A 69,370-nucleotide genomic window follows, 5' to 3' on the forward strand; every position below is an offset into this window, starting at 1 on the left:
CAAATTCAGCTACGCGAATAGCGTAGCTGAATTCGACATATCGGAGCCGACTTACCCCGCTGTGAGGATGGCGGCAAATCGACCTCCGCGGCTCCCCCGTCGACGGCGCTTACTCCTACCTCCGCTGGTGGAGTACAAGCGTCAATTCGGGGATCAAATGTCACGTCCTGACGAGACGCGATAATTCGATCCCCGAGAGATCGATTTCTACCCGCCGATTCAGGCAGGTAGTGTAGACGTAGCTTCAGAATACAGAGTGGGGGGCAGTGGAAAAATTTGGATCAGATCTGAGTTTGGATTCTGCACTTGGACAAAGTCTGAGCCTATCTCCGTGCTTTGAACAACTGACAAAAGATCACAGCTTTTGTTGTCTCACTTATCAGTCTTCTTTGTCTTATTTTAAGGAAGCTGGGAGGAGGATGTTGGTGGGGAAGTTCTATTATTTAAAACTCTGTTCCAGGATGTTCAGCAGGTACACAAACAACAACAACAAAAAGGACTGAAATAAGCTTGGATTTTATATGAAATAATTGTTATGATTGAAGATGCTTCAGTAAAACAGTCACTTGAATGCAAATTACTGTCTGATGGAGAAACAATTTCCATAGCTTGAACTCACAGTATAAAAGCCCTTAGAAGACAATCTCATCCCAGTATCTTCAAGTGGATGCATTTTGATATCAGGTTGCCATAGTAACTTCTGAAGGCTTGCTGCTTTTGCCTTGTTTAACCTGTTCTAAGCACAACTGTATCCTCAGTCTGAGGCTTCAGATAAGACCTGTCCTCTTTGCTTCTTTATTGTTTGTATTAATTTTCTAGGTATTGATTCTCATGGAGGAATCAGAGTTAAGGCTACTGCACTGCCATGACAGCACTCAGTATGTCTTTTTCATTATGTGAATTGGATGTAGATATAACTCTCTCTTTTCTTTTGAAGTAAGCAAGTCTGTAATGGAAGCTGTACTAAATTATTGTCCTCTGAACTGGTGACAAAAGATAGCTGGTGCTTTTTTTCTTTCTTAGGTGAAATTTTCACTGTTCCTTACATAGCAATCAGTGTGTGTAGAAATCTCTCTGGAAAAAATACCATTTTGATAAAAAATATCCTGCAGAAGAAATCTGAATGATAAGGGCAGTAATCATATTTTTAGACACATTCCTTTATGTTGATCTGTTTGTCTAAACTCTAAAATCTTAGGCAAAGTTAAAGGGATTGCATTCTGTTTGCAATCCAAGAAAAAATGACAGGTAAACCAGCAGCTGTGCTGAAATGTGTACAGTTCTGAACACCTGACAAGATTTCATACCACGGAAGAGATTTTTTCCTGGACTTTGCTTTATGGAGTCAATACTTGCTTATTCTTTTCATAGGAGTTTAAAAAATAACCTCTGAGTCCACACAAAAGGTATAATTCTGAATTTGGTCCAGAAACAGGGTTACCATTTGTATGCTTTTCCCATTGCAACTCTTACTAAATTTTTAAACAGCTTTCTCCCATCCCCCGCAAAATGTAGCTAACAAAATGGTGCCAGTCATCACTATGTTAATTTATTTCTAAGTTATATCATTGTCCCCAACCCTTTGGCTATAAATGTATCATTTAGGTTCTAAGTTTTCTGGGCAAGGAATTGTCTCTTCATTCAGCATTATCATTATTAATAAAATCTGGGTAATTATATTTATCTTCTTTTGTAAAGTGCTTTGAAATCTAATAATGAAAAGTAATATATAAGATCTAGGTATAATTATTATTTATTACAGTGGCATCTAGAGGCCCCCATCATGGATTTGGGTCGTGTTGTGCTAAGTGCTGTACAAACACAGGACAAAAAGATGATTCCTGCCCCAAATTGCTTAGAATCTATGTATGAGATGAGAGACAACAGGGTGGATACAACAAGTAGATGGGGAGAGAGCAGAAGGCAACAACAGACAATACTGACAGTACATCAGCATGATAAGCGGATTAAGCCCCATTCCTAATTGGAGCTTTTGGGTGCTATTGTAATATAAATGATTAATAATATCATTGACTCTTGCTTTGGCAGATTTAATAATGGTCTGTTATGATGGACACTGTATTTTTCAGCACTCCAATCTGTTTCCAGAGGATCTTTAGACAGTAAAACAATCTCTGAATGGAAAGTGTTTGACGCTCTGGCAAGCATTTGAACATACTGAATATTTTTACTCTCAAAATATGCTGTTCCTGCCTTATAGTCTGCTCCTTTTATGGGAAAGGTCAGGTTTAACTGCATTTGGCAGACTCTCATTTGCTCTGTTATGGGGTATGAAGAGCCCATTGTATCAGGGTTATTTGAAAGCTTGCTGTACTTATTGGTATGCTGAAGTGAAAAGTTGAGGTAACCTTCAGAATGGGGTGGGCAAAATTTTTGGCCCGAGGGCCATATCTGGGTATGGAAATTGTATGGCGGGCCATGAATGCTCATGAAATTGGGGGTTGGGATGCGGGAGGGGGTGAGGGCTTTGTGGTGGGTCCAGAAATGAGGAGTTCAGTGTGCGGGAAGGGGCTTTGGGTTGGGGCACAGGGTTGGGGTGAGAGGGGGAGTGAGGGTTCCAGCTCGGGGTGCAGGCTCTGGGGATGAGGGTTTGGGGTGCAGGCTCTGGGGATGAGGGTTTGGGGTGCAGGAGGATGCTCTGGGCTGGGACCAAGGGGTTTGGAGGGCAGGAGGGGGATCAGGGCTGGGGAAGGGGGTTGGGGCATGGGAGGGGGTCGGGATGCAGGCTCCGGGCAGGGCAGAAGCAGCGGCATGTCCCCCCTCCGGCTCCTACATGGAGGCGCAGCCAAGCAAATCTGCATGCTGCCCCGTCCACAGATGCTGCCCCTGCAGCTCCCATTGGCTGTGGTTCCCAGCCAATGGGAGCTGCGGGGGGGGTACTTGGGGCAGGGGCAGTGTGCAGAGCCCCTTGGCTGCCTCTACATGTAGGAGCCGGAGGTGGGACATGCTGCTGCTTCCAGGAGCTGCACTGAGCCATGGTACGCACGGAGCGGGGCAAGCCCCAGACCCTGCTCCCCGGCGGGTGCTCAAGGGCCGGACTAAAATGTCTGAAGGGCCAGATGCAGCCCCTAGGCCGTAGTTCACCCACCCCTGCTTCAGAAGCTACTCCACTGTGGCTGGAAGTAAACACTGTTGTGTAAAGATAATTCCGAGATCTTCTATCACACTTTTCATCAGTAGGTCTCAAAGTGCTTTACAAAGGAGCTCAGTATTATTATTGCCATTTTACAGATGAGGAAACTGAGTCACAAAGGGGAAGTGACTTGCCCAAGGTTACACCACAGACCAATGGCTGAGCTGCGAGTAGGACCCAGGTCTCTAGAGTTCCAGTAACACTCTTTTGATGTTACTGTGTAAAGGTATTCACTGTTGAAACCCTGGAGATAGGTTAACCACATGTGCTGGTTCTCAGTCAGGCCTGCTGGGGAATTCACAATGAGTTGCAGAGGGACTGCAAGCCTAAACCCCTGGTCTGGAGGGAGAGAGATGCAGGTCTCCACCTGAGAGAAGTGATGGCTTGGACCCTGAAACTTTAAATGGGTGCCCTCAAGAAATACCAGATGGGTGGGAGTCAAAGGTGCAGTTAACCCTGAAAGCTGTAATGGCACCTATGGGAAATTACGAGCTGATAATGAGAGAGAATGAATTGTCATCAGCTCCAGCTACCAACATCACCTATACTTAAAGTTGCCTGACACTTCTTATTGGCAGGGGAGTTACCCTGTTAGGGATGTGCCTTTTGCTGCCTCCATGAAAATTTACCCATATATGACCAAGTTACGAGCCTCTGAAAAATCTGTTTTTACGTGGTGAGCAGAGACTTGTTAAAGTTTGGCAACTAAATTCTCTGAAGATTCTGTTTGCGCTGAGCATGCTTCTCCCTCCCTCACAGCTACTCCTGTATGCCAGCCGGACTGTGCATATGCCATTGCCACAGAGAGACTGGGCATGCTGCAACCCAGGGCTGCAGAGACTGAATCTGGCTTTCCCTGCAGTTTCTCTTCCTGGCTGCAGGGCACCAAATCTGAGTACAAGGAGACCGTCTCTCCTGTGCTCTCAATGCTGTCCCTGCTGGTGTCCAGGCAGGAAGGAAGAGAATGAAGTGGTTGTATATAATGCAGAGAGGCAAGGAATGGAACCATGTTCTCTTGGTTACTCACCCTCCATTTCCCTTCTACTATTTGCCACACTCACTAGTTCTGTTTAGTTTTTAGTTAAAGTATAAGCTCTTAAGGGCAGGGAACCTGCCTTCTAACTTCTTCTAAACATGAATAGACTCTAAAATGCTTTAGCTTGGAAAGGAGGCAGCTTAGAGCAGGCTTGTCCGAATCATTCAAAATGAGGACAGGCCTAATATAAACTTGATTCCGTCCATTTTACCTGGCGGGTTTTAAAGAAAAGACAACACTTGCAGAAATTAGAGAACAGAATTAGAAAATAAAATACTTTCCCCCCCCGCAGAGAACTGCATGTGTATGTGTGTTCTGTGTACAACAATATGACTGTTTCTCTCATTGTTACCCAGCTAGGGCTGCCTTACAGAAGGGCTAAACTCACTCTGCCCCAGTTGACGCCACTGGGAGCTGAAGGTGCTTGACACATGTGAAAATGTGACCAATATCTTGTTTTATATTTACCTTTAGTTGCCTTTGGGGATTCTTTTCCCCCCTTACAAGCTCTTTATAGTCAAAATTCATGACGCCTCTGACTAAATGTCTGGGGGTGCTGACTACTGACTGTCTAGAAGCCACGCAGGCTACAGAATCCACTGTGTGGAGTTGTTCAGTGTTGTTTCTCATTTGTCCTTTAGGTCTGTCGGCAGCCAAGTTGCTGACTGAGTCAGGGCTGAGTGTTGTGGTGTTGGAAGCCCGTGACAGAGTTGGAGGAAGAACTTTCACTGAAAGGGTAATTATCCCCACAAAGGGCTGGTCTACACTAACCCCCCCACTTCGGACTAAGGTACGCAAATTCAGCTACGTTAATAACGTAGCTGAATTCGAAGTACCTTAGTCCGAAGTTACCGCGGTCCAGACGCGGCAGGAAGGCTCCCCCGTCGATGCTGCGTACTCCGCTCGCCGAGCTGGAGTACCAGCGTCGAAGGCGAGCACTTCCGGGATCGATCAGGGATCGATTTATCGCGTCTTAACCAGACGCGATAAATCGAACTCAGAAAATCGATTGCTTACATCCGGACCCGGATGTAAGTGAAGACGTACCCAAATAGTATCTAAATTATTGCACTTATTTTTTGAGCAGAGCCTCCCGCATACTGAAGAACCCCTCATGAGGGTAGAATTCCAGGGCGGTGGCACGTAGGGAAGTCCTTGACGGTGTTGAACTGGGGCAAGAAAAAGTGTGGAGTGTCTGTGGCGACACAGAATTTTCCAGGATATTTGCAGGTTCTGGGGTTATCACACCTCCCCTCCCACCTGTTCCACATGGAAGGAAAAGATGATTATATATGTAGCAAAAACTGCCCTTGGAGAGATGCTCTGGAGAAATGTCTCTAAAGAGAACCAATGCAGAGTTTTCACCTCTGTGGCTTCCTCTTGCAGGTTTTCTCCGGGGCAGGGGTGGGGGTTGGGGAATCTGGCCTCAAATACTCAATTAACATAAATAGTTTCTCTGGATTACATTGTTTATCTCATGATTGATTGCAAAGGGCTTATCTTTCTTCTTTTGTCTTTTGGGAAACCAGAATAAGCAAGTCCAGTATGTGGACCTTGGAGGAGCATATGTGGGGCCGACACAAAATCGTATCCTGCGGTTGTCTAAGGAGCTAGGAATAGAGACGTATAAAGTGAATGAAGTAGAACATCTTATTCACCATGTCAAGGTAAGGTAGAATGCATCTCTAAAACACAGCGATGTAGATGAGTGTAGATTGTTGTTAGTTGCTTTTTTTAATTTCTGTGGGGATGTCACCAGTTTAGAAGTACTATCTCCTATATTGCCTTTTAAAAAAAATTGGTAGCAAAGTACCATAAAAATGTCCTGCTAATTAATCCATTTATGAAGTTTTAATGTAACAATTTGTGCTTACATATTGTGCCTTCAATTAAAAGATAAATGCATCAAACTCTAAGGTCAATGTTTCTGACAGTGATCACTGACTCTAGGTGACTCTTTTTTTGGTGCACTGCTCGGGCTGCCTGGGGCCTGACTTTCAGAAGTGCTGGAGACTCACAACTGCAGCTGAAGTTAGCAGAAGCTGTGGATGCTCAGCACGCTTGAAAATCAGGCCCAAGGTGTCTCCAGTTGGGCACGGCTAAGGCAGTGGCTACTTTTGAAAATTTTGGACTAAGAATTAAACTTTACAAGTCAAATATTAGGCCAGTTTTACTGACGGGGGAACTAAAATACAGAGTAAGTAATGCTCTGATTTCACGAGGTGCCGAGTGCCCTGGGACTTGAGGGTGCTCAGAAGCTTGTGCAAACACATCCCAAATGACTTGTCCAGGATCTGAAACAAGACATCTGTGTGGCAGATCGGGTAAAAGCCCAGATTTTCTGAGTCCTTGTTCTATGCTCTGACCCAAAAGAGCATCCTTCCACCTGTTAAACATGGAACAATGGTGCATCTTCCCAGAGGAGAGACTTTCCAAGTTTTGCAGCTGCTTCTGTGGAAATGAGCTTCAAATTTAATGTTACACACATGAGTAAAACACTATGAAAAGCTATTGTTATATGGTCTTGTGACAGGTGAAACGTTTCAGCCAGTCAAGTTTCAGGATTTCTGATGCTTAATCAAAGTTTAAACAAAAATTCAAGGGACTTAAACAGCAACTGCAACAAAAGATCTGCACTCTCATAGATTTTTCTCAACTGTTTTTCCTGCTTGATTCTTATGAAAAATAAGCCTCTTTTCAAAGCCAATGATGCAGCTTTTTATGCTGGCATTGAACAGTTGTTACTACTGAACTAGCATACATGAGACCATAGAACAGAATGTACATAATGTATCTTTTATATTATAATAAGAATAAAATTGATGAGATATCAAATGCTGTCATGGGTTAAATATTTCTTTCTTTAAAAGTAAATGTTTTGATTTCACCCATGATTATTTTTTCCATTCACCTCTATATTTATCCAACAATGGGAGAATATTGTTATAATATTATTGTCACAGATCCACAGGGCAGGATCTGCCTCTGGTCTTTAAACAGTTTTTCTGGAAGTCTCTCTCTTGGTGATAAGCCCTGGGCTTCCACTTTTCTCAAGGAAGGGCCGTGATTCTGCTACTTTGAGATTGGGTTTGTGGCTTCAGCACCGCTGTGTCTCACTGTGGCTTTTTCAGCAGATCCAAAGTAGCTTGGAACCCCATGGGAGACTTTTCTTCTTGGGAGGTATGCAACCAGCAGATGTTTTCAGTGACATAGGACAACCTTTTCAAAACAAGCCATTATTAATTAGAAAACAGGAGTACTGTATTTAGGCACGCTGGGTCAAGAAAGTAAATCAAAGCCAAAATGTATAACTCTCGCCTGACTTGATCGTTGATCCTTGTTTAGTTAGGAGGGTCCCTCTTTGCCCTTGCAGCTAACCTCTCTCTGTCTCTGTGATTGCCAACCTGTCATCTTTTCACTGACACCCTGGGAAGTCCCTTGCAGCTCACCCAGACCCCCTCCTTTTTCTAAGGTCTTTGAGGTTTTCTAATGTTGTATTGTTCCCTTTGATTTCTCTGTTCTCAGCCTTGGCATAACAGCTGTGTTTCCGGGTTTGGCAGAGGAGTTGCTTCTTCAAAGCTTTGAACCTGGCTGTTGTGCTTGAATTTTTGCTTGGATGTTCCTTATTTAGACCATTGTTTTACATCTTCTGCTCAGTTTCTCTAACAACTCCTCTTGATCTAACTCCATAGTAAGTAACCCATCATAAACACACACAGGCATGCATCATACTAATAAAAATAATACCGTTTGTCACAGTGTATCATAAATAGAAACCTTAATTACAATTAAATAGTTAGGCTGGATCCTTTATGTGAGACAGAAAGCACATGCACTGGCCAGGAGCTTCTCTGGTGCAGCTAAATCTATTTCATAATCTTGGCTTCCTGCAACTGGATTTCTTGGTTCTTATTTATACAGTGCCTAAGTATACTCCTTTCAGATCTCTTGTCTTTTACCATACAACCTCCCAAAGCTTTTCCCCACATTATTCCAGAAGCAATGCAAGCATTGGAGGCCAGTCTAGTTGGTGACAAATGGAGAATATACTTGTCTGCACCCTGGAATCTAGGTGATGATATTAAAATTTTTGACTGAAGTTCTATCCTGTAAGCTGAACTCCAAAAGTTCACAGTGTCCAAAAGTCTGTCAGCTCTAAGTGGGTTCAGATCCAAATACTAACCCAAACTTTGTAGTGAAGGCCAAATCTACTCAAATTCTGGAAGATGTGTCCCTTGGGAAATGGAAGGTATCTATTTTTTTCGATTCCCTTTCCAGTATTCTAGCAAGGGTCCCTGTGCATCTTTTAAAATCAGCTACTGCTTTTACATATACCCAAGAGCAAAATCAAGCCTTTTAAAGTCAATTTAATTCATTTCAGAGGCTTTTTAAATTCGAATAATGTATGAGTCTTCCTTTGTACTACAAAACGAAAAGACTGAGTCTTGTTTATCTCCGAGTGAGTCCCTCCTCATTAGGCTTTGTCATCTAGATTGACTTCTGTGTTTATTTTTCTTTAATCTTTTTTAAGTGCCCAGATCTACTGCAGGATTCTTTTTCCTTCTTGCCTTTGCATTGCTTATGATACCTTCAGAGAAGTTTGAAAATAATAGTTCTTGCCCTGCATATTTTGTTTTGGTGAAAAGTGACCTCTCTCTTTGCTAGTCTTCTAAAGGAGATTATATCAACATATTTGTTTTCCTTGCTGTTGTGTCAGCCTTACTGAGAAAAATATTCACAGCTCTGGGACTAGTGTTTGTTAGTTTAACTGCTGCAAAAAGCCAGCAAAAGCAATGTGTACTTGTAGGCCAAAATTTTCAAACATGCATGCCTAATACATGCATGCCTAATACATGCTTTTTATTTAGCTGTTTAAATAACTGGATTTTCAATGGTTCTAAGCACATGCAGATCCCATTGACTTGAGCTGTGGGAGTTAAGCACTTCTTAAAATCAACCCATTTTTATTTAGGAGCCTAAATATGGATTTAAGAAAATTTTGTCCAGAGGTTTTATTTGCCTTACCAAAATGTTGGCTGTTGTGTTCTACAGGTGGTCAAATGTTGGATTTTTAAAAAAAACAGAAAAAATAGTTATAATCTAGATAATATTTGCCACCTGATTACATCACTGTTAATTTATATCAAATATGGGACCTAAACCATTTAAGTGTCCCTTTAAAGTAATGTAATTAAATATGGGTGTGGGTTTACCATTTGTCAGGATCAAATTATCAACAGATCTGCCTATTTATTTAACTACACCTCTAGCCCGATATAACGTTGTCCTCGGGAGCCAGAAAATCTTACTGCGTTATAGGTGAAACTGCATTATATTGAACTTGCTTTGATCCACTGGAGTGCGCAGCCCCGCCCCCCGGAGCACTGCTTTACCGCGTTATATTCGAATTTGTGTTATATCGGCTTGCGTTATATTGGGGTAGAGGTGTATTATTGTATCTCAAACTTGGTCTAATCCCATTATCGATGCCCATATGATCATGAAGATTTGGTGTTTAAAACACAGTTCTGCAATATCTTGTACAAAACAGAAATTGATTTGTTAAGTGTAATGACTGGAATTAGGAGGCTTTGCTACATAAAATCCGTGTATAGAAGCATTTTATGTGTTTGAAAGTAATGATCCTCCAACTTTGAATTTAAGAATGTGCTTCTTTCATATAGAAAGAGAACAGTCTACCCTTGCATCAATGCATCTCACAGCAGCTGCACTTGCTCATGTCTGTGGCCTTGTCTTTCCCATTCTCACCTGCAGAGAATTTCCTGATGTACTCACCAGCATCACAATATTCCATTTACACCCATGTTTCAGCAGCCTGACGGAGCTCACTTCTCTAAGTCCATCCATGAGACTGGGGTGGACTCACTAGTGCTATTTTTATGGTACATTTCTTCGTTATATTTCACACTCATGTTCCTTACCGCAATCAGAACTTTTCATAATATCATGTTTCTCATGTTGCCCCACACCTGGATGTCATCAATATAAGTGGAACAACACATCTATTCCTTTTAAACTTCCTACTGTCTTATTCTGGTGCACTGAAAATACCAAGCAGTAACCACTGAAAATGGTATCTGTCTATCTGTTCTGAAATATACTGTACCTGGAATCTTCCTCATGCAGTGACAATTGCCAAAATCCCACTGGATGTTTCCAAAACACTAAAGGCTGGACTGGCCATGTCCTATACAAGTTCATGGAAGGCCATCAATGCAACAAGGAGCATCCCCATCACAGGGTTGGGGCAGATTCTTGACAGCAAGTACAGTAAGACTGAGCCAGCAGTAACACTGGTGTGCACAGCCTGGGAACTCCTAGGAGGAATTCCAGGTGAGCCAAATTGTCTGGCATGTCACTGAAATCACTTTCTGTTGATAGATGGTAAATATTTACTCTCGTCTACATAAAACCTTTCACTGAAACCACCAATCTGCATTAATGAGAATGCTCATCTGTATCTGTGTAGAAAATCTTTGCAGTCCTCCTGGGTGTGATTCATTTTTGATATTACCGTGGAACTGACGGTGTTATTAAAATGCAGTTTGCTGTGGTCTTGTTTATGAATTATAGATGTGATACCACTGTTGTACTGGGATTTAATTGGCAATGGGATAAGTGATTATTGTATCTCTAGGTACATAGTTCAGTGGTGTTTGTGTAGTTCTGTGGTATCAGTGATATGTACATACATTAGAGTTAAGCAATATGATTTATTTTAGTCTGTGACCTGCTTTGCAAAAATTAATGGCAGTTTCTGTTAGCATAGCGTAGAGTATAATGGCTTAAATGGATTTTAAATGACTAGATGAAATTGAAGCAATTTTTCTTAGTGCATATCTTCTTTCTCTGAATGCATTGTAATTAAAGTATGTGAGAATCTTAGTTGCTGTTGGTGATAGGTGACTCAAAATGTCATCATCCTTCCTTCCCCCTGGCCTTATTTATTGGGGAATATTTAATTGAAAAACTGTGTGCAAGTGGGAATTAGACCACTGAATAGAATCAATTGGCGTCTTTTCAGAAGTTGAGCCTCTCGTGGTTTGAAAATGAAGCCAAATAAATTTAAAGTCACTTTTTAAATTACATGATCACAGAGGGACTTGGTGGTTGACGGTGTTGGTAATGGGGTATGGAACTTTTTGACTTCTAGGTCATCAGCTCACATTTTCCCCAGCTATAAAGTGGTCTCAAGAGTGGGGAGAGGTAGCAGTCCACATCATGAAAAACACCCTTGTACAGTCAGCCTCATTGACATTCTCAATAGAGAGGCCAAAGACTGAATGGGGAGAGAGACGAAAATATGGTCTGACCCCCCCAAGCTTGAGTCTCTCCATGTTGTAGTTGAGGTAGCAATCATTGATGGGCATGTGTAGAAAGCTTGCTCTTGTGCTGTCTCCTTTGGCCCTGCCCTGTGGCTAAATGGACATCTTCACTTTCCAGAGCTGGCCATCTGGCAATGATTGCAAAGGGTGAATTCACAGTTAGATTTTTTTAACAAATGAAAGTATTATAGCAGAGGTAAAAGATGCTATGTGATGTACAGACAAAATTGCAAAAGCAAAGTTGTACAGTACATGGTCACTTCTCTCAGCGCTGTCTGTATAGCAGATCTGGTCAGAGATGCTAAATCAGTGAAGTTTACTTGAACTCTGGCAACTGTGCCCTTATGGTTTGTGTGTGGATGGAAGGAATAAGAAAAAATTACATGAGCAAACGAGGTTTTTTGATTAATTAGAATTGGCAGATGAATGGAAGGAACCTTTCCGAATCCTTGCCTTCTGTTTCCTAGGAGATAAGGATAAGCAGCCATAGTACTCACTCAGCTTGTTTAATCCAGGCTGCTTGGAGCAAAGCCTAAATTGCACTCGATTGTAATAACTGTTTTTTTCCCTTATATTGCTGATTAAGCATCATCATAGAAAAGGAGACTAGACAAATGCTTATTTCATACAGGAACAGCTGCTTGATTCCCGTGGGTTTCACACATGCCTGTTGGAGCCGATCTGGTGTCACACATCACTTTTAAACAACAAATTTCAGAGCCTGGCGTATCATAAAAATTCGAGTGATCCCAACATTCTCTTCTGTTTTAAATAAAATATATTTTCTTGTTTTGCACAGTGGCCCTATCTCTTTACCAGCGAGTCAACCCAGGGTGATTTTTCCCCCAAACTGAAACTCCTCTCCCCCACATTTTTCTTCTTTAAAAGAACAGAAAAGAAAAAAAATCCAAAAACACCCACAAAGGTTTTTATGGAATGAAATAGCAAACATTTTCAATGGGTTTAATTTTGTAAGCATTTTTATTCAAGCATAGAAAGGCGCAAAAAGAAAGGCTTGCAATTCCAGATGCAATGATTTCTAGTAACACTTCTTTCACTGATTGGTATTAATTCTGTGCACTTCAAAAAGCTTATTATAAAGCAAAGCCCCATAATCCTACTGTAGGAGGCAGGCAAGTATCCTTTCCCCTACTCCACCTTTTGCAGATGAGATAATCAAGGATCTGAGAGATTGTACAAGGTTACTTGTTGGCAGAACAGGGAATAGAACTCAGGTCTATAATATGACAGACCCCAGTTTTAGCCACTTTACTCCACTGCCTTTGAGAATGATTGTTCCAAGTGCAGAGGTGAAAGTAAGCCGGTCCGGTCCGGTCCGGCATACCGGCAAGAGCCAGTACGCCGTGCTGGACTGCACCGGCTTCCGCAGCGGGGATTTAAAGGGCTCGGGGCTCCGCTCCGGGCCCTTTGAATCCCCGCCCAAGCCCGGCCCAGAGCTTCGCGGCGGCCGGAGCCCTGGGCCCTTTAATTTGCCCCTGAGCCCCGGGGGCTCCCAGCCACCTTTGCAGCTGGGAGCCCCGGGATGATTTAAAGGCCCTGGGGCTCCCAGCCACAGCCGGTGCCCCAGGGCCTTTAAATCTTGAGAGGCCCCGCCTCTTCCAGTTGAAGCCACGCCTCTTCCAGTTGAGGCCACGCCACTGCTCAGGACTCCGGCCGTACTGGTAAGTCCTGTAAGTTACTTTCACCCCTGTCCAAGTGTATGTGCTTGGTTATGTTGCATGTAAAATGGAGATACTCCTGCATATCACCATTTACAAAACACTGACAATCATAGTGGACTAGAATTAATATCATTTGATCAAGTAATTAAAAGCTGTTCTAATGCATATGTGCAAGAGGGCCAAATTAAGGTTGCATAGACGACCTTATTTCCTAACTGAATGCTTGACTTTGCAACTTCAGTGGTCTTTTTGGTTCATATTTTTATATGGAATTAATGTATATATTTCAAATTAGATTGATTACTCCAGCTGTATATTTATAGCGTACAGATGAGTATGGTAACTAATTATCTCAACATATAGAGTCCAGAACAAGAAGAGAGAGAGAATGGAGCTTGTAGTTCAAACTGGCCTTTTTCTAATAAGAAATAAAATTCTTTGGCAACTCTAATACAATTGTATGTGTAGGTCTAGTTGTTCATCACAGCAGTATATGGCTTGGTTTGCTAGCCAGCATGCTTTAATACGAGTTATGTTTGCAAAGGAATTAAGTGACAAATTCTGTGCAATTTTAGGTGTCTTACTCATTGTGTAAGTGAGTGCAAATTTCCAGATATATTCTGTAGAGCTGCAGCTGAGAAACAGTGGTTTTATATAGATTGAATTTCGTACTGACATAGCTCTTTACCATGTTTCTCTTGCACCTTGTCCTTGCTGTATCAGACATCACTCATTTTTAAGCAGGGACGAGAACTGGTATGATTGTGCACATGCTGTAAATCAGTACAGGGCACCACATACTTACAAACATACATCGCAATGAATCAATTTATAGGGTGACATTTGTGGTGGGATTAGAACCTATGTCTCCAGGGCTGAGACAGTTTAACTAAAGGAATAACTATGGTAGCATGATGCAGAGAATGCTTTGCACATTACATGCAATTTCTTAGAGCAGTGGTTTTCAACCTTTTTTCATTTGTGGATCCCTAAAAAATTCCAAATGGAGATACAGACCCCTTTTGGAAATCTTAGGGTATGTCTACACTACGAGAGTAGTTCGATTTTACTTAAATCGAATATGTGGAATCGATATTGCAAAGTCGAACGTGTGTGTCCACACTAAGGACAGTAATTCGACTTTGTGAGTCCACACTAACGGGGAAAGCGTCGACATAGGAAGCGGTGCACTGTGGGCAGCTATCCCACAGTTCCCGCAGTCCCCGCTGCCCATTGGAATTCTGGGTTGAGCCGCCAATGCCTTCTGGGTAAAAAAATGTGTCGAGGGTGCTTTTGGGTAACTGTCGTCATCCGTCCGTCACTACCGCCCTCCCTCCCTGAAAGCGCCGGCGGGAAATCAGTTCGCGCACTTTTCTGGTCAGTGACAGCGCGGACGCCACAGCACTGCGAGCATGGATCCCGCTGCGACCATCGCTGCAGTTGTGGCCGTTGTCAACACCTCGCAGCTTATCATCCACGTTTCCCAGAGGCAGATGCAGAGAAATCAGGCGAGGAGGCTACGGCACCGCGGTGAGGACCTGAAGTCTGAGAGTAGCACAGACCTGTCAGAAAGCACGGGACCCAGCGCCGAGGACATCACGGTGGCAATGGGTCATGTTGATGTTGTGGAACAGCGATTCTGGGCCCGGGAAACAAGCACGGACTGGTGGGACCGCATAGTGCTGCAGGTCTGGGATGAATCACAGTGGCTGCGAAACTTTCGCATGCGGAAGGGGACTTTCATGGAACTTTGTGAGTTGCTGTCCCCTGCCCTGAAGCGCAAGGACACCCGGATGCGAGCAGCCCTGACTGTCCAGAAGTGAGTAGCCATAGCCCTCTGGAAGCTTGCAACGCCAGACAGCTACCGGTCAGTCGCGAACCACTTTGGCGTGGGCAAATCTACCGTGGGGGTTGTTGTGATGCAAGTAGCCAACGCAATCGTTGAGGTACTGCTCTCAAAGGTAGTGACCCTGGGAAACGTGCAGGTCATCATAGATGGCTTCGCCGCGATGGGATTCCCAAACTGCGGTGGGGCTATAGATGGAACTCACATCCCTATCCTGGGACCGGACCACCAGGCCAGCCAGTACATCAACCGAAAGGGCTACTTTTCAATGGTGGACCATAGGGGACGTTTTACAAACATCAACGTCGGATGGCCGGGCAAGGTTCATGACGCTCGTGTTTTCAGGAACTCAGGTCTGTTTAGACGGCTGCAGGAAGGTATTTACTTCCCGGACCACAAAATAACTCTTGGGGATGTGGAGATGCCTATAATCATCCTCAGGGACCCAGCCTACCCGCTAATGCCCTGGCTCATGAAGCCCTATACTGGCGCCCTGGACAGTGAAAAAGAACTCTTCAACTACCGGCTGAGCAAGTGCAGAATGGTGGTGGAGTGTGCTTTTGGCCGTCTCAAGGGGAGATGGAGAAGCTTACTGACTCGCTGTGATCTCAGCGAAACCAATATCCCCATTGTTATTGCAGCTTGCTGTGTGCTCCACAATCTCTGTGAGAGCAAGGGGGAGACCTTTATGGCGGGGTGGGAGGTTGAGGCAAATAGCCTGGCTGCTGATTACGCCCAGCCAGACAGCCGGGCAATTAGAAGAGCCCAGCGGGACGCGCTGTGCATCCGGGAGGCTTTGAAAGCTAGGTTCCTGAGTGAGCAGGGTAACCTGTGACTTTTCAGTTTGTGTACAGAGAAGCTGAACCTGCCCCCGTTTCTTTACCCACTAAATGTTCAGTATCCTCTCCAGTTACATACCCCGTTCCCCCCCTTACAACCCACGTTTAAAAATAAAATCACTTGAATTTTGTTAATGAACACCGTTTTCTTTATTACTGTTTTCGTGTGAAAGTGTTGAAACTGGGACGCAGACTGTGGTGGGGAGCGGGTGTAGTGTAGTGATGCAAATGACGCTTCTAAACTCCAGGAATGACAGGCTCCGCAGTGGTGGACTGGTGGTTTCAACGGAGCCTGCCACCCCTCCTGTTCGGGACTCTGTGTGTGGGGGGGCTATGTGACTTTGTGGCAGGGGGAGGACGGTTACAGATCCCCTGCTGCGTGGCTCTGTGATCCAGGATAAGGACCGCTGCATAAGATCAGTAACTGCCCTCCCCCGCCACAAAGTCACAGAGCACCCCCCACCCATCACAGAACACTAAAACCACCTCCCAGACTGACCAGGGTAACTAGTGACTGCAATGTGTGTGTGCCTTGCTGCTGAACCTGCCCCCGCCTCTGTACCCTGGTAAAGGTGACTGTCCTGTCCAATTACCAACCCCCTTTCCCCCCTTCAGACAGACTCTCCTCTAAAAGAACATGATGGAAACAGTAATTAACAGAAACGTATTTTTTATTAGCAACTACACATGAAACTGGGGGGTGAAACTTGGACGGGGGCTTGGGTGAGGCGGGAAGGAAAGGACTTGTCAAATTTTGGGGAATGAGAGCCTTCTAGTAGTAGAGCAGTCTGCAGGGGTGGAGTGAGAGTTTTCACGGACTCTGCCGCCCCTCCTTCTTTGGACTTTGGGTGAGGGGGGTATGGGACTTGGTGGCGGGGGAGGGCGGTTAGAGATAGACTGCAGCGGGGCTCTGTCCTCCTGCCTCCGGTCCTGCAGAACATCCACAAGGCGCCGGAGCGTGTCCGTTTGCTCCCTCATTAGTCCAAGCAGCGTTTGAGTCGCCTGCTGGTCTTCCTGCCGCCACCTCTCCTCCCGTCCCATGTGTGATCGGTGCATTTGGGACAAGTTCTCCCTCCACTGGGTCTGCTGAGCTGCCTGGGCTCGGGAGCAGCCCATAAGTTCCGAGAACATGTCCTCCCGTGTCCTCTTCTTCCTACGCCTAATCTGTGCTAGCCTCTGGGAGTGTGATGCCAGGCTGGGTTGGGAGACAGTCGCAGCTGTGGGATGGGAAAAAGGGAGTGAATTCCTCAGAAAGATAAATTTTGGGGTGAACAAAGAACATAGTCTTTCTCTGTGAACAAGACCATGCACAGCACCTATCACATGCGCACTCAGGACAAGGTCGAATTTTCGGCCTTCGCATTCAGTGCCTGGGGTCTTGCAGTGCACGTCAGACAAGCGGGGCAGGACAGCAGAATTTGGGTAGCAGGCCGACATGGTAAGCCGTAGACTTGTGGCTGCTTAAAACTTTAATAGTAGCACTGGCCTCCTTTCACACTGAAAGCAATGCCAGTTTCTGCTGCCAGCAATCCGGCAAGCATGAACTCTGCCCCTGTCCCACCCCCTCGCGGCTGTCCCAGGGAAAGATCCCTGTATGCTGCCCCTCTCCCGCCTCCACCGCGTGGCTGTAAACCGCCGGTTACAGTTCTGTAAAGGAACAGGCAAGCAGTCCCAATACTAACATTCCCCTACCTAATTCAAAGCAGGTCACCATGAGCGACATCACTCTGATGAGGATTTCAGAGACGGAAAAAGAAAGGATGCTTCGGGAAAGCCTGCAAAGACCAGGGCCGTATGCCGCCATGCTCTGCAGGGCAATGATCCCGGAGTACTTGCTTGTCTCCTGGCGCGGAAATGTTTGCTACTATGGAGGATCCAATAAGGCCGCTCTCCCCAGGAACCTGATGCAAAGGCTTTCCAATTACCTCCAGGAGAGCTTCGTGGAGATGTCCATGGAGGATTTCTGCTCTATCCCCGGACATATAGACAGGATTTTACTGTAGCTGCACTGGCAGGGACTAAACAGTAGAGCGGCTTGGGCAGAACAATCATGCTAAACCGGACATTGTTAGATTTTTTTTAGTAGTTGCACTGCCAGGGACTGAACCGTTAAGCGCCTAGGGCAAAGTAATCATGCAAAACCCATTGTTAATATTGTTAATATTCCTGTTCTGTAAAAAATAAATGTTTAGATGTTTTAAACACTTACTGACTGATCCTTCCCCTGATTCCGTGTCCGGGTTAACGGCTGGGGACGGTTGGTAGGGGATCTCTGTAAGGGTGATGAAGAGATCCTGGCTGTCGGGGAAATCAGTCTTGTAAGCGCTGTCGACTGCCTCGTCCTCCTCATCTTCTTCCTCATCTTCCCCGTCCGCTAACATGTCCGAGGAAGCGGCCGTCGACAATATCCCATCCTCAGAGTCCACGGTCAGTGGTGGGGTAGTGGTGGCGGCCGCACCTAGGATGGAATGCAGTGCCTCGTAGAAACGGGATGTCTGGGGCTGGGATCCGGAGTGTCCGTTTGCCTCTTTGGTCTTCTGGTAGCCTTGTCTCAGCTCCTTGATTTTCACGCGGCACTGCGTTGCATCCCGGCTGTATCCTCTCTCTGCCATCGCTTTAGAGATCTTCTCATAGATCTTTGCATTCCGTCTTTTGGAGCGCAGCTCGGAAAGCACGGACTCATCGCCCCACACAGCGATCAGATCCAACACTTCCCGATCAGTCCATGCTGGGGCCCTCTTTCTATTCTGAGATTGCACGGCCATCTCTGCTGGAGAGCTCTGCATCGTTGCCAGTGCTGCTGAGCTCGCCACGTTGTCCAAACAGGAAATGAGATTCAAACTGCCCAGACAGGAAAAGGAATTCAAATTTTCCCGGGGCTTTTCCTGTATGGCAGGTCAGAGCATCCGAGCTTGGACTGCTGTCCAGAGCGTCAACAGAGTGGTGCACTGTGGGATAGCTCCCGGAGCTATTAGCGTCGATTTCCCTCCACACCTAGCCTAATTCGACATGGCCATGTCGAATTTAGCGCTACTCCCCTCGTTGGGGAGGAGTACAGAAGTCGAATTTAAGAGACCTCTATGTCGAACTAAATAGCTTCGTGGTGTGGATGGGTGCAGAGTTAATTCGATGTAACGGCGCTAAATTCGACATAAACTCCTAGTGTAGACCAGGCCTTAGAGATAGTCTGTGGACCCCCAGGGTCCGCAGACCACCGGTTGAAAACCACTGTCTTAAAATAAGAACAGATTATTTTTATTTAAGATAAATGGGTATGGTGTTTTACAGATGAATGGGACACATGGCTTCCACTTCTAATATCTTACAGACAAAGGGCTGCTTCATCATTCTTTAACACTCTACTCATGGTAGGGGTGGTGCATAAGCACTAGAAGGCATTGTGCCTCAGAGATGCATAGTTTCATTGGGGTCCCCTAGTTGCTGGAAGGGGACAGTAATGGGCAACACCACTTTGTGGGGTGCAATAGAAAATCCTCCCATTACTCTCCCTTGTAACTAGCAAGCTCTGCTGGTTGGAATGTGGGGGAAAGGGCAGACTCATGGCTTCCTTCTTCCTACTCCATGCTCTCTCTCTCTGCTCCCAGGAGAAAGCACCTGGAACACAACCTCTGCACCCCCAATTCAGGCAATCCCTACTGTGGCTGTGCTACATTTGTATGATTCTATCGTGACTACAATTTTCTCTTTTTGTGCCACGGGCTTAATATAATCTAAGAATGGGTGTGCACAGGAGGCTGACACCTATAGCCCTTATATTAGCTAAGCAAGGCATTATTTGTAATGCTGTTTTCCAAAGCAGATGCATGGAATAATTTCCTTTTAGAGCCCCGGTTGGGGTTGTAATATCTGGTGAGACTTTACCTTAAGCTCTTTGGTTCTCTTTTTGTTTGTGTCTACGTTTGATGGTTTGCCTGGTTTTGTTACATTAATTTGCCCTTTGTACAGTCAGCCTCTTCAACATCCTCTGGTACTGTATAACATGGCATCAACCTTTCAAAGCAGCCAAGAGTCCTATACTGAAGCAGGTCCAGCTTCTGCTGTTCTCACCGGGGCTCTATTTTGGGCAAAATCGCACATGGAGTTATGAATAAAATGCCTTTGAAAATCCATGCCTTTGGGCATTTTGGTACTGATGTTGAGAGGTGAAATTAAATACACAGATGGAGTAACATTTAAAGTTATATTTCTGATGCCAGTCTGACTTGATCATATATATAAAGAAATGGAAAGAGGTAAAAAGTTTGCACATCCTGGCACATGATTTTCATCTATGGGCCTGGCCTTTCTTTGGAAAGCCTTTGGCATCAGTAGTGATGGCCCTACATGGTAAGCTAAAACTAGAATGACTATAGCAGTGCATATGTAATACTGATATCCTTGGATGGATTGTTGGCAGCAGGGATCAAACCTAGGACCTCTTGATCTTAATGCATAAGCCTCTACTGCCAGAGCTAGAAGATGCATTTCTCTTAGCCAGGGCTGTAACAGGCTCATCAATCTCTCTAGCTGGTCTAGCCACTACTAGACGGGGGCAGAGTGCCACACTGAGCGGGCATGGCTTACACATACGTTTACATAGCTTGCATCTAAGGCATCTTTAGTTCTAGAATTGTTGTTCTTTATCCAGACTGAAATATCCTTGTGCTATATGAGAAATCAGGCATCACAGTTTTCTGCACAGGAGACACGTCTGAGTTCTCCCTTTCTGCAATTCAAATGCAATAAAAGAGTAAGAAGAATACCAAAACAAGAATATTTTAAGTCAGGGGTCGGCAACGTTCGGCACGCGGCTCGCCAGGGTAAGCACCCTGGCGGGCCGGGCCAGTTTATTTACCTGCTGATGCGGCAGGTTCGGCCGATCCCGGCCCCTACTGGCCGCGGTTCGCCGTCCTGGGCCAATGGGGGGGAGGGGGGGGAGCCGGGAAGCCGCGGTCAGCACATCGCTCACCCGCGCTGCTTCTCGCCGTCCCCATTGGCCCGGGACAGCGAACCGCGGCCAGTGGGGGCCGCGATCGGCCGAACCTGCCGCATCAGCAGGTAAATAAACTGGCCCGGCCCACTAGGGTGCTTACCCTGGCGAGCCGCGTGCCGAACATTGCCGACCCCTGTTTTAAGTGTATTGTTAGTCAGCAGAAGCATTATAGGGAACTCATGAGACTTGAGTTAATTCAGAGGGGATAACTCCAACAGAAGTGCCTCAGGTGGAGAAGGAAGCGCAGAACAAAATCAATAATTAGAATAAAGAGAATGCTGTCTGCTTCTGTCGTGGTTTTTTTTTGAGCACAGCATGCATGTGTGTTTCATGCTTGTAGGCCTGGAAAATGTAAGGTACTTGAAACAGAACAGTTTTACACTTTCTTAGGGAAGACTGGTACAAGATTTACACTTGTGAAATGTAGCTCCACCATTCCAAAATCGTTTAGGTTCACAGTCAAGTTTGTCTTCACTGCTGTAAAAATTATTTATTAATAGGCTAAAGCTAAGCATTATGGCTTTCCTGAGAGGCTAAAAGAAATTGCCAACATGTTTCAAATGCAGCTTCTTTGGATGAAAAGTGTTATCTAGTGTCACTGGGCACCCGTCCTGGAATGCCCTCCTGCTGCAGGCTGTGGCATAAGTGCGCCTGCCTCAGTTTCCCTCCTTCAGATTCCCCAGAAATAGTACAAAGCATCTTCCCAAGTATAAATATAGTCCTTGTTGGGTTCATTTATTACAAGAGTCTTGTGCACACAAGTCATAACAAAAGTCCCATAGTCCAGAATTCCCCCAGCATAAGCCAAACAATACATGCAACATACCGCCTTGGCATCTCTCACCACACCCTGTCTCTTCAGTGCAGTCCTCTCCTGTCCTTGTCCCATGACAACCACCCCAGCCATCCAGCTGGAGTGCAACCCTGCTCTTTCCAGTGGGAACTTGCCTGGGGAGCATCCATTACTCCCCCAGGTCCTCTTACAGTTCCTATGGGTCCCGCTCTCCAAATCTGGCAATGTCAGCGGGTAAGCGCCTCTGCTGCTCCCCTGCCTTCAGAACTCTCTGGCCCTTGGCTCTGGCTTAGAGCTAGCAGGCAGTTCCCTTCGCTCTTGCTGCCTTCAGCCTTCTCGCAGGAACCACCTTCGGCTTCTTTCTGGGACTCCTCCAGTCCCCTGCTCTCTGGCAACTCTCACCTGCCCCTGACTGAACCAGTCTGCTCTGAGTCACTGGGACATCCTCTCGTTGAGTCTCTTCCTCATCCTTCATAGCCCACAGCGTCTGCCCCACCCTCTCAATTGGCCAAACAAGGAATACTTGTTCTGGCACAAGGGAACTGGACCTACTTCATTTACAGGGGCCAGCCACCCTGTGACACCTAGTTTATGTAATAGTGCAACTTTCTTGTAGCTATGCTAATTTTCCTGCAAAACTTAAAGATGTATCCCACCTCAAAGGAACAATTAACAATTGTAGCAGTATAGACCAAAGGTCCATCTAATCCAGGATCTTGTGTCTGGCCAATGGTGGATTTTTTTAAAAAATGCATAAATTTACTGTGATGCTCTGTACCTCGGGGGAACACCCTACACACCCATGTTCATCTTTATAAAATGATTGTGTGGTATCCAATGCAAAGTTTGTCATGTTGGGTGTCTTCGGAAGGCTCTTAATGCACTGAGCATGGTTGTTATAGTGATGTTATAGTAATTGTTACAGTAATGTTATAGTAAGGTTATAGATTATAATTTCATGTATATAGTGAGGAGGCTGAAAATGTATCTTCATGGCTTAAAGCAAGCCCATGCAAAAAACAACAACACTTTATGGAGAACACTCTTCTCAGCAATATCCTATTTGTTAAACTTGCAGGAGGACTGATTGCAACTGCAACATTTTACAGTGGGATAGGAGCCTCCCTAAATCGTGGAAAGATTTGATAATCTAAGGGCAGACTCCTTCAATGAAGGGCAAGGTGATAGTGGGAGTTAGATCTTCCAAGTGTTTCCCTCTTGAGCATCATCTCACTCTTGCCCAGGTTCATCTTCAGCCAATTGCGGTGCAGAAAGAAAACAAATGTTGAAACCTCAAAGATTACCACAAAATGGAATTGTTGTCCTCCTGTCACCACCAATTTTTTTTATTTTGTTTCCCTTTGGAATAAAATCAAAACCTTTTAAATGTTTTCATGAAATAAAACAGCAGTTTTCAGGTTGAAAAGGTCAAGTTTTCCATCAGAGTCTCTCTCTTTCTCTCTGGAAGTGACTGGACAATCCACCCTGGAGCTCAGAAACCGTTTTAACAAAAACTTCATCAAAACTGACATGTCTTTGCAAAACGTTTTGGCTTTGATGAAACAGCATATTTTGACAACAAATTCCCCACATGGCAAGTTACTGTGAAAGGACATGATATTCTCAGGCATCCCTAGTAATAACTGTTATGTCCATATGTAAAATAAAATAAAAAAAACCCAAACTCCTTCCACTGCTTTCCTCCTATTTGTATTGCTTTGGTTTTGCTTACAAGCCTTCCCAGCTGTCTTCCACTAGGCTCCCAGTGTCTTTACAAACACTGTACCGAAAACAGTCTCTCTTTCATCTTGTCCAAAATGGCATTGTGTCTTTTGTTGCTCTATCTCATTACAAATTGATTTGCAATTTGCTATTACTATCACCCTTCGGTTTGTTTTTGACATTACTGCTTTCTAAGTATCTCCCTCCCTTTGAATTAGATTTCCTCAAAGGTTGTTAGCTTGTGTTTTTCAAGGTTGTATTTCACTTTGTTATTTCCATCCCACTTTTTTAATCTCTCAGGGTCCCTTTATGTTGTGTTGTGTTGCTGCACCCTCTAGTGTCTGCAACAGCTGCAGATTTAACTAATTTGCATCTTATCCCCTCTTCCGGACTGCTGATAAAGAGGTTAAATAAAACCAGGCCTAAGACTGCTGCATACAACAGTCCAATAGACGCTTCTCAACATGATACATTGTTGTTTATTGTTATCCATTTCTCAACATTTTAATCATGTTATAATGCTTATATACAAGTCAATTTGAATTTGTTTCCAGTAATCATTTTGTGGGACACTGTATGAAATGTTTATTACAATTTATTATATCCATTGTATTCCTATTGCTGCAATACCATCTTAAATGCATGAGTGTGATTTTCCCCCCCCCCACCACGGCTGTATATTCCTGGAACATTAAATAACCTGTAGTGTTCTTACCAGAGAATATTCTCAGTAGGCCCTGGAATGTGTTTTTGGGGAAAGGAATAACTAAGGTCAGTGACTTTTAGTAGCTTCACACAGCTATCAAGTCTGCCAGCCACAAAAACAACCAGGGAAATCCCCTGCAAACAAAATAGTATCTATAAATTAGCCATCTTCTCACTCCTTCCATGAAGCCAGACTTCCTTACTTCATAGTAATAACTACATGTAAAATCTAATTATTAAATACTTATACAGCCAATGAAATAATGACTTCCATACTGGTTAGGCTATCTCCATGAAACATATATATACCAAAAATACTGTGGAAAATATTGATGGCTAATAAAGATTAATGATTCACAAATGCTACCTTTCTAATTAGTGTTTTTGAAACTATAAATTATTGTGTTTGTTTAAGGAAAACCTCTGAGCTATGGCCAAAATAGTCTTCCTATCACAGTCACTTTGCTTTGATTTTGAAGAAAACTAATATTGTATCTTTTAAAATGAATAACAATATAATATTTTTCAATCTCATTTAGGAAAGAAAATGTAATCAAACATAAACATACAGTACAAAACTGATCACCCCAAATAAATGCCAACACTCCAAAGCTGCCTGCTTTTTGTGCTGGCCTTAACAACCTTGCTTTTTGTCTTGGTTGGAGGTGCCAGTCTCAAACCTACTTACTCAGCTTTTAAAGATACAAGGTTATAGCATTCTTATCATTTGTTCTTCCTATTAATTTTACTTTCATGTGCAGCAGATTAACTAATCTGTCAAATGATTACTACTGTGTGTACTGGTTGGAGCTGTCTGGGGACCGTTTAAGTCTTCGGTACTAACTTATGTACATTGAGGTTGTGGTCATTCAAGTGAATGAGTAGTTTTACAAATTGTATTCTGATTATGCTTTTTTTTTTTTTCTTTCAGGGTAAAAGCTATCCCTTTAAGGGTGCATTTCCTACTATGTGGAACCCTTTTGTCATCTTAGATTTCAACAATCTATGGAGGACGATGGATGAAATGGGAAAGGAGGTGTGTAGAGGCTCAGTTATCCAATGCAGTTAGCCCTTGTATGGGATTCAAAGGTGTGATGTTAGCACATGTTAAATGACACATACTAACATGTCTTAATAGCCTAGTGTAGGCAAGGCACACTGCCTTTAACATATGCTAAACTCCTTCCCCAGAGGCTTTAACTAACTTGACCAGCTAAGTATGTGTTAAAGGTGATGTACACTGGTTCTCATTATACTGTTGAGCTAGGAGTGTTTAAAAAGGAAAGTGCAGGTGCTTCAAAACATAAACAGGGGAGCTGTAGAATTACACACATCTTCTGCTAAATCCACTTTATTTCTGTTTAGAACTTGTGTAAATTTCCAGCAAGAACATTTAACAGAATTCTGTAGTGCAGGTGAGCTTGTAACTGTAGTCTTGCATTGTTATTTTGGAGGCACTAATTCAGTTTCAATCATAATACATTTTCTATTACTCGGCTTCTTAGACTGACTCTCTTCTCAGATATTTTTTCTACCCATAAGAGTTGCTCTCTTGCCTTTAAAAACCCCCTCGGTGTTTTTAGAATAAATAATACGAAAAATAGCAAAAATATATACTGATCAGAGAAAATTATTCAAATATGTCTTTTCTTTAAACAGTTTGTTTTAAAAAAGAGTCTTAAATCACAGTCTGTATCTTCTAATTTTAATGTGAAATCAGTTGACTCAGTTAAAAATTAGTCTGTGTTAAGAGACAAGTTTACTATTGTAAAAGGAAGAAGGGCTGGTGTTTTTCAGAAAAGCAGAATTTTGTGCTAAGTGTTCTCACTAAAAATGTATGTAAGAATTCTGCCTATAAAGTTAAAATAGAAATAGGCTTATCTGGAATAGAAAGCTCAGGTAAGTGCTGAGAAGAAACCTTTTGTCCCAATAAAAATGATTGGTATAAATCTGGGAAAGCATAATTTCTGGATCATTTTTCTAGTCCCGTCCTTTATACCATTAAGCCAATTCCTGAAAAAAATCAGTGTGTTGATGGAAGAATGCTTCCGTTCAGGTTCAGGGAGGTGGTGTTCCTGCACAAACAGAAAAATCCTTTCTGTCCATGTATGCTGCGTCTACCCTATGGGGTTGTGCCAGCATAGCTGCACAATGTAGCTGTGCCAGTCTAGTGTATGTAGTGAAGACATATCCACAGTGTGCAATTTTGTTACTGAACATTCGCTGTTTTTATGTTGTCATAGATTCCTAACGAAGCCCCATGGAAGGCACCACATGCAGAAGAATGGGACAAAATGTCTATGCAAGATTTCATAGACAAAGTTTGTTGGACAAAGTAAGAATCACTTTAATATTAAAGTGTATAAGAGGTTATAGTTGGATAGTGATGCAGGCCAACTGTGCAGAGCAACAGCTAAGTACAGGAAGTGAGGAATACAATGTCCCATTGAAAGTGCCAGGGGTAATTGGAGTAGGCGGATTCTAATTATCCCCATTGAAATTTGACCACAGCTAACACTACTTTTGCAGAAATACACTAAGAGGTTTAATGACCACAAATGAACAGGATATTGGTTTTACATTTTAATCTGAAAGACAAATACAAATACAGTGTTCACTGACATTATGATGGGGCATTGAATCAGTGCTAACTCGGAGAGAGAGAGAGAGAGAGAGACTTACCAAATCACCAATAACTTCTTGCAGCACTTGATGTTTTTCTCTGGAGGTGTCCCATCCAAATACTGCCTTGGCTTGACACTGACGCTTGAACGTCCATGGCTTATCCTCATTAATATGACCTTCAAAGTTCACGTCACTGGGAAGAAGAGCAGAGGGTTCTAAATGGTGATCACGTTTGATAACTATAATAACTGAGCAAATACACAGTTCATCCCATTATTTTCCATACGTTATTTTAACTCAAATAAAGATCAGATGAAAACGTAATGCTTGCTAGCATTGAAACCATGGGTAACATCTCTGCTTGTTATATACTCTATTTAATTTGCTGATGACCTGCTTATAACTGGATTCAGCTGTCTCTGTATCAGGCCTGTTTGGACGAACTGAAAAATATCTGCTTGCCTCACGCACTAAACTTGGAAATTATGTTGTATGTATCTTGGGCATTCCAGAAATCAGAGACAGTTAAGTTCAGATATGTAGTTTTTAGATATCTATTGATAGCTAGCAGCACCCTTAAATCCTGGAATTTAATCTGGCAGCATAGCATCTAGGGATACTGTAGTTTTAAGAACAAACAAACAGCACAAAGCAATTGCAGACTTGAATCTTCATAGTGGTATTGCTTCATGGTGGCAAATTTGTAGCTTTTCTGTTGTTCTTGTAAATAGTTTTTGTGCACAGAAAGATTATTTGCTTTTGCTTTTTGGTGAGTCTAGTGTAATGCTTCCAGGTCAGATGACAGGAGATTTAACAAGACTCCGATTTTGTAATTGGTTTACTCGGAAGTTCTGAATGTTTGGCAATAAAACAGATATGCTCTGGCGTAGCCAGGTTCCTGTACTGAACTTTGGATGAGATATTGCCTTCAATTATTTAGTGTTAGGCCAGCTGATTTTCTACAATCACTATAAGAATTCAGTATACAGTCCTGAGACTGAGACTGAATTACCTGAACACCCAAGTGGCCCCTTTTGTTACCACTGTACCGTATATAGAACGGAGGTACTGACAATACTGCTTGTTGTTATGCATACATCACATTAATTTTTATTTCGCCTGTAACTCAAGAACAGTTTGACTAGATTTCATCATACATGAGAAATGTATAGCCTGGTGCTGCTCTAAAGCAGACCCATTTCTAGAAGTACACTACCAGAATTACTAAATAAACTACACCCAGGAGCTAGAACCAGGATGAGCCTACAGCTCTAGAAACAGACCTGTGCCTGCTTAAGCTAAAGGAAGTGATTTGCTACCTTTCAGCTATAAAATGGACACTTAATGTTCTTTCTAAGCTTCAACCAGCCACTAGTGGCCACATGCTCACTGTGGGTATGTCTACACTACGGGATTAATCCGAATGTACAGAATTCGAATTTTGGAAACAGATTGTATAAAGTGGAACGTATGAGGCCACACTAAGCACATTAATTCGGCAGTGTGCGTCCATGTACTGGGGCTAGCGTCGATTTCCGGAGCGTTGCACTGTGGGTAGTTATCCCATAGCTATTCCATAGTTCCCGCAGTCTCCCCCACCTATGGGAATTCTGGGTTGAGATCTCAGTGCCTGATGGGGCAAAAAACATTGTCGCAGGTGGTTCTGGGTACAGCCTCACCCCTCCCTCCATGAAAGAAATGGCAGACAACCGTTTCGCGCCTTTTTTCCTGGGTGAACACAGCAAACGCCATACCACAGCAAGCATTGAGCCCGCTCAGCTCAAGACAGCAATCATGAACATTGTAAACACCTCGCGCATTATCGTGCAGTTTATGCTGAACCAGGACCAGAAAAACGAGGCAAGGAGGAGGCGGCGACGGCAGCGCGGCGACGAGAGTGATGAGGACATGGACATGGACACAGAATTCTCTCAAACCGCGAGTCCCGGCGCTTTGGAGATCATGTTGTTGATGGGGCAGGTTTTATCCGTGGAATGCCGATTCTGGGCCCGGGAAACAAGCACAAACTGGTGGGACCGCATAGTGTTGCAGGTGTGGGACGATTCCCAGTGGCTGTGAAACTTTCGCATGCGTAAGGACACTTTCATGGAACTTTGTGACTTGCTTTCCCCTGCCCTGAAGCACCAGAATACCAGGATGAGAGCAGCCCTCACAGTTGAGAAGCGAGTGGCGATAGCCCTGTGGAAGCTTGCAACGCCAGACAGCTACTGGTCAGTCGGGAATCAATTTGGAGTGGGCAAATCTACTGTGGGGGCTGCTGTCATGCAAGTAGCCAAAGCAATCATTGAGCTGCTGCTATGAAAGGTAGTGACTCTGGGAAATGTGCAGGCCATAGTGGATGGCTTTGCTGCAATGGGATTCCCTAACTGTGGTGGGGCGATAGATGGAACCCATATCCCTATCTTGGCACCGGAGCACCAGGGTACCCAGTACATAAACCGCAAGGGTTACTTTTCAATGGTGCTGCAAGCACTGGTGGATCACAGGGGACGTTTCACCAACATCAATGTGGGCTGGCCGGGAAGGGTTCATGACGCTCGCGTCTTCAGGAACACTACTCTGTTTAAACGGCTGCAGCAAGGGACTTACTTCCCGGACCAGAAAATAACCGCTGGGGATGTTGAAATGCCTATAGTTATCCTTGGGGACCCAGCCTACCCCTTAATGCCATGGCTCATGAAGCCCTACACAGGCAGCCTGGACGGGAGTCAGGAGCTGTTCAACTACAGGCTGAGCAAGTGCAGAATGGTGGTAGACTGTGCATTTGGCCGTTTAAAAGGTCGCTGGCGCACTTTACTGACTCGCTCAGACCTCAGCCAAACCAATATCCCCATTGTTATTGCTGCTTGCTGTGTGCTCCACAATCTCTGTGAAAGTAAGGGGGAGACGTTTATGGCGGGGTGGGAGGCTGAGGCAAATCGCCTGGCTGCTGATTACGCGCAGCCAGACACCAGGGCGATTAGAAGAGCACACCAGGAAGCGCGGCGCATCAGAGAAGCTTTGAAAACCAGTTTCATGACTGGCCAGGCTACCGTGTGAAAGTTCTGTTTGTTTCTCCTTGATGAAAACCCGCCCCCTTTATTGACTCATTCTCTGTAGGCAACCCACCCTCCCCCTTCGATCACAGCTTGCTTTCAAAGGAAATAAAGTCACTATCATTTAAAAATCATGTATTCTTTATTAATTGATTATAAAAAGAGGGAGAGAACTGACAAGGTAGCCCGGGTGGGGTTTGGGAGGAGGATCGGAGGGAAGGAAAAGGCCACTAAAAAAAGGTTAAAATAATGACAGCCTTTTGCTTGGGCTGTCCACTGGGGTGGAATGGGAGGGTGCACGGAGCCTCCCCCCCGCGTTCTTACGCGTCTGGGTGAGGAGGCTATGGAACATGGGGAGGGGGGAGGGGGGTTATACAGGGGCTGTAGCGCCAGTCTGTGATCCTGCTGCCATTCCTGAAGTTCCACCAGATGCCGGAGCATGTCTGTTTGCTCACGCAGCAGCCCCAGCGTTGCATCCTGCCTCCTCTGATCTTCCTGCCACCACCTCTCATCTCGAGCGTCTCTCCTCTCCTCACGTTGGTCCCTTCTGTCCTCACGTTCACTGGCATCTTTCCTATACTTTGAAACCATGTCCTTCCACTCATTCAGATGAGCTCTTTCATTGAGGGTGGATTCCATGATTTCCGCGAACATCTCGTCTCGCGTCCTCTTTTTCCGACGCCTTATCTGAGATAGCCTTCGGGACGGAGGAGGGAGGCTTGAAAAATTTGCAGCTGCTGGAGGGAGGGAAAAAAGGAGAGAATTTTTTAAAAAGATACATTTTACAGAACAATGCTTATACTCTTTCACGGTGAACAACACTATTAACATTACATAGCACATGTGATTTCTGTGCAAGGTCGCATTTTGCCTCTTAATATTGAGTGCCTGTGGCTTTGCTGCTAGAGGTCACAGATGCAGGTCCGGGCAACAGAATTTGGCTTGCATGCGGCCATGGTAAGCCATTGTCTTTCAGCTTCTGCGTCCTCCTTTCCCACATACCAAGCAAAGCCTGTTGAGTACTGCGGTTTTCCTGTTAACCTTCAGAAGCAGAAAACAAACTAATCCCCCCATCCAATTCTCTGGGATGATCGCTTTATCCCTCCCCCCGCCGCGTGGCTGGTATCAGGGAAGATCCCTGCTAGCCACACGTGAAAAGCTTAGTGCCAATCCACCCCCCCCCCCCATCCCCGCGCTTGGCTTACTACAGGGAAGGATTTCTTTTCAGCCACAGGCAAATAGCCCAGTAGGAAGGGCCACCTCTGTCCCCTTAATTAAATTCCCGTATTTCAACCAGGTTACCATGAGCGATATCACTCTCCTGAGGATTGCACAGCGAGATAAAGAACGGATGTTGCTTGAATGCCAGCAAACACCAGGACCATACGCTGCCAGGCTTTGTCATGCAATGATACCAGATTACTTGCTACTAGCATGGCGTGGTCAAGTGTCCTACCATGGAGGACGGAATAAGGCTGCACTGCCCAGAAACCTTCTGCAAAGGCTTTTGGAGTACCTCCAGGAGAGCTTCATGGAGATGTCCCTGGAGGATTTCCGCTCCATCCCCAGACACGTTAACAGACTTTTCCAGTAGCTGTACTGGCCGCGAATGCATCCCAAGTCCTCAGGGCAAATTAATCATTAAAAAATGCTTGCTTTTAAACCATGTTTTATATTTTAAAAGGTAAACTCACCTGAGGTCCCTTCCATGGGGTCATGGTCTTGGGTACTGGCTAGGGAGGGTACTTCAGTCAGGCTGAGAAAAAGATCCTGGCTGTTGAGGAGAACGGAGTGGTGTGTGCTCTCCGCAAGCTCGTTGTCATCCTCCTCCTCCTCATCATCCCCGTCCACAGAATCCTCAGGTGTGGCTGATGAGATTACCCCCGCCTTGGAATCCACGGTCAAAGGTGGGGTAGTGGTGGTGGTCCCCCCTAGAATTGCATGCAGCTCAGCGTAGAAGCGGCATGTCTGCGGCTCTGACCCGGAGCGACTGTTTGCCTCCTTTGTTTTCTGATAGGCTTGTCTGAGCTCCTTGACTTTCACGCGGCACTGCTCTGAGTCCCTATTGTGGCCTTTCTCCATCATGCCCTTGGAGATTTTTTCAAAAGTTTTGGCATTTCGTCTTTTCGAACGAAGTTCTGCTAGCACTCTCCCCATATAGCGATCAGATCCAGTACCTCCCGTACGGTCCATGCTGGTGCTCTTTTTTGATTATCGGCCTGCATGGTTACCTGTGCTGATGAGCTCTCTGTGGTCACCTGTGCTCTTCTGTGCTGGGCAAACAGGAAATGAAATTCAAATGTTCGCGGGGCTTTTCCTATCTACCTGGCCAGTGCATCCGAGTTCAGATTGCTGTCCAGAGTGGTCACAATGGTGCACTGTGGGATAGCCTCTGGAGGCCAATACCATCGAATTGCGGCCACACTAACCCTAATTCGAAATGACAATATTGATTTTTGGCGCTACTCCGCTCGTCGGGTGGAGTACAGAAATCGATTTTAAGAGCCCTTTATTTCGAAATAAATGGCTTCGTTGTGTGGATGGGTGCAGGGTTAATTCGATTTAACGCTGCTAAATTCGAATTAAACTCATAGTGTAGACCAGGAGTGTGAATGGGTGGAATTCCTACCCTAGTCTTCCACACAATACAGTTGCAACAGGCTCTTGTCCAAAACCTTCCTATGGTTTTTGCTTTTATTTGTGCCTTTGGAAATGTAACATAAATAACAAAATCCTAAGGCGTCTAACTGTACTGCAATCAGTTATCCATAGACCTTGCCGAAGGAAGTCCCGAAGGGGAAGATCCCTGGGAATAAACCATTTTAGACAAATTCTATGGAGAACAACAATAGTAAATGCTACTGACTTAAGTGTGTATGTACTGTCTGTAAGAAAAGCATTCAGGTATCCAGTAGAGTATACTATGGCATAAAGGCCTTCAGAGAGTTTCTCATTGGTATCATCATCCATGACAACTGAAACAGAATAAGAATGAATGAAATGTTACTTGAATTGGACAATGTGCATTTTCAAAATGTTTGGTAGGTAACTTCAGCATAGTGTTTGTTAATGCATGGTGTAGCTCAGCCATCTTTGATATACATAGTTATAGGTGATCCAGCCTCTTAAATTGGAAATGAGACCCTGTACAATCTTGCACAATATCGTACAGCACCAGGCAAGGAGAGTCACATCTTTCTAATCTGTGATGGAATTTGACTTGACATTTTACCTGAATTTTGACATAATTGTCAGCCTGTCTTAATTCCAAGATGCTTTTCAGATTTCATATGTGCATCTAAACTTGATCTGCCATGTGCAATCAAAAGTTAGGTTACATGCCATAGCAGTTTTCCTATCCCTAGAATGCAATGGTCCAGAAGGGTAATCCTCCATTCTTTCCTTTTGTCTGACAGATTGTGCAGATTTGCTTTAGTTTGGCATTTCATGCTGAAATAGCATTGTGTGCTAATGATTGAAACCAAACAGCCATTTCCATGTGAAATAATAGATGAAATTGTGGTGCTGAAATACCAAAAATAATGGCAAAGTGGCAAAATATTATGGAAAAATTAGATCATTGCCTAAAAGTATATGTCTAAAATATTAATATACATGTATTTATTCCTCCACTAAATATAATAAAACCTCTTTAAGAGCTGATCATATTTACACTATATGTAAATAAGAACTGAATAAATGCCTATTTCATCAGAACCTTTTTATGGCTCTAAAGGAAGAGAGGTAGAATCTTTATAGGCACAGATTGCATGCAATTTCTCAGTGGCTAACAGAGGAAATACCATGAAGCCACTAAACATGCACATGTGGTAGTATCACATTAGCAGGGGTGATCAATCACTACTTCAAAGAGCTTCAGAGCCCAACACTCCCAGTTTACACCTAATCTTCTCCAAGGTATCTAGTAACTGATTATAACAAAGGATTATAACAACACTGGCACAAGGAATCTTTCTACTAAACTGAAATGCCGGGTTTCAGCTTTGTTGAATTGCTGCCTCCAGAAATGGCTCTCTTCTCAATGACATGGATATATCATGGACAAGTATCTAATCAGTAGCTTAAAATATCACATAGCACTAAAAAAATCCCCCACTAGTCCCTACAGGATTACTTCTTTTATTGCTTACTTTATTGGCGAGCGCTGGGCACCCAGTTAAGATGCTGATAAATGGCTGAAATATGGTGGTCAAAACATGCAAATGATCCTGCATCTCAAATTGTAGTGTTGCTATTGCAGCGGTTGCCCATATACAAATATTCCCGGGCTGTCAAGGACAGTCATAAAAGCAGATCAAAGGTCAAGCCTCCCTGGAGGGCAACTCCATTCTTAGCCTTTTGCTTCAGTGGAAATGTCTGTTCATTAAGCAGATGAAGATGCTGTTTCTGTGAAGAATTGAATTTAAACGTGCTTAAATGCTTTTATTTTTTAAAAAGCCTTTTTGCTTTAAAAAATGTTTGACTAAACAAAAGAGAAAATAGTTTAAAATGCCTCTATGGTGGCATTTTCAGAAATGCTCCCAGTTCCACGCGCAGGGCCAGGTAGGCAGGCAGAGCTTCAGAGTCTCAATGCGTGGATGAGACGATGGTGTAGAGAGGAGGGGTTCACGTTCATTAGGAACTGGGGAAACTTCTGGGATGGGAGGAGCCTATACAGGTGAGATGGGCTCCACCTAAACCAAAGTGGAACCAGACTGCTGGCACTAAACATTAAAAAGGTTGTAGAGCAGTTTTTAAACTAGGAGATGGGGGAAAGCCGACTGCTGCAGAGGAGCGTGTGGATCGGACACAGACTTCTCTTAGGGGAGAGTCTGATGATAGAGAATCTCCAGGTTATAGTCAGGAGCAGAGGACTGAAAAGTATAATGTAAGGGCCGGATCAGATGATAAACAGTCACATAAAAAAGAATCTGGCACATCAGAAAAAGGCAGGCTAATAAACAGGGACAAGTTTTTAAAGTGCTTGTACACAAATGCTAGAAGTCTAAATAATAAGATGGGTGAACTAGAGTGCCTTGTGATAAAGGAGGATATAGATATAATAGGCATCACAGAAACCTGGTGGACTGAGAGCAATCAATGGGACACAATCATTCCGGGGTACAAAATATATCGGAAGGACAGAACAGGCCGTGCAGGGGGAGGAGTGGCACTATATGTTAAAGAAAGTGTAGATTCAAATGAAGTAAAAATCTTAAGCGAATCCACAGGTTCCATAGAGTCTCTATGGATAGAAATTTCATGCTCTAGTAAAAATATAACATTAGGGATCTATTATCGACCACCTGACCAGGACAGTAATAGTGATGATGAAATGCTAAGGGAAATTAGAGAGGCTATCAAAATTAAGAACCCAATAATAGTGGGGGATTTCAATTATCCCCATATTGACTGGGAACATTTCACTTCAGGACGAAATGCAGAGATAAAATTTCTCGATACTTTAAATGACTGCTTCATGGAGCAGCTGGTACGGGAACCCACAAGGGGAGAGGCGACTCTAGATTTAATCCTGAGTGGAGCGCAGGAGCTGGTCCAAGAGGTAACTATAGCGGGACCGCTTGGAAATAGTGACCATAATACAATAGCATTCAACATCCCTGTGGTGGGAAGAACACCTCAACTGCCCAACACTGTGGCCTTTAATTTCAAAAGGGGGAACTATACAAAAATGAGGGGGTTAGTTAGACAAAAGTTAAAAGGTACAGTGACTAAAGTGAAATCCCTGCAAGTTGCGTGGGCCCTTTTTAAAGACACCATAATAGAGGCTCAACTTCAATGTATACCCCAAATTAAGAAAAACAGTAAAAGAACTAAAAAAGAGCCACCGTGGCTTAACAACCATGTAAAAGAAGCAGTGAGAGATAAAAAGACTTCCTTTAAAAAGTGGAAGTCAAATCCTAGTGAGGCAAATAGAAAGGAGCACAAACACTGCCAACTTAAGTGCAAGAGTGTAATAAGAAAAGCCAAAGAGGAGTTTGAAGAACGGCTAGCCAAAAACTCCAAAGGTAATAACAAAATGTTTTTTAAGTACATCAGAAGCAGGAAGCCTGCTAAACAACCAGTGGGGCCCCTTGACGATGAAAATACAAAAGGAGCGCTTAAAGATGATAAAGTCATTGCGGAGAAACTAAATGGATTCTTTGCTTCAGTCTTCACGGCTGAGGATGTTAGGGAGATTCCCAAACCTGAGCTGGCTTTTGTAGGTGACAAATCTGAGGAACTGTCACAGATTGAAGTATCACTAGAGGAGGTTTTGGAATTAATTGATAAACTCAACATTAACAAGTCACCGGGACCAGATGGCATTCACCCAAGAGTTCTGAAAGAACTCAAATGTGAAGTTGCGGAACTATTAACTAAGGTTTGTAACCTGTCCTTTAAATCGGCTTCGGTACCCAATGACTGGAAGTTAGCTAATGTAACGCCAATATTTAAAAAGGGCTCTAGGGGTGATCCCGGCAATTACAGACCGGTAAGTCTAACGTCGGTACCGGGCAAATTAGTTGAAACAATAGTAAAGAACAAAATTGTCAGACACATAGAAAAACATAAACTCTTGAGCAATAGTCAACATGGTTTCTGTAAAGGGAAATCGTGTCTTACTAATCTATTAGAGTTCTTTGAAGGGGTCAACAAACATGTGGACAAGGGGGATCCGGTGGACATAGTGTACTTAGATTTTCAGAAAGCCTTTGACAAGGTCCCTCACCAAAGGCTCTTACGTAAATTAAGCTGTCATGGGATAAAAGGGAAGGTCCTTTCATGGATTGAGAACTGGTTAAAGGACAGGGAACAAAGGGTAGGAATTAATGGTAAATTCTCAGAATGGAGAGGGGTAACTAGTGGTGTTCCCCAAGGGTCAGTCCTAGGACCAATCCTATTCAATTTATTCATAAATGATCTGGAGAAAGGGGTAAACAGTGAGGTGGCAAAGTTTGCAGATGATACTAAACTACTCAAGATAGTTAAGACCAAAGCAGATTGTGAAGAACTTCAAAAAGATCTCACAAAACTAAGTGATTGGGCAGCAAAATGGCAAATGAAATTTAATGTGGATAAATGTAAAGTAATGCACATTGGAAAAAATAACCCCAACTATACATACAACATGATGGGGGCTAATTTAGCTACAACGAGTCAGGAAAAAGATCTTGGCGTCATCGTGGATAGTTCTCTAAAGATGTCCACGCAGTGTGCAGAGGCGGTCAAAAAAGCAAACAGGATGTTAGGAATCATTAAAAAGGGGATAGAGAATAAGACTGAGAATATATTATTGCCCTTATATAAATCCATGGTACGCCCACATCTCGAATACTGTGTACAGATGTGGTCTCCTCACCTCAAAAAAGATATTCTAGCACTAGAAAAGGTTCAGAAAAGAGCAACTAAAATGATTAAGGGTTTAGAGAGGGTCCCATATGAGGAAAGATTAAAGAGGCTAGGACTCTTCAGTTTGGAAAAGAGAAGACTAAGGGGGGACATGGTAGAGGTATATAAAATCATGAGTGATGTTGAGAAAGTGGATAAGGAAAAGTTATTTACTTAATCCCATAATACAAGAACTAGGGGTCACCAAATGAAATTAATAGGCAGCAGGTTTAAAACAAATAAAAGGAAGTTCTTCTTCACGCAGCGCACAGTCAACTTGTGGAACTCCTTACCTGAGGAGGTTGTGAAGGCTAGGACTATAACAATGTTTAAAAGGGGACTGGATAAATTCATGGTGGCTAAGTCCATAAATGGCTATTAGCCAGGATGGGTAAGAATGGTGTCCCTAGCCTCTGTTCGTCAGAGGATGGAGATGGATGGCAGGAGAGAGATCACTTGATCATTGCCTGTTAGGTTCACTCCCTCTGGGGCACCTGGCATTGGCCACTGTCGGTAGACAGATACTGGGCTAGATGGACCTTTGGTCTGACCCAGTACGGCCTTTCTTATGTTCTTATGTTAAAACCAGGAGTTTTTACTGGCTTTGGAGGTTATTTTCTGGGTGGCAGTTGACAAAAGCAGTAACCACAGAGACCCATGTGGTGTTACACAGCTAAAATGAGCATCTTCTGCTTGGAAGACATGGGACTTCCTTCCCATGGCTTTAATACACCTATACAAATGTGCAATGTGAGGACAGAGGGAGTAACTGAAGTTCAGTGAAAGAATGTTTACTCCTGCCTGTATTCACACATCTTTTAACCCAACCTGAAACCTTGTACAGATCTTTCATCTCTAATAATTCTCAGTAGATTTGTCATCTCTTAAATCAAAGCACAAACAGTAAGAGAGAAAACAATGATCAAACTTCAGACCCAGCCCACTTTTAGTTGTGACACTTTTCTACATGTATGCTCATCGGCAGAGGCCATTGCACATGCCCAGGGTCCGATGCACAACATAGTTACATGGCTGTGCAAATGACATCACGATTTCTCCTTTATTGTCAATCTGCCTCATAAATCTGCTCAAGGCCTTTTCGCCATTCTGCTTTTTTCCCAACTCCCCCCAGGCTGTTTCTTTGTTCTGTGTGTCCCCATAAAGGGGAATTCTGACTGATTTCCTGCATGCTGCTTCTCTGAAAAGGACAGAGTAGGAGGCAGCTGGGTGGCAATCCATCCAAAATGTGGACAGAACAAGGCTGAGAATGATCACCACCCACCTGGACCTTCTCTCACAGTCTCTACTGAGCTTTACTGTCCTCATAAACTCCTCTATTCCTGAAGGGTTCCGGAGCTTATACAGTGGAGGAGACAGGTACAGTCAGCAACAGAAAGGACTGCAGGTCTCATGGGTGACACGGTGGGGGGGGGGGATTGGAGGAGTAGGTAGCTGACATGCAGAGCTTTAAAGCCCATTAGAGCTGTCTGGCCTTGCTCCATTGTTCCCAGAATCTTGAATGACTGACAATTGTCTCCAGATGTTAACAGAAGAAAATAGTGTTAATATCACTGGCAGAGGAGGATTGCGAGGCTCCTTTCTTTCGCTGTTGCTAGAGAACAGGACTAGGCGATGGATATCATCTTACTGCTTTTATAGTAACATACTCTCTTTACTTTGATCCCATGTGCAGTGCTAGCAAGAGGTTTGCAACGCTGTTTGTGAATGTGGATGTCACCTCTGAGCCTCACGAGGTCTCTGCTCTCTGGTTCCTGTGGTACGTGAAGCAGTGTGGGGGGACAGGCAGGATATTCTCCACCACCAACGGTGGGCAGGTACAGTAAGCCGAAGAACACAGCACATTTCTTGGCAGAAGTCCTTTAAACTTGTTTATTTTGTTTGTTTTTAAAAGGAAGGACAAGAATCATGTAGACACTGTTCACTGCTGCATTAACAGGGCAGCCAAACTCCCATAGTTTTAACTTTACATAGAGACAATAGGTACCCTTGATTTCAGTATTAATAGGGTTCAGGTTGTATCAATGTGGAAGGCCATTCTTGTGGTTCAGGCACTGGAGTGGGGATCAGGAGATTTGGGTTCAATTCCTGACTCTAACTTTGGGCAGATCACTCCCTTTCGCTTAGTTCATCCTCTGAAAAATGAGAATATTAGTAATACTTCCTGTCCTCACAGGCTAAATATATGAGAGGTACTTAAGTAGTGTAAGGTGAGGGGAACTGCAAAAGTGCCTAGATAGATACAGACTAATATTTGAAACACAACCACCAATAGCTGGGTAACTAAAGTCAAATCTTTCCAATGTTTGTAGTTCATAAGGCTATCAGAGCAATCTGATGAAGATAAATGCCTGTATTTATGTATTATATAACCCTAAAATGTGTGTGAAGTGGTGTATTTAATGCAAGTAACACACATGAAGAAAAGGAAGAATCGGCTAACGTTCTTGCACAAAATGAATGTACGTTTAATTGCACTCTACTATATTGAAATGAACCTATTTGGCTCACCTCTGATATGTGTGAGAGAGGGTTTTAAAAAAATTTCTAGTTATAATTAATACTACTGGCAGATTTCAGGACCATGCTACTTGCTTTTTATAGCCTGTTTATGTATAATTATGGCAATCATTGTTACTATTACTGGTGGGCAGACCTCCAAAAAGGATGAGACTGACTTCAGCTGAGCATTAACAAGTTTGAATGCTTATCCAAACCTTAGCTGAGCCTCTGGGCTCTCCAGAATTGGTTTGGAAGTCACGAGAACAGCTTTCTCATGCGATTTCTGGCACTTTTGGTCCCATTGGTGAACAGACCCAGCAAGCTCAGAGGTCTCTGCTCTCAAAAGGGTAAAAAATACCAGGAATACGCTTTCCAAATTAAGTCACCTGACTTTCCAAAAGGTCAAAAAGGAGTTGGGTTTATTTTGAGTGTTGAGAACAAAAGTTCTGTATGATTCTTATTTTATCCAAACCAAGTTTGTCCATCTCACATTGTTGAAGTGTCTCTTTTTCTCTTCCAGGAGAGGAAGTTTGTTGGAGGTTCTGGTCAGATTAGTGACAAGTTAATGGAACGCTTGGGAGGCCGAGTGAAGCTAGAGAAACCTGTAGTCCGCATTGATCAGTCAGGTGAAAATGTCATTGTGGAGACCTTAGACCATGAATCGTACGAGGTAATTCAATACCTTACACTAGAGCAAATATTTGTAGGGGTATGTTTTTAAATCTTTAATTGCTCCATTCGTCTTCTCAATAAGACTGTAACACAGACGCACAGTGTAACAAAGAAGAGAGCCACAATAACCAGGAGTCACATTTTCTGCTATTCCCTAAGTAATACCAGTGACACAGCTTGGGATGGGCACTGGAGAAGCAGAGAATTCTATAACGTGTATTTGTGTCATTCCTTTACTATTTCTGCTCCTTTGCATTCAGTTAGCTTCAGAATAAAAGAATATCTCCAGGGATGATAATAGAAATTTAGTGCAAGAGAAACATTCTCCAGAAACATGTCAGAGTTAGCTTCCAAGCCACAAACTGAAAGGTCAGTCAAAAAGGAGCCAAGTGACCCTTTTGTAAGAGGAATAGTCTTCTGACCAGTTAGAAAAGAATAGCTGCCCAATTGGATGGTCATTTATACAGTACTTGTTGTCATTTTACAGTTTCCACAACCAAGACATCCTGAGAGGTCTATTTTGTAACTTGCATGCTATGGGCCAAACTTTCTTTGCTTTGGAAGATATTACCGTCAGCATACATACTGTAAAGCTTCCCCAGCTGTAATAGAGAGAGGCTCAAATACTGGATAATGTATTTCGTTTACGTACTATTTCTTTTCCAGGCCAAGTATGTTATTAGTGCCATTCCCCCAGTTCTTGATTTGAAGATTCATTTCAACCCACCATTACCACCAATGAGAAACCAGCTGATCAGCCGGGTTCCCATGGGCTCAGTCATCAAGTGCATGGTATACTACAAAGAACCTTTCTGGAGGAAAAAGGGTATTACATTTTAATTGGGGGTTTTCTTTTGTATTATATTATGCTAATACAAGAGTCCACATTAAAGGGGATTTCATCTCTTTTCAGCTACTTCTCTGAGAGTCCTAAAAAGAGGGGGGGGGGAGAGAGAGAGAGAGAATATAGGACATGAGGGAAGAAGTTGGGAAACACTAACTCTTGTTTCTTGTTGTTCTCCTTACCCCCGTCCCCCATTTTTCTTCAGTGACATCTTGAAATGAGACATATCTCTGCCATTAGTTACCTAAACATAATGGTGGAGTTGGGGCATAATGGAGAGCAATTTTATGCCATATACTGCATGACTGCGACAATTTTGTCTTGAGAATAGTTTGTAGCTAAAAACATATAGCCATATGACTTGGCCAGCTAGAGATCCTAGGAGTGCAGAAGTTGAAATATTTCCCAAACCATTTAAAGTGACACCACTGAACACAGTGCCTCTTTAATTCTTGCAGGAGTACACCATACAGTCTTTGTTTTCCTTTAAGCTTTTGGGTAGATTTGCAACAGATGACTGTAAAGATGTCCAGAGTGCTCTGGAAAAACTGGTGCTTTCAGAGCCATGTTTTTAATAACAATTGTACTCTGTATTTCCAGAACATTTAGTACAAGCATCCTGAAATCTTTTGTATCCGGCATATGCCTGTCATAAAAACCTAGTGTGCTTGCCAAAATGTTAAACACCGGCAATACTCAAGAACAGTGTGTTTCTGTGCAATTAATTGGTACCCCTGTCATGTCGGTTATAACACCATCTTTTTGGTCATAAATTCAATTATATGAATATCCTTATGTTGTCCCTGCTTTTTAAGGATGCCTGGAACAGGTTGCTAAGAGTCTCAGGATCCCATATCTAAAATATCTCACCTAGGTAGAAAATAGTACTTCCCAGAGCCCGAGGAACAGGGCACACAATCTCTGGCAGAACAATTCCATGGAGCAAGAGAGTGGTGTCATATTCTTTGTCACACCACACTGGTGGTTTCACCTCCTTCTCTGTCATAGTTCTCCAAATTACCTGGATTAATAAAATCCATTTTTTTCTCCTCTCTGGTTTCTAGACTACTGTGGTACCATGCTCATTGAAGATGAGGAAGCTGTGATTGGAATGACACTTGATGATACCAAACCCAATTGCAGTGTTCCTGCCATAATGGGGTAAAAGAGAAGAGGGACGATTGTCCATTAATTTTTGTGGGCCTGGGGTTTGAGGAGACACGGAAACCTACCATTGGGGGAAAATATCTGAAAATATTAACAAAAAAGTAGAGCTGTTCGAAAAATGGTGAATTATTTTATTTCACAAAATATATTCAGTATTTTGCTCCCCAAATTTTGTCTTTCAAAAATTTTCACTTTTTTTTTTTAATTTTCAATTTTTTTGGTGTGGAAAAAACTGGAAAAAGATGTTTGTTTTATTTCTGTTTCCCTCCCTACCCCTGTCCCTTTTGTCCCTGGCCTCCCCAATGTCAAAATAAGAAAAGGATAAGGGGAGAGAGAGGAGGAAAAAATTTAAAGCGAGTTGGTGGTGTCCGGGGGAAATCCTCCAAAATCAAACATTAAAAAAAAAAAAAACAACTAAAATTTTCTACAATCCCTCCCTCCCCCATTTTTTTTTAAAGAAAATTTTCAGCCAACCCTATTAAAAGGGATTTCTTTCCAATAAATGTGTTTTTCCTCCCCGTCCCCAATAATCAAAAATGAAATGCAACATTTCCTTATATGAGGCTATTGAGCCATACCATCTAATTCCACACTAGCCTTCGTAATTTGCTATTACTATATCAAATCCTACAGCTGTCATGAGCGGATTTACTATACCATGAAACAGCTCCTATGGATCTTCTGACCCTGACCAGAGTGTGGTTCCCTGCACGCAGGGACCAAAGCAAGAGGTCTGTACATCGCCAATGCCATGGCACACACCTGTGGAGGAGGTGTTTGGGGATGAGCCTGGAGCTGTGCTTAATTTATAATGAAAGAGGTGCCGGGGCTCAACCAGTTAGGTGCTGGGGGCTCAAGCAGTGTTTTTACATTCATAACTGTTGCAGAAAGCCCAGAGGTGCTGGGGCTATGAACTGCCAAGCTACAGGTGCCAGGGCTCTGCCCTGGCAAGCCCCAGCACAAATTAAGCCTTGACCTGGAGAAAGGTGACTTCATAGATCCACCAGCCAGTCTGTCCCCCACACCCTCCCCACAGGAGGAAGAGCGCACAAGATGCAGTGGCTACTGTTGCCCTGTGGTTACTTTCCCCTCTGCTGCATGGGGAAGAACATTTCCTCTTTTTCCGTTACTGTAACCCTAGTAAATTTCTCCAGCAGACAGCCTGAGATAAAGATTTGACCTTTAGAAACTTTCTGAAAGCTGAGCTTAAATCCTGCAGAACTGAAGAAAAGTTTATAGCCACATTTCTCAGTAAGAATTGAAAGGGTTGGAAAGTGGCCACCAGCTAAAGACTAAAGACCTAAAGATGAGAGACAAATGTTAGAAGCTGGCATCATCAAGCCACCAACTGATAGCATTTTAAAGGGCACTGTATATATAATGGATGCCATCATTCCTTTTTTGTGTTTGTGGTTTTCTTTTTTCAGTTTTATTCTCGCTCGAAAGTGTAGAAGACTGACAAATCTCACAAAGGAAGAAAGGTAAGAACAAAGTGCCATAGTTTTACACAGGATCTAATTTAAGTTTTTGTTTTAAATTCTCAGAGATTCTGTCTCTCTCTCTCTCTCTCTCTCTCTCTCTCCATATATCAGACAAAACCTTTCCTGCATGCAATAATTACAGGGACGTTGGCTATTAACTAAGCACAGTTCGCAGTGCTGTCACTTCAAAAGTGCAACACTTAAATTTTGTTCCCTTAGGAGCCATGTGAAGCCTTTATCCAAAATGGCAGTAAGCATGGCAGCGTCTACCTGTCCTTTGTAAAGCCAAGTCCTCAAGCTCCCATTTCACTGCTTTGAGCTGTTCGGGCAGTGGAAAGCAGCCAGAAAGCTTCACTTAGTGGGCAACTGGGGATTCCTCTTGTATTTGGGAGTGCCTGGGTAGCATAAAGCCAGAATAGCCAGCTCCATGCTCCCCACTGCTGCTCCTCTGTCCCCACACAGTGGAGTGGGTGTGTTCAGAGTGTGCCAGAAGTGGGAGGGGCTGAGCCAGAGTGCTCAGCACCCTAGTGATCTTGGATCAGACCCTAGAGGGCCATTTCAGCCTTTGTAAATTAGCACAGCCTTGAGGCTGCTCCAGTTTGTCATGGGATGAACCAGCCCTAAGGATTAGGGGGTAGAAAGGTGACAGAAAGCTACCTTTGACCCTGTGTCTTCAGGTGTGCCAGGCAGAGCTCAACACACTTGAAGATCTAGTCCACTATCTTGTTATAGCAGTCTCTTCCCTGCTATTGTTTAAAAATAAATAAAAATAGGTTTTAAAGGGTAGTAGAGTTTTGCCCTCAAAAATATTCCCAGCATTTCATTGGACTAATCAACAAAGCTAAAGTTATATGGCAGGGTTGGGGGGGGAGACCTTTATTTAAATGTGGACAGGGTATTTTCAAAATTAAAAACGTGGGATGCTCTATGTTCAAGTACACATTTTAACAGTAATGGTCAGCCCAATTAGAGACGATATTGGTGTCCTCAAATCAGCGATATGTGAGCTCTCGCAGCTTTTGTAAAGTGGGATCATGTGGAGCATTACTCCACCAGCTCTTAGAGCAGCAGCACTGGTCCACCAAGCCTCTTTCGTTTTTCAGGAATAGACCAGATATTCTCCATCTGCATTTAAGCTTTGGGCTGGAACTACAAGAGGTGATTGTCACAATAAAAGCTGGGCAAGCTTGAAGTCCATTGTGTTCAGCATTTCAGGCTATCATTAACACCAAATGCCATGTTTCACCGCGTGTCAGCATATTAAATGCAATCCAACATTTGCAGCACTTGAGAACAGCTTATGTTTCTGTGCAATAAAAGGACACCTTTGTAATTTATAGAGGTGTCATAAAAGACAGACCAATTTATCAATCAGTGTCAAAAGCATTAACATGTTCATCTGACTCTGAGATTAATTTTTATACAATGGGACTTAGAATATTTTCTGAGTGAACATTAAACTATCGATGACGCTCAGTGGTAAAGAATGGTTCTGACATACACTGTGCTTAATGTAGTATATTATTTACAATGAGAAATCCATCCCATGCACACAATTTAAGCCTCACTTTAGTTCTACACAGGGAAAAGGGGCAGACTGAGTGGCTGGCCAGGAGGCGTCTCCGCACCCAACTGTAAGCTAGTGGGGCAGATACACTGAGTCACTGATGTTGGGACTGGGTTTCCAAGGATCCAGAAACTGTGTTCCAGGGGTTGCATGTAGGGGCTATGGCCACTACACTACCCCATTGGCTGGAACAGGAGTCACAGTGCTGCAGCCTGCCCACCTGTTGTAGGAGTGAAACCCACCTCCACCTACTACCCGAGATTCCCCTAGACAGAGACCAATCACTAATGACAATGGGTTAGATTGTGGCCCAGCTTGCACAGCCACTCAATGGGGCATCTGGTGCTCCCTTGTGCCAGCTGCCCAGACTGAGTATTAGTGCAGGGAGGAGAACAGCTTCCATTGGCTGTGACAGTGCCACCCCCATCTCTTGCACAGTGGAACAGGGGCAATACAATACCCGCTGGCTAGCAGAGCTACACAGTGCACTGGGGAAGTACCCTGCACCAGGTACTTCCTCCACAGAGCAGAGGGAATCCAGGAGGACGCTTAGAGTCACAATATGCTTCCTTGGCTGCTACTGGAGCAATGCAGCAACACGTTCCCTTTGCTCAAGGCTTGTCGGAAACCATGATTGAGCACAGGGACTGCAGATGAGGATTTTGCCCACAGCGCATGTAGATGTATGGTACGCTCTGGACAGAGTATTAGCAATAGGCCATTTAAATAAAATACTAAACCGTTCCAGGGCAAAAGGCACAGCTGTGTGAGCAGCAGGCACATCTGCAAAGATTCACCCTTGTTGTGGGGACCGCTCAGATAAATCTCTTCAATAAAATGTTGTCATTCAACCCTTCTGAGAATTAAAGCTATATAATGCCCTATGCATTTATTTGCTTGGCTGTCTGAAAATGCCATTTTCAGGTTAATATTTACTTTTGCTTTTGCAAAGTCATTTTGTCTTTGAAATTTAGTTGGCAAATGGTGGAGCTTACAGCTTCTCTGAGCCAAATTGCTCTCTTCCCACAAGGACCTCCACCTGCCCGCACCGAAGTTGGTTACCTCTGCTACACAATTCACCTTCCTAGGACCCTGCAATGGGATCTCTGGAGGTTCTGTGATCGACATCGGGGAAGAGGGCAGACCAGGGCTGGGTTTGGAGGGAGGCTAATTATTCCTGCCACAATTTTGTGAGGAACAGTCAGGACAGTTAATACAGCCTGAGGTTGTATTTACTTTTCTGTGGAGCTCCTCTGTTTGATAGAGCCACCCAGGATGAGTCCAGGAACATCTGTAGGGTGAGCTGTCAATGGCCATATGGCTCCAATGGACTGTGGTGTTAGAGAGCTGGGGAGGGAGGGGCGGGGAGGGAGCAGAGTGTCCTAGGTGTGGTCCAGTGGCCTGTGGCTTTTGGAGATTCCTGAGAACCCGGGGCTTTCAGGGCTGACCCCCTGCTGTTTTTGCAAGGTTGGAAACCCAGCCTCCAGTGGAAGAATGCAGCGTCCGCTGGCACTTTTCTGTGAATTGCCTTGCTAGAGCACCCGAGCTGGGCCTTTGTCTGAGGTTTTGTCTTCACTACCTGCCGATCCGGCGGGTAGCAATCGGTCTATCGGGGATCGACTTACCGCGTCTAGTGAAGACGCGATAAAATCGATCCCTGATCGCTCTGCCGTCGACTCCGGAAATCCACCTCGGCAAGAGGCGGCAGCGGAGTCGGCGGAGCGCGGCAGCGGTCGACTTTCCCGCGTCCTCACCGCCAGGTAAGCCGACCTAAAATACGCAACTTCAGCTACGGTATTCACGTAGCTGAAGTTGCGTATCTTAGGTCGGACCCCCGCTGTAGTGTAGACCTAGCCTGAGATGGATAGAAGGGACTTTCTTTAGGGCGGATAAAGAAAGAGCTAGCAAAGAGGTATTCTTCTAATCATTGTCACTGGCTCCCTTTCCCTGTTGACTGCAGTGTGACTCCCACATTGAGTTTTTGCAGCTCTCTGAGCTCCCCCTAGTGTTACTTAGGTCTGCTTGGCATGTCTGCGGAATTGAATTGACGAGGGTTTGAAAGCGCTTGTGTTTTGGCTCACGGTATGTGACAGCACAATATTAAACTGTATCAGCATAGTCAGTGTGTGACACACACACACACACACCGTAATGGGCACAGATCCAGCAAGTCTCCAGAAACCCCATGCACTTACCTGAACCCAACTCTGAAAATCCTGTGAGAACAGTGACTCTCGCAGTCTGTCACATTAAGCATTTCTGCTTCCAGAACAGATGATTCCTCAAAGGGCAGAAAGGAGAGGAAATATAACAAAGGACCAAATCTTTCCTCCCTGTCAGAAGCCCAGGTAGCTGGGCTTGGCACGGCGGGGTCCTGCGAAGGTGGAGCGGGAAAGAAATCCTCCTCTGGGCACAGACCAACGGCCCAGTCACTCCATGGCTGCTACTGTAACTCTGGATGTGTAGTAGCCTCCACACTTACTGTTTCCACATTATGCAGTGTGGAATAGGCTTTGGAGCTGCATAGTGGGGCATCCTCTCTCTCCACTTTTCCCTAGCCCACTGCTGCAGCACCCCTGAAACCTGCTGCACAGGGAAGTAGCCGAACCGCCACAAACCTGGGCTCCCTAATACATGGGGGATGTGGTCCACTTGTGTAGATTCCTTATATACTCTGCCCTCCTGTATTTCTGCTGTGTCTGGGGCCCTACATTTCTTCTATGAATGGGACAGGATTTGCATCCAAAATGGACTGAGCATGGGTCTGTTTTTCTTTTTTGGTTCTTAACTGGTGCGCTTGTCTCATTCTGATCTTTTTCCTTTTGGGAAATGATGGGATATGTCTAGCACTAGACAGCAAGGGCCAGAAAATGACTGGGAAGTGGGAACAGACTCCATTGCTATTGCTTTGTTACTGAAGGAAGTACAGGCCCATACACATAAAGAAGTGAAAAGGGAAGAGGGATTTTTAAAATTCATACTGGTTCCCTGAGATCACAAGCAGCAGTGTCTGTTTCCCTCATCAAAATTCAGAACAGGCTGTCAGCCAGGAGACAAAAGTACAAAATCTCACTTCTCTCTTTCTCTGGCAGATTAAATGACTTTTGGATAATATACGAATTTGAGATGATAGAGATCAGTGTCTTAGGGAGTGATTTGCAAAACTGCTCGTAAAGTTAGCTCATATAAAACAGAGCATGTCAGTACACTGATCAAGTTTATTGACTCATTTCTGAAGTACAACTCCCGGCCTCCAAACTCTCAGTAATCAGAATAAAACCAAAAGAGCTGAAACCTCCAACTTAGACACAGAATAATCTTTGTTCTCTCAAAGTAAGAACATATCAGCAGTAGATTATTTTCTTTCTTGTGTTTAAATCTTTGTTGCATTTCTCCCATAGGAAGAAGAGGATCTGCGAGCTCTATGCAAAGGTTTTGGGATCAGAGGAAGCCTTACACGTAAGAACATAATTTACAACATAGCACATCCTGCCGATCTCATTATTGTAGTTGGGAGGCACAGGGTGAAGTTGGAAAGTAGCAGTAAAATCAGTGTTCTTGGCACTGTGTCCCATGTTTAATCAGGATTAGTGTTCTTCACCATGCTTATTAGTTTGTACAGAAGAGTGACGAAAAATACTGAAAAGCTTTACATCCCATTTGAGAGTGATTAACGTGTTTGTGTGAAGCAGTTAAAAATACAGGAGCTCATTTTAAAATGAGCCACTAAAGCCTCAGTGCGGAGTGTTACCTTCATTATTATTATACGCTAAATCTCAGCCATTTTCAGTTGCTGCGCCATGGCTTGCCTCCCCATCCAGCCCCTGCCCGGCATAGTGTTCCGTTTTGTCTCATTCAGGGCTGGCTCTGGCTTTTTGGCCGCCCCAAGCAAAAAACAAACAAACAAACAAACAAAAACCGGGGCGGCCAGAATGGCAAAGCAAAAAAAAAACAACAACATGCGGCGTGGCCGGAGCGCGGGTGCCGGGGGACTCCCTGCGCTGCAGAGGTGCCCTGGCTAGCGGGGGGAGGGGGAGGGAACGGGGGGAGAGAGAGAGAAGGGGCGGTGGCCAGGGCTTCAGCGGTGCGCTGCCACGCGGCCCCACCGCCTGCCAGGAGGGCTCTGCGCCACTCCTGTCGGCTGGGAGGGAAGGACGCAGCTGCCCTGATGGGCTTGCTGCAGGGCACTACTGTCCTCCGCGACGCCGCCCCCTACAGGGCGGCCGGAGCGGAACACCACCAAAAAAAAAAAAAAAAAGCGGCCGTGCCGCCCTAGGATTGGGCGGAATGCCGCCTCCTACAAACTGCCGCCCCAAGCACCAGCTTGCTTGGCTGGTCTCATCGTTGCTCCCTCCCATAGCAACATCTGCTTTTGTTTCTTTCTGTTTTTCCCTTCCTAGTAAGGGGAACTGACTGTTAGGGTTTGTATGCTCTCCCAGTTTCTGAAAACTCGTTTGCTTTATATTATAAACATCCTTTATTTTATTGAAGGCAATTTTAGGTGGTTGAAATGTTTAGATATGAATCACAGTAGCATGCCATTTTACACATAGCTCCCACATACTGTATTGCACAAAAGTGGCATACTTTGCAGACTCACTGTATAAGAACATAAGAACAGCCATACTGGGTCTGACCAGTGGCCCATCTAGCCCAGTATCCTGTCTTCCAACAGTGGCCAATGCCAGGTGCCCCAGCGGGAATGAACAGAGCAGAGCAATTATTGAGTAATGTATATAAGTAAGGATGGGTTATGGGGGTCCTTTCCAGTCGTGATTTTGGGGCCTTAGGCAGCCTGGGAGTAAGCAGGTGCAGTTATACTGAATACAATGGGAATTACACCTGCTTACACCAGGGCTGAATTTGACTCCACGTTGTCTCTGCTGCCTGAAGCACAAGTCTACATAAACAAGAGAATTAGGAGGATCCAGTTCTACAGTGTCCAAATTAACCAGTAAAAAAAGCCAGCAGTGTCTGAAGTTAAGGCTTATGTCTCATCCACGTTGCATTAAGAGACTTGTTAAATGTGCTCATCTCTAGTCAGGCATTGTAAAGTGATACAACAAATCATAAACTATTCGTCACTGCTGTTTTCTCAGTTCTTGTAATAGCTTCATCCGTAGGGGGTTTTCCCCCTTCTGAGGTTTCATTAACTCTGTTTTACAGCCAGTGCATTATGAAGAGAAGAACTGGTGTGAGGAGCAGTATTCTGGCGGGTGCTACACAGCTTACTTCCCACCGGGGATAATGACACAGTTTGGAAGGTACAGTGTCTCACTAAGGGACTCAACAACAGAAAGATAAGAATGATCAGATAAATATCCTTTGTAAGGGTCGTAAGTCCTCTGTGAACAAATTTTCTTTATACCTGGAATATTGCTTAGGGAATACTTCAAACAGCCTTGTAAAATTTTACTTCCCCACTTGCCTGGATTAGGTATTTTTGATGGATGAGTCTCATTATTAGTATTTTCACGTTCATCATTGACTACAGGGAAGAGTAGGTGAGTAGATTGCTTGATTGTTTGGGGTGGGGGAGTGGTTGTTTTATTTTGTGTGCCCAAACTGGTAAATTTTCATGACAACTTTGCTTTTCAGATTTGGGATTGGCATTACCATTTCCTTTGTGTGTTTTAATATATTTTATTGGTATTTTAAAAATAAAGTAAAAAAGCCTGATCCTGTAAATATTTATGAACATGAGTAACTTCAGTGGACTGTTCCTATTAGCAGACAGGGCCTAATGCAGTAACTACTGTGCCACCATGTATTGTCCTCCCCGATTCAGGTTTTTGAATGAAAACAAGAGTGACCCCAAAAAGCAGCAGTGGCCGACCTGCCTGTTGCCGTTCATTTATGTTCAGTGTGACAAAGTTCCTCCTCTATCTTGGTGGGTCCTGCGCTTATTGGCGGATTTTCTTGCCTCAGAGATTCACCATGTGGGTTGGGGAACAGCTCAGAGACCTTCCCCTCTGGGAGAACCCACAGTCCAGCTCAATTGGGAGGTTTGGGGGGAACCCGGGCCCGCCCTCTACTCCGGGTTCCAGCCCAGGGCCCTGTGGACTGCAGCTGTCTAGAGTGCCTCCTGGAACAGCTGCATGACAGCTACAACTCCCTAGGCTACTTCCCCATGGCCTCCTCCAAATACCTTCCTTATTCTCACCACAGGACCTTCCTCCTGGTGTCTGATAACGCTTGTGCTCCTCAGTCCTCCAGCAGCACACCCTCTCATTCTCAGCTCCTTGCGCCTCTTGCTCCCAGCTCCTCACACTCGCACCACAAACTGAAGTGAGCTCCTTTTTAAAACCCAGGTGCCCTGATTAGTCTGCCTTAATTGATTCTAGAAGCTTCTTCTTAATTGGCTCCAGGTATCCTAATTAGCCTGCCTGCCTTAACTGGTTCTAGCAGGTTCCTGATTACTCTAATGCAGCCCCTGCTCTGGTCACTCAGGGAACAGAAAACTACTCATCCAGTGACCAGTATATTTGCCCTCTACCAGACTCCTGTACCCCACTGGTCTGGGTCTGTCACATATCCCTCCCCCCTGCTCAACGCCAAGGGGTTGGGCAGCTTGGGATGCCAGACAGTGCACACGTGACAAGCCATTGGCGTTGCCATGACGGCTCCCTGCTCTGTGTTGCACACGGAACTGGAAAGGTTGGAGGGATAAGAACCATCTGGTCACCCTTGTGTTCTTCTCCTTGTTCCGCTGCATCCATTGAAGAAGGGCATGGTCGGTCACGAGGACAAATCTGCGCCCGAGCAGGTAGTAGCGCAATGTTTCCATGGCCCATTTTACAGCGAGGCATTCTCTCTCCACCACTGCATATTTTTGTTCCCTTGGAAGGAGTTTCCGACTGAGGTATAGAATTGGGTGTTCCTTCTCCCCGACCATCTGTGATAGAACGGCCCCCAACCCTACTTCCAATGCATCCATCTGCAGGATAAACTCCTTGGTGAAATCAGGGGCTATCAGTACGGGGTTATTGCAGAGGGCAGTCTGTAGGTCTGTGAATGCTTCCTCTGCTGCGTCAGACCATCTCACCAGATCAGGTCCACGGGCTTTCACTAGGTCTGTCAGGGGGCTTGCCCTTGTGGCAAAGTGGGGGATAAATCGTCAGTAATACCCCACCACACCTAGGAACGCCCAGACTTGTTTCTTGCGACTTGGTCGGGGCCAATTTTGTTCACTTGGGGTTTTACCAGACCTTTTCCCACAATGTAGCCAAGATATTTGGCCTCTGTAAACCCTACAGCGCACTTGGCAGGGTTTGCTGTAAGGCCAGCTCACCTGAAGGTATCGAGGACTGCCTCCACCTTCTCCAGGTGTAGAGAACGCAGTCTTTTCCTTTGCGTCTTCCGCAAGGGGAATCTGCCAGTACCCCTTTGTCAAGTCTAGGGTAGTCAAGTACCGGGCATTACCCAGACGGTCCACTAGCTCATCTATGCGAGGTATGGGGTACGAGTCGAACTGGTATACTTCGTTTAGTCGCCGGAAGTCATTGCAAAATCTTGTGGTGCCATCGGGTTTAGGCACCAGCACGATTGGGCTGGACCACTGACTGTGGGATTCTTCGATGATCCCCAACTCCAGGATTTTTTTTTACTTCTGCTTTTATTTCCTCCCTTTTTGCTGCTGGCACCCGATAGGGCCTCATTGTTACTCTGGCCCCAGGATTCGTGACGATGTGGTGATATGTCTCGGTTGTTCGACCCGGTTTTGTCAAGAACACATCTTGGTTCCGGAAGATCATCTCAGACACCTCATTCTTCTGGTCTGGTGTTAAATCGGGAGACACTCTCACCTGTTTGGAAGGCTTGTTTTCCTGGGTTAGGTCTTTTTGGACCGTTGTGCATGCCTCTTGTGCATGCCAGGGTTTCAGAAGGTTAACGTGATAAATCTGTTCTTGTTTTCTGCGTCCTGGCTGCCGCACCTTGTAGGTTACTTCCCCCACGGGTTCAACCACCTCATAGGGCCCCTGCCATTGGGCCAGAAGCTTGCTTTCTGCCGTGGGTACCAACACTATAACCCGATCCCCTGGTTGGAACTGTCGCACTTTTGCCTGGCGATTGTAATGGGTTCGCTGGGCCTCCTGTGCCTTCTCCAAATGTTCCCGTACAATAGGGGTAACCCGGGCTATCCGGTCTCGCATCTGCATTATATGCTCTATTATATTTCTCCCCTCATTGGGTTCCTCTTCCCAGATCTCTTTGGCGATATCTAGTATGCCACGGGGGTGACGCCCGTATAATAACTCGAAGGGGGAAAACCCAGTTGAGGCCTGTGGTACCTCCTGGATAGCGAACATAAGGTAGGGTAGTAGGGTGTCCCAATCCTTCCCATCCCGACTTACCACCTTCCTTATCATAGCCTTGAGGGTTCGGTTAAATCTTTCTACCAACCCATCAGTCTGTGGATGGTAGACCGAAGTTCTCAGGGTATGTATATGGAGCAGCGTACAGAGGTCCTTCATTAGCTTCGACATAAATGGGGTTCCTTGGTCAGTTAATATCTCCTTCGGTAGCCCCATTTGGGCAAAGATCCCCACCAGCTCTTTGGCTATAGTTTTAGAGGTCGTGTTCCGCAGGGGGGACAGCTTCTGGGTAGCGAGTAGCATAGTCCAAAACAACAAGTATATATTGGTGGCCCCGAGCCGTCTTCTCCAGGGGTCCTACTAGGTCCATGGCTATTCGCTCGAAGGGGACCTCTATGATGGGAAGGGGTACTAAAGGTGCCCTCAAGTGGGGACGGGGACTGTGCAGCTGACACTCCAGGCAGGAGGCACAGTACCTCCGCACTTCTTCATGTACTCCGGGCCAGAGGAACCGTCGTAGGACTCGTGCCAGGGTCTTCTATACCCCCAAATGCCCCCCAAAAAGATGACTATGAGCAAGACTTAATACAGCGTTCTGGTGTTTTTGAGGTACTAGGATCTGCTGTACCTTCTGCCCCTGTACTGGTGCAACCCGGTATAAGAGATCCTTCTTCATTATGAAGTAGGGTCCTGGTCCCTGGGTTTTCCCTTCCACGGGGTCCCCATCTATTTCAGTGACCTCCTTCCTAATGTTGTCATACCTTGGGTCTTCTGCCTGGTCCCATCCAAAATTTCCTTTCCCGGGGCTAATCTGCCCAAGATCTTGGGGCCCAGGCTCTGTTGCCTCTACTGGTTCAGAAGCATTAGGGTGGGGGTCAGACTCAGATGCTTCTCCCTCCTGCGTGGCCTCCTTTTCAGCTGCGCGGGTCCTCCTACCTACAAGAGCGACCCTCTGGCTTTGGGTCAGTATTCGGGTTCCCAAGGCCTTAGCTACCCTTCTTTCCCTTTTTGTCTTTCTACCCTGTCTGGGAGTGGAGAACAAATCTGGGGACATTTCAGAGAAGATTGGGGGTTGACAGTCTGCTGTGGATGCCTCACCAATTTTAGGGTCCCCTTCTTTCTCTAATCCCCCTACTGGGAGTAATTTCCAAACCCTGGGTAGTCCCTCCCTATGAGCACCGGGTATTGGAGTTTAGGGACTACACCTGCTGCTACCTCAGTAGTGTTCCCTTGGATCTCGATTTTTACTGGGATGGTGGGGTCGTAACTAACTGTCCCATGGACACATGTTATCCCCGCACGTTTAGCCTGTAGCAGCTGACTACGCTTCACGAGCTTCCCTGAGATAAGCGTGATAGCACTCCCCGAATCAACCAGTGCCGTGGTCCCTACCCCATTTAGTTTCACTGCTCTGGTATACATATGTGGGGTTAGTGAGACCCCCACAAGGTGGATTAGGGAGCATGGATCTGCCCAGTTCCCCAGGTTACACTGCATAGGCTCCTCAGCATTGGGACACTGTGCAGCTATGTGTCCCCACTCCCCGCAGGCATAACATCTGTATGGAGCCCTAGGCATTCCCAGGTCTCTTGATTTGGGCAGTCTAACATCACGATCCTCTTCTCCCTCAGTGCTCCGACTCTTTGTGGCCTCTGATGGGCCTTCAGCCTCTCTCTTTTTCCACCTGGGCCCTCCTGGTGGTCCAGTCACCCGAAGTTTAGGGCTTGGTGCTGCTAGTTTAACCCGGGGTGCCTCTTCCTTAACTGGTCGGGTCAGCTCCCTCGCTGTCCTTCGCCCCTCTACCAGGGCAATAACCTCGTCATAGGTGGCGGGTTCGTTCTGGTTTACCCAAGCACGAACGTCTGGCGGTAATCCCCTCATGTATCGGTCGATGACCAGAACCTCTAGTATCTCTTCCAGACTCCGGGACTCTGTTTGCAACCACTTTCGTGCGAGATGGATGAGGTTATACAATTGGGACCGCGGGGTTTTGTCTTCCTGGTACCTCCAACCATGATACCGCTGGGCCCGCACTGCTGTCGTTACCCCAGATCTGGCCAGGATCTCTGCTTTCAGCTGGGGGTAGTCTGCTGCAGCCTCTTCAGGCAGATCATGGTAGGCCTTCTGGGCCTCCCCACACAGGAATGGGGCAAGGATGCCAGACCAATGATCTCGAGGCCAGGCCTCCCGTAGGGCTGTCCTCTCAAAGGCCAGAAGGTATGTCTCTACATCATCCTCCCGCGTCATTTTCTGCAGCCAATGGCTAGCCCGTATGAGCCGCGTCCCATCATGGTCACGGTTCAGCTCTGTAAGGGTCTTTACCTGGTTTACCAGTTCCCGCAACATAGCTCGGTCTTGGGCAGCCTGGTCCATCAGCAGGCGATTAGTCTCTTGCTGCAGCCGCACTGCCTCCTGTTGGGCGGCTGCCTGGACACGGGTAGCCTCCTGCTGGGCCACTGTAGCTTGTATCAGTGCCCGCACTACGTCATCCATTGTGGTGAAAAAAAATAAACCCTCTCCCTTTTTTTTGGTTTTTTTGTTTTTTGTTTAAATCACCCTCCTTCTTCCGCCGCGCTGTGCACCCCAAGATCCCACTCCTGACACCAGTGTGACAAAGTTCCTCCTCTCTCTTGGTGGGTCCTGCGCTAATTGGCGGATTTTCTTGCCTCAGAGATTCACCATGTGGGTTGGGGAACAGCCCAGAGACCTTCCCCTCTGGGAGAACCCACAGTCCAGGTCAATTGGGAGGTTTGGGGGGAACCCGGGCCCGCCCTCTACTCCGGGTTCCAGCCCAGGGCCCTGTGGACTGCAGCTGTCTAGAGTGCCTCCTGGAACAGCTGCATGACAGCTACAACTCCCTAGGCTACTTCCTCATGGCCTCCTCCAAACACCTTCCTTATTCTCACCACAGGACCTTCCTCCTGGTGTCTGATAACGCTTGTGCTCCTCAGTCCTCCAGCAACACACCCTCTCATTCTCAGCTCCTTGCGCCTCTTTCTCCCAGCTCCTCGCACTCTCACCACAAACTGAAGTGAGCTCCTTTTTAAAACCCAGGTGCCCTGATTAGCCTGCCTTAATTGATTCTAGAAGCTTCTTCTTAATTGGCTCTAGGTGTCCTAATTAGCCTGCCTGCCTTAACTGGTTCTAGCAGGTTCCTGATTACTCTAATGCAGCCCCTGCTCTGGTCACTCAGGGAACAGAAAACTACTCATCCAGTGACCAGTATATTTGCCCTCTACCAGACTCCTGTACCCCACTGGTCTGGGTCTGTCACATCAGTTAAGCGCTCTGGATCCCTTTTGAAATGTAAATTTCTGCAATTCTAAACTAGCTAAGAGCACTAAAGAAATCCTGATTTATGACCATATAGTGCCTTCAATTTTTAAAGTAGACAGAACTTACTTTAAAGTAGATGATTGCAGATCCCAGCAAAGCTATATGATCCAGGAAAGTGTCATGGGGGCTACAGCATGCCATTCAGAGTGCTAGCGACTCCATCTTTCATCTCTAGAGTCTTGGCTATGATAACAATGAGAACAAGCCTTGTCTCAGTCTAGTTCTCATTTAGACTTCCATGAGCCCCAGAATCACACTCAAAAATAGCATTAGCAGGATTGCAGTAATACTTTCTGAGCCTTTAGAAAACATAGGGAGCACCAGGAAGTGTCTAACGTAAGAAATGTAATGAAAGGCTGACTATCCTAATAGCCTGCTGCATTGCTAACTCTTAAGTGTTGATTGATATTTAAAGCACCCTTCTCCTGTTTTTTACCCAAGGAATTTTGTCATGCTTTCCTGATCTGGCTGATACGACCTATTTTTGTCCATTTTAAAGGATCATTCGCCAGCCAGTTGGTAGGATCTACTTTGCTGGAACAGAGACAGCTACAGAATGGAGCGGGTACATGGAGGGGGCTGTGCAGGCTGGAGAGAGAGCAGCTAGAGAGGTACAGCCCCACACTTATGGCATGCTGCATGGGGAGAACATTTAAGTGTGTTTTGCAAAATCAAGGCTGAGATTTTCAAAGCCATGTAAGGGATTTAGATGCCCAGTGGGAATTAATTTTAAGGAAAATTCAGTATTGCCAATCTCAAGCATTTAAAAATCATTAGATTGGATTAAAAATGAGATTTGAAAAAAAATTAAAATTGGGTTCTTTTTATTTGCAATTCCATTTTTGAGCCTTTCGGAGCACCCAGGTCATGCTTTCAAGCTTTCCTCTGCAACCGTGAGGGCTAGACATTTAATTTTTTAAAGCTGAGATTCTTACCTAATCACGTGTCTCTAGGAATTGGAGCTGTAAGCTAAACATCAAATACTGTCAGACTTGTAATAAAAGGACAGGAATTGGCAACAATGGTGTCCAAATCCCATAGGCAGCTTTGAAAAGCTCAGCCCCAAAGTTTATTTTCAAGAATGATAGTTGTGCTGCGGGCCTGGAGAACAAGTTAGGCCCCGTGCTCAGTTGATTCTGAATAATGATGATTCATAGGAACATACACACTTCATTGTCTGTAAAAATGCCATTTTCCTAGCTATTTTTATAAGCATTGTGGTTTATGGGCAGATACACTTCAACAAAAGAAATCTCATATTTGTTTCATAAGAGGTTAAGGGGTCAGCTTTGGGATCTCATATGAGGGAGGTAATCAATAAAGTATCGTCATGTGTCAAGTGATGCAAGCATTAAAGCAGAACCTCTGAAGAGCTTAGACGTTGGGCAACAGGAAAGAGCTGTATCCTGGGAGTGATGTATACTTAAGAATCAATCCCCATAACACTGTTAATTGTGCTAACTCATAGATAGACCTGCCAATCATCTTAGATCTGTCTGAAATAGGACCACATCTCAGGAGACATCAGATGTTGTTAATTCTGCAAAGGACTGGGATAGAATAACAAGAAATTAAGATATCCACATTATATTTTGGAAACATGCGCATTAAAAAAGTAATGTTCACCTTACTGTCACACTCTCCTCCTTGGTTCATGTAACCCTAGAACTTTCTCATGTCCACCAATAGACACCAACTATTTTTTTAAAAATAAATTTTGCATTTCTGGCACTGAACCCTAGTCTCTCCCTCCCTCACATGACCTCAATCCTATTCCTGTGTTGGGGCAACATTTTTCAAAATTAGCTTCCGATACATTTTGCATGTACCTGTTTTACATCTACACGTCTTGTGTGCACTACTTTGATGTCAATTTTATAGGATATGGCCCACAGATTTGTGGTTAATATGAGGCCCTAGTTCAACAAGATCTTTAAGCCTGTGCTTAATTTTCAGCCTGACTGACTTCAGCAGGACTACTCACATATGAAATTAGGGATGTGCTGAAGTACCTTGCTGAGTTAGGGTCTGAATGAGTTAAGGAGGCTCCTTCCACTCCTTCATCCTGAACCATTATTTTTCTTTCATAGAAAAACCACCATCACTCACACTGGAGTGATTACACAGCTAGGAAAGAGGTGCTTCTCTGGGAGTATGTCAGTAAATAACAGCCCCTCCCAGCAAACTGATGTGCAAATATCAGATTTTCTGTTAATACTGAATACACACAATCTTATTTGCTAAGACCTTATCTTGATTATAGCAGCATCAGCTTAGACCAAAAACTGAAAGCCAAATGTTTTGCCCTTTAAAAGAATGAATGGAACTGATCAGTTCTTTATTTTCAGATACTGTGTTCCATGGGGAAAATCTCAGAAGGTGAAATTTGGAAGTCAGAACCAGAATCAGTTGTAAGTTTTCCTTCAGTTCCTGTGAACTTTCCTTTGATATTAATGATGAGATAAAATATGTGTTGCCTTTACGTTCATAAATGACAGCTACAATTACTATTCTACTGCCTGCCAAAACTGTCCGTGGATACCTGGGAACATGACAGGTATCCAGAGAGGGTTGAGGGTGTCTAAATACTCTGTAAATGTGGCACAGGAAAGAGTATTCAACTTTTAATAAGGCTAAAAATCCATACAGGTATCTTTTACCATGCTTACCTTAAATTGATGAGAACGCTTTGGGCCTCGTATTTTTTCACAACCTATTGTAGTTTCAGAAGCTTTTCAAGCTCAGGTATATTCATTGCTCACAGCCACCTTTAATTGCGCTGGTTGAATTTTTTTTTTTTTTATTTGGATAAAAAATGTTGATGAGAAAAATAAGGAACAATTTGATAAAATTTTGGCAAAAAATGTTTCCTGCCTTTTAAACAGCTCTTCTTTTTATTGAAGTGAGTACAAGGGAATGCAAATGGCCAGCCTTGGTCTCTTTCTTTAAAATATGCTAATTTCAGGTTTTAGGGACCCTCAACAAACATGTCCTGTTTAATTCGTTTTCTCAAGTAGAAGCTATCTACCCTGTTCTGGTTGTTTCCTGATTCATCAACAGGGCATTAATAGCAACAGAGTGCCAGACCTTGCCTGAATATAATATAATTCTGTTTAAAAGAGAAAATATGCATCTGAAGAAGTGGGTTTTTTACCAATGAAAGCTAATGCCCAAATAAATCTGTTAGTCTTTAAGGTGCCACCGGATTCCTTGTTGTTTTTGTTGATATTTATATTCTCCCTTTCATAGCGGAGGTGATCCTGCACTAATACTGAATGTTCTCCCTTCCAGGATGTCCCAGCCCGGCCAATCACTACTACCTTTTGGGAGAGAAACTTACCATCTATACCAGGACTGCTGAGGCTGGTTGGATTTTCCACTTTCTTCACTTCAGTGGCTGCTGTTGGGCTATTTGCCTACAAAAAGGGGCTGCTAGTTCAAAACTGAGAAAGGTGCCAGCACAAAGCTGCATACTTGTTGTGTCCTTTTTCCAAAGTTTGTTTTGACGTGCACTTATCTGTCTTCAAAAGCAGATCAGGACTGGTAATGGGGGTGGGGGAAAGTAGAGATGCAACTTTAGAGTGAGGATGAGTGAAGGGGTTCAGATAAGGTAAGGACCCCCTGAACATTGACCTATTTTTAGCACCATCATTTGAGGTTCTGAGACAGTGGTGGGCAACCTGCAGCCCGCGGGCCGCTCGCGGCCCATCAGGGTAATCGACTAGCGTACTGCCAGACAGTTTGTTTACATTTGCACAGCTTCCCGCAGCTCCCAGTGGCCGTGGCCGCACAGGCGTGCTAGCCGCTGCTTCCCGCAGCTGCCATTGGCTGGGAAGGGCAAACCGCAGCCCCTGGGAGCTGCAGGCAGCTGTGCAAATTTAAACAAACTGTCTGGCGGCCCATCAGCGGATTACCCGGACGGACCGCAGGTTGCCCACCACTGTTCTGAGATGTTCCACTATGTGTTACTTCACTTTGAGTTTCTATCCAGGTCTGCAAAGGAAAATGCGAAAATACCGTGAGAAAGCTGTTCTTATGATATTTTCAGCCTTTTGTACACTTGTATCTGACCTAACCTGAACTCTGAACATTTAAAGGCACGCCCGTCCCTAGTTATAAGTGGAATATTGCCACACTCATGTTCTGGAGATCTAAAAGACTTCAGTTGTAGCTTAAAATAACTTTTGAATAAATGCAAATTGCAGGTGAGGGTCTTTTAATGTATTTTTTCCCAAAATGCCTTGAGCCCAAACAGCACTTCGAAAAAAATCAACATTTTTTTGTAAATTGTTGTTTCAGACTATGTAAGTGCTCATGAGTTTGTCAAGAGTATAATTCCCCACTTTACATTTCCAATCGCATGTTATGGACTATGGACCCAGCGGCACAAAAGAGGCTATAAAGGTGTCTTAAGTGGCCTCTTGAGGATTCCCCCAGTCTACAAGGCTCTACAGCACCCTTATCCTATGTGGGTTCCATGAGTGCCAGGGATCAAATTAACCCCCCTGTTGACACCAGGGAGCCATGAAGTAACTTTTCTGCACCCTTGTCTAAGCTTTTTGGGGTAGGGGCTCTCTCTCACCTTGTGTTTGTAGAGTACAGTGGGCCCTAGATCTCAGTTGGAGCCTACAGGCACTACCATAATAAGTAATATCTTTGTCCAGTGTTAAAAACAGCTTATCTAGGCCAGAGAATCTGAGCTAATGTCTACACATTTCCCCAACAATTAGTCCTTGAAATATAAATGGAAATCTCTAAATAACATTTCAATATGTATTCCTTGGAATTTATGTTGTGTTGAGGGGTGCACCTGGAATTGCAAGGGTGATTTCTCTTATGTTCTGCTCTACAAAAATAAAAAAAGCCCCTGCTCAGCTTTGCTTCTTGATTCACATCGCTCTAAATTGGACTCTTTTATATGCACAGTTAATAGAGTTTTCTCCATCACACCTATAGTCATCCAAGATGTGACCTGCCTCTCAGTCCTCTGTATTTCACCTAGGAGGAAAGGTTATTGCAGTTCTGCTCTTTCTAATATAATTTCCAGAAGAAAGGAATCTTACTACTTTACCTTAGCACGATCAGACTTCATTATTTTTTGTAAAAAAGCAAGACAAGGTAAGAGAAGAGCTTGAAAATCCTTCCAAATCACTACACATCCGATGAAGTGGGCGGTAGCCCACGAAAGCTTATGCTCAAATAAATTTGTTAGTCTCTAAGGTGCCACAAGTACTCCTGTTCTTTTTGCGGATACAGACTAACACGGCTGCTACTCTGAAATCTATAACGCTTTTTAGTCAGCCATTCTTTGACGAGATCTTGTCTTAAGCTTTCAGGTCTGTGACTCCCTGAGTTTCAGCCTGCTAGCAAAATGGAGTACAATTTTTTTTCTACCACATCTCTAGTCAGATCTAGTTTTCACCTTCTGTGTACCTTTGAAAACTATATTATTAAGAAATGTACAATCCTGTAGTGGGAGTTTTGGAGTCCTATGAGCAAATTCTCTGCTGGTGTAAACGGACACAGCACTACTGACATAAGTGAAACAATGAGCTACCAACACTACAATATTTTCAGTTGTCCTTTTCTATTCAACCTTCAGTCAAAGGCTTTCTGGCATTACACTAATTAATACAAAGCTATTATTCCATGCTACATTGAATGCCATTCTAACTATGCTCCATAAAATCTTCTCTTGGTGACATTTCACACTGCTTGGCTCGCAGTTTTATGAGGAGAAGGTCTGAATGATTAAGCACAAGATCGTTGCTTGCCCTACATGCTTGCACAAGGGAATGAGGGGGCATCAAATGTCTTGCGCAGGCTACCTGCATCGCAGCTCTCAGTGCAGAAAGGAGAGCGGCCTCTGAGGAGTCACTACTCCTCCTCCCGCTCAGGTGTGCAGAATAGGGATGGGAAAGGCGGAGCCTTGACTAAGCCCCACAGCAAACCAGTCAGCATAGCTGAGGCAACATGAAGAGAGGGAAGTAATCTCTGTGTGGTAAAGGACTGGGGCAGATTACTTCCCACTGGAGTAAGGGAGGAGCAGGGGACTGAATTGTGACTTTCAACGTCTGCCCCGGGGCAGTGCAGCTACACACTGACTGCCCCTTGCGCATGGTAGACTGCTAAGCAACAACCTAGTCCTGTGCTATCAGCTCCCAGGGCCGGCTCCAGGCACCAGGCAACCAAGCACATGCTTGGGGCGGCACCTGGTAAGGGGCGGCGGGGGGAGCGCGGCGCAGCGCGGCATTCTGCGGGGGGGGCGGGCTCCGGCGGCGCGGCGCTCGGCGGGGGGCGGCTCGGGCGCGGCACTGGGGGGGGGGTCCGGCGGCGCGGCGCTCGGCGGGGGGGCGGCACGGGGTGTTCCGGCGGCGCTCGGCGGGGGGGGGGGCTCCGGCGGCGCGGTGCTCGGCGGGGGGGCGGCTCGGGCACAGCGCTGGGGGGTGTCCGGCAGCGCTCGGCAGGGGCAGGCTCCTGCGGCGCGGCGCTCGGCGGGGGGGCGGCGCGGGGCTCGGCGCTCGGTGGGGGATTCCGGTGGCGCTCGGCGGGCTCCGGCGGCGTGGCGCTCGGCGGGGGGGCGGCGCGGGGCTCGGCGCTCGGGGGGGGGGAGTTCCGGCGGCACTCGGCGGGGGGGCGGCGCTTTTTTTTTTGCTGCTTGGGGCAGCAAAAAAGTTAGAGCCGGCCCTGTCAGCTCCAAATCCATAGGTCTGGTGGGAGACTTCATGATCTAGCTAGTCAAGATTTTGTAGGATCTTTAAAACAACCCCCCTGAAATCAAGATTAGGAGGACAGCTCATCAGCAGGGTGTTAACTGTAAACGGGTCAATTGCTAAACTATGCAAAATGCAATAAGCACTTCCACATCAGGTGTTAGAAATGCAGTACAAGTCCAACTGACATTCCCAAAATTTTAGTAACTGTTCAGGGGGTTGAATCACAAAGAGACTAATTGGAGCCCTGGAAAGCTTAAGCATGTACCCGTGCTTCTGTCCTCCCTGTTTTGGGGCCTTTGAAACAATGTACACAAGAATAAAAAAATGTGCGGTCTGCTATACGCAGAGTGTCACAGTTTGGGTCAACTGCACCTCTGTTTCCTCTTATTGGTTCAGCAAGTGTACCCACTCTTAGGCTTCCTTCCCCCTAGCCGTTCCCTTTCTTGGGTGGATAGCTGTGTCTCTCTCCCTCCTGACTGGGGTATTTCCATGTTGAACAGTTCCCTGCCTTCACTGTGATATTCCCAGCAAACAGCAGTCTGCCCGGACAGGCCTGCTTGCTGTCTCTTCAGAGACTAATAATACAGTGATTGCCAACAGCTAGAAGTTACTACACAGCACGTCCTATGCAAGGCTCTTTTACTCTTAAGGTAAAAGCACTTCAGAAAAAACACATTAAAACAATACAAATCTCCATGCATACTGTATGATCTTACCAGAGATCCCCTCCTCAAATTGTCTCCAGCATGATTTCTAGCAAGTGAGTCCTTCAAACCCCTCAAAGGAGTCTCTTTTGTGGGCACAAGTTCACAACAGCCTCAGCTCAGAACTAGCACACTCATGTGGTTGGAGGTCTTTGAACTGGAGTTTTCAGAAGCAGGTAGTCAGTATACAATTGGTTTCTCTCCCCAATGCCTAGTTTCAAAAGGATGGATTTGAGGCGGGTCATTTGCATTCCCCTCGCCCCCCAGGTATTTCCTAGGAAATCCACTTAACATGTAAAAAGAACAGGAGTACTTGTGGCACCTTAGAGACTAACAAATTTATTAGAGCATAAGCTTTCCCCAAAATCCTTTGAAGTTCCTGATATATCTAAGAGATTACCTTAATCCTGTTTTCCTGCTAAAGGAGTTCCATACAACCCACAATAGTACACAAACATTTGCATTTTTAATAGAATGAACTCCAGAAGTGTTGAACTTAATTCAGTAGGGTTTAGCTTGATTCAATTAAGTTTGTCTAGGACATTGCCATAAGTGTCACACAGACACATTGCACCAAATTCTTCTCTCCTTCTCCTTTCAATGGAAAGTCATAGGTGTAATTGAGAGCACAATTTAGTCCAGTGCACATAGAATTCTAAGAGATCTAAACTGGTCAACCAGCTGGAACTATTTTGAGCCTATTTGAACTTTTTGCTCCAGTTGATGTTGATTTAAACTAACTGCAAATGCACTGCAGTAAAACATGGAGTGAGGCAGGAAAACAATGATCTCAATCAGCAGCTGGGGCATACATAAGGCAGCTTCATGTAGATCTTCAAGGCCAGAGTCTGATGCCCTGGGCTCACGCTTAGTAGTACTTTATTTTGCTCATGGTCCCATTGAACTACTCATGGAGTTGTTGTCATTGTGGATAAGGGTATCAGAATCTGGCTCTTAGATTTCATTCTGTGTCTTTGAATTGGATGCACCAGACAGAAAGCCTCTTGTGATAAAATCCAAGCTGCTGCTACAAGTGTGTGTTCTCACATCAGCCTTTGAACTAAATAGGAGAATACTTCAGATGTCAAGTTCTTGAAGTCAGAGGAACGGGGTACAGTGTAGTAGATGTGACCTTTCTCACTGTGTCACACAGAGAAGCAGTTGGACAGGGTACTTCTGAGACCTATTCTTGTAGATTGATTTGTAATCTATCCCATGACTCCCCTTCTTCGACCAATTCATGTCTCCGGGAATTGATGGGGGTGTCGTCTATCAAAATGAAATGATGTTGATTGGCCTTTGGCTTGATAGCTTTTGCTGGCTCTTCCTGCTTTAGATTCTAATCTGCTTTACCTGGGCACACTGGCCTGGTTTTTCATTCTTGACAGTCAGACTCACTGGAAAGCACAGCAGAGAACAAGTTTGGTTTTTCCTCTTGGCTTTTAACAGCTATCTATTCACAAGTCCATCCTGGCACCCAGTGACCTTTCAGGATCTCTTACGCATTTACTTATATCGCCGTCTCTCTCTTTCTCCCCACTCTGAAGTTGGCAGTCCTCTCAGGCTCACAGGCAGCTCACTGGGAGATTTTTTTCCCTAAAAAGGACAGGACTGTAAGAGGAGCTGAGCAATGTGAGCCATGCAGACACAGCATGCAGAGGAGAAAATTACATCAGTGAGAGCAGTTTGATGTAAATCGCTTCTCTTCAGTGTTCTACAACCTGACTGAGGCTAAACCCAGTTGTACTTTGTTAGTAACTGATGGCTTAGATTTTTTTTTTTTTTCAAAAGGAGTAGTGGGATGCTCAGCATTTGTGAAAATCAGACCTCTTAGGGGCCTAAATACAGACAGACAAGCTTTACTTTAGGCACCCATTTTAAAAAATCTTGGCCTGATACTTGTAAGTTTGACAGTGAAAACATACTTAACACACAGTGTACTGCTACATTTGTGGAATAATAATAACAGTGCCTCATTCTTTCCATCAGTAGATCTCAAAGTGCTTTACAAAGGTCAGTCTCAGTAGGGCTGAATGATTTTGCTGCCAAAGGTGTTTGGAGTATGAGTATTGGTGCTATCCTAGAAACATTTGGAAGGACTGGATAGGGGAACTACTAGTGAGGCTCCTAAAGGCAAATAGCTTTTCTTCATGTCCAAAAGTTATCCAGCTTTTTCTCATGCGCTGGCTAGAAATTTCCCAGTCAAACCAGCATGTGTTGTGTCTCATAGAAACAGAGCAGTCAAGTGAGGGAGAACTGATTTGGATAAAATTAGAACTGGTCTGAACCATCACCAACACTTCAACCCAGCTCTGACTTTTCATGAGCATGATTAACTTTTTATAAAGAATTATTTTTCACTGCTCTTAAATTCTTGGTTTCCATGGAGAGTGGAAATTGAAATACTAAAAGAAAGGCAACTCTCCTGATCCTTCTGGCCCAATCAGAAGTAGGAAGCACTTGATAGCTCATGATAAAACTGGATTCCATGAGATTTCCGGCCCCATTTTGCAGACTTACGGTGTTTAGAATGAAATGTTTGTATAAACACTTGAAGTTGTTGAGTGTTTTATTTTCATTCTCAAACCTCTCAGGCTTTTGAAATATACTAATTGCCGCTACAAATTATTGTTGTTACGATTAAGTTGTGCATCCTAAGAACACTGTGTGATTAAAGATAAGTGCAGTCAGTTGTCCTTTTGTTTATTAAATATTTTATGAATAAAATTAAAAGTGACTGTGTATGTATGTACATCATGATGTCATCAATAAATTGATCAGATGTGGTTACAGAATCCATGCCCCTTTGCACACATGGAAGGAACTTAGCACTAATGTACCTCTTTACACTCATTCTAACAGACTGTTAAAGGAAAGAAATTTGAAAATCAGGTTTGAAATGTGATTATCAGTGTAGTATTCTTAACTGATCGATGTCTAATGGGAAATATGCCCCCATGAAAAATCCTTCACTGTACTGATCTAATCAAATGTATTGTATAAACTGTGATGGTCATAATTTGTATTCTCACATATATTTTTGATGATCTTAGGGTGTGTTTTTAAAGGCAGTGTACTTGTTTGTATATTGTATCTATAACTATGTATTAATGTGACTGGTTTCAAAGCATGATATGTAAATCATGGCAACCATAGTATTTGGTAGTGATAAAATTAAAAGCCACTTATACATGTTACTCAACAGTACAGTAAAGTGAATAGTGAGAGAAAGCACAAGATGTGCTGGTTCATTCCTTCTCAACACAGACCCAGATTCAAGAAAGCACCCTATTCAGGATAGCACTTAAGCAGGTACTTAAGGTTAAGCAAGTGTTTTCCTGATTTAGGGCCTAAAAGCTGGAAGACAAGCTAGTGACTTTTATTACACGAATCATGGTATTTCCTAAATGGGACAGTGATGTTAATTAAGGCAGAAATTATAGCGGTCCAAAATTCTTACCATTTTATTTTCTCAGATGAAAGCAAATCTTTACATCTGAGGAAGAAAGTACTGTATACCTCCACCGAACATTTATGTTCAAAAGGAAATTGGAAAGAAATCACAGCAGAAGTGCCAGTACCTCTAGGCAACAACCAACAGTGCAGTTCAAATGTAGATTACAGTGCCCACAAAATAGACTAGGCCTGTGGTTAAACAGAGTAGCATTCCCTCTAGCATCTCCACCTCGAGACCATCTTGATTCTGCAACCCTCTCTCTAATGAAGCTAAAAGTAAAATAGCCAAAGTAATTTTGTTTTCAGAGTATCCCCACAGTCAAATAGTTTTCACAGCTTATAGTTTGTCTCCTGTGGTCACATGCAGGACAGTGTCAGTCGTGTCTGTCTCTGTGGTTTGAAAATAAAAATTACTTCCCTTTACAGGAATATGGATTCTGTGCGCGTGATTCATTTGTGCCTTAACTAATGGTAGCATTTTCTAAAGTGCCTCTGTGTTGGCTGTCTCACTTGGTTCCCTTCTTACGTTCCCTTTTCAATAGGCTCTTCAGATATTTTTATCTATAAGCTGTGAACCTTTTTTTTAAACATAATCTAGAATCAATAAATATTGTTCATGTCAAACTTGAGTGTGTGCATTTCTTTTGTGAATCCAGAAACGTGCTTTTGATCTCTGTGTGATCTTGATTATTATTTTGTGGTAACACAATATTTCATACTAACATTTGTGAGAACTTTGACATTTGAGAACTTTGTAACGCTGTTGCAAAAAAAGCAAACATCATTCTGGGATGTATTAGCAGGAGTATTGTAAGCAAGACACGAAAAGTAATTCTTGCACTCTACTCCACACTGATTAGGCTTCAGCTGGAGTGTTGTGTCCAGTTCTGGGCGCCACATTTCAGGAAAGATGTGGACAAATTGGAGAAGGTCCAGAGAAGAGCAAGACAAATGATTAAAGGTCTAGAAAACATGACCTATGAGGGAAGATTGAAAAAATTGGGGTTGTTTAGTCTGGAGAAGAGAAGACTGAGAGGGGACATAAGAGTTTTCAAGTATATAAAAGGTTGTTACAAGGAGGAGGGAGAAAAATTGTTCTTCTTAACCTCTGAGGATAGGACAAGAAGCAATGGGCTTAAATTACAGCAAGGACAGTTTAGGTTAGACATCAGGAAAAACTTCCTGTCAGAGTGGTTAAGCACTGGAATAAATTGCCCAGGGAGGTTGTGGAATCTCCATCATTGGGGATTTTTAAGAGCAGATTGGACAAACACCTGCCAGGGATGGTCTAGAAGATAATACTTAGTCGTGTCTTGAGTGCAGGGGACTGGACTAGATGACCTCTCGAGGTCCCTTCCAGTTCTATGATTCTATGATTTCTAACAAAATGCAGCCATGTAGAG

General features: G+C 44.5%; 1 protein-coding gene across 1 annotated transcript; it reads left to right on the top strand.

The window, feature by feature from the left end:
- Positions 1-25,140: 25,140 nt before the first annotated feature.
- Positions 25,141-60,538, top strand: LOC135875134 (amine oxidase [flavin-containing] B-like). Its single transcript, XM_065400126.1, has 12 exons — positions 25,141-25,152; positions 26,360-26,451; positions 38,883-39,024; positions 40,230-40,379; positions 41,048-41,207; positions 42,290-42,386; positions 43,820-43,873; positions 48,842-48,899; positions 50,607-50,704; positions 57,591-57,702; positions 59,440-59,502; positions 60,383-60,538. The coding sequence occupies exons 1-12, from the start codon at positions 25,141-25,143 to the stop codon at positions 60,536-60,538; spliced, it is 1,194 nt and encodes a 397-aa protein (XP_065256198.1).
- Positions 60,539-69,370: the final 8,832 nt, after the last annotated feature.

This window comes from Emys orbicularis, chromosome 1 (genome assembly GCF_028017835.1).
Source record: "Emys orbicularis isolate rEmyOrb1 chromosome 1, rEmyOrb1.hap1, whole genome shotgun sequence".
Lineage (NCBI taxonomy): Eukaryota > Metazoa > Chordata > Testudines > Emydidae > Emys > Emys orbicularis.

Excerpts from the sequence above, each read along its gene's own strand:
- LOC135875134 (XM_065400126.1), top strand. Across the intron at positions 41,208-42,289 it reads ACCTTTCTGGAGGAAAAAGG|ACTACTGTGGTACCATGCTC; the intron begins GTATTACATTTT and ends TCTGGTTTCTAG. Across the intron at positions 59,503-60,382 it reads AGTCAGAACCAGAATCAGTT|GATGTCCCAGCCCGGCCAAT; the intron begins GTAAGTTTTCCT and ends TCTCCCTTCCAG.